Source organism: Equus asinus, chromosome 25 (genome assembly GCF_041296235.1).
Source record: "Equus asinus isolate D_3611 breed Donkey chromosome 25, EquAss-T2T_v2, whole genome shotgun sequence".
In the NCBI taxonomy this organism is placed as follows: domain Eukaryota; kingdom Metazoa; phylum Chordata; class Mammalia; order Perissodactyla; family Equidae; genus Equus; species Equus asinus.
This window is the reverse complement of record NC_091814.1, coordinates 55,374,169-55,437,500: the sequence shown is the minus strand read 5'-3', so window position 1 is coordinate 55,437,500 and position 63,332 is coordinate 55,374,169. Positions and strand designations below refer to the sequence as shown.

The 63,332-nt window shown below is 53.8% G+C and overlaps 2 protein-coding genes and 1 pseudogene across 6 annotated transcripts in view; 1 reads left to right on the top strand and 2 right to left on the bottom strand.

Annotated features, from left to right (window-relative positions):
- The window catches only part of SLC26A9 (solute carrier family 26 member 9), a 29,136-nt gene extending 26,782 nt beyond the window's left edge, over positions 1–2,354 (bottom strand). For 3 of the 4 annotated variants that reach the window (XM_044758372.2, XM_070497483.1, XM_044758373.2), the window contains exon 1: positions 2,271–2,348. The gene's annotated coding sequence lies outside the window, so the exon portion shown is untranslated. Of the gene's footprint in view, positions 1–2,270 lie in introns of all 4 variants that reach the window. The other variant, XM_044758374.2, reaches the window with a different exon arrangement.
- Positions 2,355–33,119: 30,765 nt separating this feature from the next.
- RAB7B (RAB7B, member RAS oncogene family) lies at positions 33,120–59,192 on the bottom strand. 2 transcript variants are annotated; one of them, XM_044758138.2, is made up of 6 exons: positions 58,618–58,807; positions 50,677–50,745; positions 50,016–50,142; positions 49,101–49,316; positions 42,205–42,330; positions 33,120–33,746 (listed from the first exon to the last, which is right to left on the bottom strand). In XM_044758138.2, exons 2-6 carry the CDS (start codon positions 50,727–50,729, stop codon positions 33,732–33,734), a joined length of 537 nt encoding a protein of 178 aa, XP_044614073.1. In that variant the 5' UTR covers positions 50,730–50,745; positions 58,618–58,807; the 3' UTR covers positions 33,120–33,731. The 2 variants fall into 2 exon arrangements, with proteins under 2 accessions (XP_044614073.1, XP_014684676.1); XM_014829190.3 differs by lacking the exon at positions 33,120–33,746 and adding an exon at positions 34,024–36,160 and having other exon boundaries at positions 58,618–59,192.
- Positions 55,249–56,183, top strand: LOC106822967 (large ribosomal subunit protein eL39-like; annotated as a pseudogene).
- Positions 59,193–63,332: the final 4,140 nt, after the last annotated feature.

Here is a 63,332-nt window from a genome sequence, read left to right as displayed (position 1 = left end):
ATCTGGCGGGCAGGGAGGCAGGGAGCCCGCTTGTGGGGTTTCGGTCAGGTCTGGAGGTGATCCTGTCATTGTGGCCCAGGCTGACTTCCTCCTCAGCCCTGCTTGGTGTGTGTATGTGTCGGGGGGGGGGGGTTTCTCTGACTTGCGCATGTGCCAGGCACGGAGCGCCCTGGCTTGGCCAACCCACCCTGGCTTCTTATCACCGGTCCCTGCCTGGAGATCGCTGTGTTCCGGGGAGAGGAAAGGTCACTTTGAGTCTCCCCTTTGCTCTAGCTGCTGGTTCCTCCCCGCCTCATCCAGGGTGGGAACCACAGGGAAAGGGCCACCTCTGAGTGGCCGGGTGGGCTGGGGTGGAGCGGGGCTGGGATAGGAGGGTTGGGGGTCTCAGCTGAGGACCGTGTCCGGAGTGACAGTGCAAAGGCCTGTGGGTCTCCAGGGCATGTTATCAATACTGCTTTTATTTCTACTGTCCCCGTGTTTCTGGGGACAATTCCCACCCCTCTTCGCCCCCCAATTCCTCATCAGTAATGTCGGGAGAGGACGAGCTGTCGCAGAGTTGCCTCCCTGTGCTTGGGCTGCTCCAGGGCTGGTGTCTCCCGTAGGGGAGGGATTCCCTGCACCACTCCCTGAATGCCCACTCCTCATCTCCAAGCCTGCTCTCCTCTCCCTCTCTGCTTTCCTTACTGGGCAGGGGGCGTGGCTGCTGGGCTGAGGAGATAAGGTCCAGCAGTGAGATCTGCCCAAGGTCGTGGGATCCCTGAAATGGTCCTTTAAGGTTAGACTCCGAGATGTCTGTAAGGACACAAGGGTTAGTCTTGCCTGGAAGCCAGTGAGTGGATGAGGAGACCAGTGAAGGCCTGGGCCACTCTAGTTCAAGGAGTCCAGAGCTCGGTCAGCGCTGTGCCATCCCTCATTCCCCCAGGGGGCTCCCTGGGGTCAGACTCCGGCTGTTTATTTCAATTCCACACACGTTCTCTAAATGCCCACTACAAGCTGATGCCTGGGAAGACTCTGGACATTAAGAGAGAAAAAGAGTCGGACTCTGCCCCCAGGGTTTCCTGCAAATGAGCCTCCAGAGTAGTGGACCGGGCCCTGGCAAGTGCCTGGGAAGGCCATCCTGGTGCGGAGGCCTGTGTGCTGGTCTCCGTGTGGACCGAGGAAGGTCTTGCCAGGTCTGAATGCCAGATCCGAGGGGAGGGAGTGGGGAGCGCTGCGGGGCTCTGGGAGAGGGGTGTCTGTGTGAGGAGGCCATCCAGGGGCATAGTCCTCATGGGGCTGCCCTGCTTGGGACAGCATCCACTCTGAGGGGCACACCCTTACAGTCACTCTTCCTTCTGGTGCTCAGACCCATTGGGGCCAAGGGTAAGTGGGAGTTTATGCTAGGATGATAAAAGCTTTGCTTGACCTGGGCTGGGGACCCCGTGAGGTGGTTTTGAGGAACGGGAGCACTGCCTGAGGGTGACTTGGGATCCCTCAGAGCTGCAGGATGAGGGGTTGGGAGGCCAGAAGCCTGTGGAGCTGGCCTAAACCATTGTCCTAGCCCAACTCCTCCTGTGTTGAAGCATTCACCTGGGACACTGGTCCCCTGGGTCCTGCTCCCCCTGCCTGAGGGAGCTGGCCCCTGGCTTGCCCTCTCCTAATCCTCGGTTTGCCCTCCTTCCACCTCTTCCAATTTCTCAGGATTAATGGGGACAAATGAAATTTCGTGCAGCCCAAGCAGGTACCCCAAGCTGGTGGAGAAGTGAACGAGTGAAAGAGGACATCGGCGGGGGGCAGAAGGAGGGGAGACAGCCCCGCAGAGCAGGCCGGTGAGCCAAGCATTAAGAGCTTCTTGCTTCCAAGACTTGAAAAGAAAAGGGAGAGGTGCAGCCAGCCCCTTCAAAGGCTGGTGCCGAGGAGGGTCCAGCATTTTTGTTCTCTCCTTTGCAGAGCAAAGAAGCCCTTGCAAAGGAGCTGGCTGTTTCGCCTCACTCCGTTTTGGTGTCTGGCAGAACTTCTCCACCAGACCTCCCGTCCTGCAAGCTCCCTTCAGCCTCCAGCTTTGCAGCTGAGGTCCTTATGTGGAGGTGAGGAGCCCCCTCCAGAGGTGAAGAGCTGGGGCTGCTCTCACACTCAGGGGCTGGAGCGCCCTTGCCACTTGTGCTCAGATTGGCAACCAACCTACCCCCACAACCGGTTGGCTCCTGTCATCCCTCCTCTCAGTACCCCCGGTGCCCACCCTCTTCGAGGGATGACCCCCAGCCCGGCGGCATGGCCTGGGCGGGGCTTACCGGCGGGTGAGGGGGCCGCTGGGCAGGGCTGCAGGTGTGCCTGGGGAGCGGGCAGCTGAAAGGTGTTCCAGAGGTGTGCGGAAGGGCTCTGCCCAGATAATCCAGGGAGGCGTTTATAAATACCCTCACCTCAGGGCCACGGCTGGGCCGGCTTCTGATTGGCTCCGAGGGGAAGTGGTTTTGAACACTACACCATAGCTAAGCCTGAGGAGATAGGAAAAGGAGATAAGGGGGAAAAGGTCCCAAATGAACAGCCCTTTTTTTGTTTCACCTGAGGAGCAGGGCTGTTTGATGGGAGCTTGGCACTTCCTAAATCCACCCCGAAGACAATAGGTCACATTCAGCGGGGCCCCTGCTCCACAGGCTCCCCCAAGGCGGCCAGTGGAGGCTGAGGAGGGGACAAGGCAGACCCCTCTCTGAGCTTGCTGTCCTGCTGCTTACAGGGCTGAGGTCAAGCCAAATAGCCTCTAGGACAATGGGACCCATTGAGGCCCCCCGAGGGGTGGGGTCCTCGGGCTGCTTGCTTTGAAGGTTGGAGATCGGGGGTCGGGGCGGGGGGGACGGTAGACCTCTGAGCACCCTTGACGAAGGGGACGAGCCATGTCTGGGAGGCCCTCAGGGCCCTTGGGAGGTTTGGGGCTGTGGTGGAGACCTGGTTCCCAGTTTTGTCCCCAACCTTAAGTCACTTGTAAGCTCTGCACCTTGGTCTGTCCACTAGGGCAATAGGGAATGTATTCCTTGCCCTCCTAAGGTCCCGGGCAGGGTGCAGGGGGAGCATGGGGGTTTGGGATATGGTGAAGGAGCTCATGAAGCTGGACTTACAATTACATGTAAGGTGACCTGAAGGCCAGCAAACCTCTAATTCATAGGCTTCTGTCACTTCCAGGAATTAATGTCCCCCTGGGTCCTGGCTCTGCCCAGGCTGCTGCCTGCTGGCTGAGTCGGAGCTGCCTACACATCCTGTGGCTGTTGAGCACTGTGTAAGAGCCTCATAAGTTGGATAGGCAGGTTGGGGGAGTGTCTGGACATTTCTCCCGGGAGAGAGAATCGCCCCCCGATGCCAGGAGCCCCTTCCTTTGCGACCTCTGGAGCAGCACTGCCCTAGTCCTGAATTGTCCTTGCATCTCTCCAGAAGAAAACAGCGGCTCTGAGGTGGGCTGGAATCAGTACAGGGGGCTTCAGTGGGGCACCCCTGGGAGTGAGGGTAAAAACACCCCTAGGAAGGCAAAATGAGCTAGCTTCAGCATGTAATAGGGATACAATAAATATTTCTTGAGTGACTGAAAGGGTGAATTGTCTGCAAGCCCAGCCCAAGGGAGAGTTTATAGCTGCGTGGCTTGTGGGGACTAGGAAACACCCGAGGTCACTCAGAGTTGTCAGGGTGTAGCCAGGGGCCTGAGCATGGCTGAAGAAAGCTAGCGTGCAAGCCACCCAAGCATGCCCTGTCACCTACAGGAGGAGGGATGTGTGCATGGACACTTCCTCCAGGGGCCTTTCCGCAGGCCCCTGCACGGGCTTGGCTGCCCTGTTCCCACGGCTCCCTCTCTGTCACCATGGTAACAACACACTGATCACAACACCGTGGTAACAACACACTGATCCCCCTGATGGTAGCTACACGTTCAACTGTCAGTCTCTCTCCAAAGACTGTGGACTCCAGGAGGAGGGCAGGGCATTGCCTGTCCATTCTCTTTTGTATCCCTACCATGTAGCCCAGGGTCTGGCACTCAGTAGGAGCTCAGTGTAGACTTATGGGATTGATGAATGACTGTATGATGGAGTTTTAAAGGAAGCAGAGCCAAAGGGCAAGAATTTGTCCACATGTCTCCAGTATTGTCCAGTGGTGTGGGTAGCCTGACATGTTCTAAACTTTGGGCAGGCAATTCCTAGAAAGCAGATGAGTCATCGAGCTTTCCCTATAGCCAGGTGACAGTGGACATCAAGCTCAAACAACTGAGTCCCCTTGCTGAGATCCCATGCCTGCCAGGGAAACTTCCAGTTGTAATTTGGTCCCTTCGGAGCAGAGAATGCACTGCCCAACTGATCGGAGCATCTGGGGCTACCTGCAGGTACATGTCTCTCTTTTAAATGACCGCAGGCATTCTGGTCTAACAGTTGGTCTAGTGTGAGTTTTGTAAATGTGAGTTGATCTCCCCTGAGTCTGACTGACTTTCTGTAGTAACACTTGGCTTTCACATGGGTTATCTGGTTTAATCTTCATAACAACCATGTGATGTAGGCACATTGCTCTCATTTTTCAGATGAGGAAACTGAGGTTGACTGAAGTGAAATAACTTTCCCAAGGTCACAAAGACCTGGACAGAAGAGGCAAGACTCTAACTTGGGTATTCTGGCTTCAAATGCTGTGCGTAGTCCATTGTGTCACTTTAACTTTTGAACCTGCAGAGCTAAGGATGAAACCTCATACAAGACCCCACCTTGGAGACACTTTCAGCCTCCCTTTCAGGTGTATCCCCCAAGGTAACCTGGATGAAGGTGCTGGGGGCTCCAGAACACTTTCTGGGGTTGGGAGCTTGTTGGCTCTCCCCCCCAGCCCTTTTCCTATTGTCTCAGCAAAATTCTGGGCAGGTAGATTTTGCATAATGGGGCAGGAGGGACAGGTGAGCCCAGGGGTTCCTCTGAAGTCACCAAGAGAGATGGACAGAATCTGGGGACTAGTCATGGGTGGGAGACCTAGGAAGGAGGAAGCCAGGTCAGAGGTTAGAGCAGCAGAGGACAGGAGGGAGAGAGGCCGATGGCTCAAAGGGCATCTTGGATAGAATTAAACTGTGGGGCGGAGTTAGGGCTTGTGGGGGGATAACAAAGATACAGAGAGACACACAGACAGATAGCAGAAATAGAAATACAGAGAAAAAGAGGCTCAGAAAAAAAAGAGAGAGGGGCAAAGAACACATTAACATCCAATGCAACTCAGTCTGGGGCTCTGTTGAATCATCGTCTGCTTTTCATGGTGAAAGCAGGTGAGCATCCACACCATACCTGTCTCTGGAGCAATACAGAGTCTCCTCGGTAGCAACCTACTCCTCCCCCACCCCGACATTTGCAAGCTGTATTCATTCATCCATTCATTCACTTAAAAACTGTTACTGAGTGCCAGCTTCTTGTCCTGGGGATACCGAGAAAAATAAGGCACAACCTCTGCCCTGAAAAGGTCTCACTCTGGTGGGGAAGCAAGGAGGTGACAAGACCGTTGTCCCATGGGAACACAGAATGCTGCGAGAGTGCAGAGGAGAGGCACCTGGCTCAGCCCTCGAGGAGGGAAGGAAGGGCAGGGAAGCTGTCCCCCAGGAGGGGACACAAAGGGCCCGCTGTGACCAGAGCCTGGAGACCCGAGTGCTAGACCCAGGAAGAAGCAGGATGGGGGCTGCCCCTGGAAGCATTATTTGTAGAAGGGGTTTCCAGCTTGTCTCCAAGCCCTCTGACTTGTGACTCCGTCCAAGTTTCTCCGCTTTAAAGCACATCTCTGTGTTGCCCTCCGATCCAGAGCTTGGCCGTCCTCCAACCCTATTCTTCCACACATCTCAACACACACGCACACGCATGTGCACACAACCTCACTTATTCATACCAAACAGGGTTTGGGGATTTACTGAGTTATGCAGATAAATCTTAAGTATTCACAAAGTACCCTCCTGACACACCTCACCCTTGAGCTGGTCCAGCTAAGGAAAAGCTAGTTTTCAGATTAGCAAACTGAGGCTGTACCCTCAAGAAGGAGACTCATTCTGCCACCTCTGTCCATCCTTGGGCCTCTGGCCTCATCTGCACCTGCTGGCTTCTTGCTGTGTGCCCCGTGCGGGGCCTGTGCCAAGAGTGTGGGCAGGATCATGTTTTGGCCGGAGCAGCCCAGTGACTTAAGCAAACACTTCAAAGCAGGAGACAGAAAAGTGTTCACCACGCTGCCCTGCGGTGGCAGGATGACCTGGCCCCGAGGCTGCCCATTTCATGAGTGCCTGGGAACTGGTGGGCTTCAGAGCTCCCCAAGGAAAGGCAAATGCTCCTCTCTGTCCCCAAGGAAGCCAGGGGCTCCATGCCCTGGCTGTGAGCATCCTCGGCCAGGAGACCGGGGTGAGGGAGCGGCAAGGTGAGTAGGGCGATGCCAACTTGTGTCTGGTTTTTGGCTCAAGGAACCAGAGCTCTGGCTGTGTGTCTGGCACTGTTCTAGGCACCGGGGACACACGACCCATGAGAGCCAGTCCCCGAGAGGTCAAGGCCCTGAAAGGAGCAGGCAGAGTGAGGCTTCTCAGAACACACACATGACAGAGCTGGGGACAGTATGTTGGAAGAAATCTTAGGATGGGCTCTGAACTGTGGAGGGTAAGGATAGGACCCGTCTGGAGAGAGTCAGATGGGAGTTGGCCAAGACCCCCAAGCATTTGAGGCCAGAGGAGAGGGAACATCACAGAGCCGTAGAATGAAGAGAAGAGGAATGGGCCTTAGGGTTCATCTGAGTCACCTCTCTATTTTACAGATGAGAAAGCCGAGGTCCCAGAGATGAGAGGGACCTGCCTAAGGTTGCCCAGAGAGGCAATGTCAGAGCTGAGGTCGGTGCTCAGGTGACGCAGGACCCCAGCCTCTCCCTCCAGCATGGCCCTGCAGCACAGACCAAGCTCTCCCTCCACAAGGCGGGCTTGAGGCTCCTTGGGGACCCCTCCTCCTTCCCATTCTTGGTATCACTCAGGTGTTACCTGGAGACACGATGCTTTCTCGAGGGGGACGGCTCTGCTTGCTGAGCACCAGCCGACTTTGTTAAAGGAGAGATTTAGGGGAAGCAGGTCTGTGGTTTCAGGGCCCGGGAGCCCAGGGGGATGATTCCAGACAGAAAAAAATGATTCTGCTCAGAACCAGGAATTGGTGGACCGGGTGAGGGTGTTCGAGGCAGTTCACACTGCCCTGGGAATGCTGAGAATGAAGGTGGGGGAGGTTCCCCAACCTCCAAAGTGCGTTCCAGGCTGTCAAGGTTGACAGATAGGCCTCCTGGCTGCAATTCAGGCTTTGGGGCCTTAAGCCAGGCACATGTTAATCTGGGTGTAGGTGCTGCCTCTATGGGCGCAGTGTAGAGGGCCTAGACTCCGATTCAGGGAGAACTGAGATAGCTGGAGAAACATGGAACTGATGGTCTTGGATTCCAGGCCTCACCCTGCCTCCAGGATCTAGCTTGGGTAGCAAGAGAAATAGGTCAGGCTGGGTTGTTTCGTGACCTTGGGAAAGTCATAGGAAAACGATGCCTTCCCATTTCCCCTTTCCTATCCCACATTCTCCAGGAGAGACTAAAACTGGAAGGTTCCTGTCACTCACCACCTGGTCCAGCCACCCCACTCTTCCTCCTGATTGCCCTTGACCACTCAGGCCTCTCTTCTCTGAGTGGTGGCAGCTGGACGCTCTGAAGGCCCGAGTGGCCAAAGGTGAGGGTTCCAGGTCTCCTAGGTTTCGTCCTTGAAGTCAGGGCCTGTGTCACGGGTACCAGAGAGGCACTGGGATATAGTGGGAAGAGCAAAGACTTGACGCTGAAGTCCTGACTCTGGGGTTGCTAGTCATGTGACCTTGGGCAAAGGATTAACCTCTTTGTGGCTCACTTTGTTCGTCTGTGAAAGGGAACACACGGCAGAAAGGAAATGCTTCTGTAAGGCAAGTTCCTTTCCTTCGGGCACACACGCTCCCTGCGGATGAATGCACACTGCACTGCCATTCACTCGTCTCCATCATCTCTCTGATTCCCGGCTGCCTTCAGCCGTGCAGCCACACTGCAGCTAGGCAACATTGCACAGCGTCACCCTGCACAGGGAATGACCGAAGGAACCAGCAGTGCTGAGTGCCCGCTTTCAGGGCTTGCCCTCACAATCTCCCAGGGATGCAGCCAAGTGGTGGAATGGGTTCGAGAAGCCTCTTCTCCCAAGCCGCTGTGGCAGAGCCAAACCATCACGGCCTTCCATGTGCCTGTGACTTGGAGCCCTGGCCCCCGCCCCTCCTGCCTCTGGGAGGCGCCAAGTGGAGAGGGTGTGAGCGTGAGTGTGTGTCCATGATGTGGGTGCAGCACCAGAACAGGGACGCTTTTCTACGAGGGAGTGGGACCCGGGGCATGTATGCACTCTTCTTGCTCCTCCTCACCCCCACACTCCCTGATGACCCTCTGTCTGTGGTCCTTTGCCTGGTGCCTGCGGCTGGCCATCTGCAGGGTGGAGGGGAGCCCTCCTGCCTGAGGAATAAGCTGGGCTAGAGGTGGGCTGGCTTTGTGAGAACAGAGTCTCGCACCTGGGGTGCCCAAGGTTCACACTGGAGAGGAGGCAGGGTGAAGAGGAATGTGTCTACCCTGACTTTTGTCCCAGGGGCCATGTTTGGGGGACAAGTCCAGGAATTTATCAGTACCCCTCTCCAAAGTGATCCTCCTATTGCTGTGGTTTTTTTTTTTTTTTTTTCTACCTTCCAAGGTCAGAGCACTTAGCACCCTGATTCTTCCCTCTCTGTCCTCCCAGCAGCCTCCCCCAGAGCTATTCACAGGCGGCTAAGGTGGACATGGGCTCACGGTTAGGGATAGGTTTTCAGCCCTATGAGAAGGGGCTTGTCCACTCGGGGGTGGGGGCTGGGACCAAGCCTGGGACACACTCAGGTTCCTCTGCGTGCTCAGCCCTGACCAGCCTGAACTCCATTCTCCCTCTGGGAGTCAGGGGGACATGAGATGTGTGGAATTCCCTGAGAACACAGTCCCAGCATGAGGGTACAGGAGGGACCCAGGGGCTGGCCTGTGGGGACCTCAGCTGAGGCCATTTCTCTGGGTCTCCCAGGACAGAAGGCGGGCTCTGGGTGGGTAGGAAAGAGGCTGGCTGAGTGGCTCTGGGGTCCAAGGCTCAAGAAGTACCCGTCCTAACCCCCAGAGCACAGGGAGCAGGCCACAGCACGCACAGGCTCTGAGGAATCCTCAGGACGCCTGGGTTGGCTGGGCCCAGTTCCCGTCAGCCCTCCAGGGCTCTGCTCTGGCCGGGGCTGCTCACAGAGCCGCTTTGTTCCCCAGGAGCCTCCTGAGCATTTAGCTTGTCTCGTCCTGCTGGTACATTCGTTGGCTGTGATTCCCACTGAAGACATCTTCAGGGGGCAGGCAGGGCGCCAGGCTTGCGGGCATGACCTGGACTGCTCCGCTGAGCAGGGAGCTCGTCAGCCTGCAATGTGACGTTGGGGCTGTCTGCCAAGGGCCGCAGCAAGTCTGCCTGGGAAGTTCTGACGCCACTGCTGGCCCTGGTGGGGAGGTCGAGAGCAGCATCTGCAGCTAGAGCACCCTGGGATTGCCTCTGGCTGCCCAGGAACATGCTGTGTGATTACAGGCAAGTTCTTGCACTTCTCTGAGTTCTCACTTTCCTCAACTGCAAAATGTGGGCAATAACAGCACCTATCTCAGAGTGAAGTTGGGAAGATTAAACAAGGTGAGGCATGAAAGCACTTAGCACAGGCCTGGCACTTTCCAGAGGGCCCACTCCATCAACACTGTCCTTTCTCTTATGGTCTCTCCCCAGCCAGCTTGAAATGTCCTCCCTTTCCTTCTCAGTTCTCCCTGTCCTTCAGCTCAACCCACACTTCCTCCATGAAGCCCGCCTTGATTGCTCTGATTGTGCCCACACTCTTGTGGTACTCGCGGGTGATGCCCACAGTTAGACACCGGCCACGCTGCTGTTAGGGATTTGGCTCTAAGGGTTTACAGGAGGCTCCTTCCTGGAGCACGGGATTTGGGTGTTTTGCTTCTGTTGTGTCCGTCATGGGCCAGAAGGTACTAAACAGACTAACAGGAGTGCTCACGTCTTGACTGGATAAACCCAGCCTGGGTCCTGCCCCAGGGCCGTTGGAAGAGCTGTCGTTTGTTGCGGTGTCGGCCATGCTCCGCTGAAGGTCCAGGTATTCCGAAGAAGGGTTTCAGTTGCAGCCACACCCAGCCAGCTGGTGAGCTCATGTTAATGGGACTTACCCACATTGTACCGGCTTGCGCCCCTCCCTCTGACTCAGAGCCTGAATCCCCCCCAGTGCTGTTCCCCGTGGTTAGGTTTGGGAGTCTCCAGAGGTCTCTGGGCAGGTTTTCCTGCTCCAAACTTGTTCTTACTGTCTACTGCCCACCAGCCACGGAGAAAGGGCCCCTCCTGAGGATTCTGCTCTGCTGCCCCCAGGAGCTCCAGCCTTCGAGGGCCTGGTATCTCAGTGCACTCTGTGACCAGCAGCCACACCAGGTATCACACAGAAGTGTGGGTGGTGGCTTCTCTCCAACCTGTACCACGCTGTGTTGCCCCCACCCTGACGGTGCTGTGGTGCAGACTGCTATCTGCCATCAGAGACACCATTACTAAGGTGGGGCACATGGTGACAAACTGGACTCTATTTCCCAGCGTCCCTTACAATGGGCTGTGGCCACATCACTGAGCCCTCACCAGTGCAACGCTGAGTAAGCTGAGCCACCTCCAGGTCTGGGCCTTAAGGTGTTGGGCATGCTTCCGCCATGCTCTCTCCTCTTCCTCTGGTGCTGGTGACCCAGCTTCCACCAGGCATGATGACAATGGCCAGGCACAGGGGAACCAACAGGTGGAAGGGACCTCAGCCCATGGATGACCTCATGAAGCGGAGGCTCTGCTGGCCTGGGCTACCCACCCTGAGACTGTTGTTTGAGAGAAAATCTCCTCTGTTGTGCAATCCGCTGTAATGAGATTCTCTTTGTAACAGGAGTCTAGTCTTCAACATACATGTGGGCTCCAGGTGTGACGAGAGCACAGCCCCTCAGCTTCTGCTTATAGTCCTGCACCCCCTCCGCCCAAGGCCTGGACCGATCCCCACGGCCTGGCTCAGGATAGAGGCCACAGAGGCCCATTTCCTGGATTCTCGTCTGTCCCAGACTTGATGGCAGGGACTCTTCCTGCCCTGTAAGTAGAGGTCTGGAGGGCCTCTGATTCATCAGCTCATCAGACACACCCAGACTCGTCCCAGGTTAGGGTCAGCTGGGACACCCAGGCCTGCGTGTCTCTAAGAGCAGGAGCTTCATCACTGGTGCCCGGTCGTGGCGAGCCTTCCTGAACGAGGGCTCGGCCTCCTGCTGGCTCACCTCTGTCTCTGGCCTTGAGCGAGAAGACGGCAAAGGGCTGAGGCTCTTTAGGGTTAGGAGAGAACCCTGTGGGTTAGTAGCTTCTGGGCCCTTTTCTAGGCTCCCTGGGAACGGCAAGTGGGTGATGGATGAAGTTGTGCTACTAACTAAGGTTAAGAAAAATAGTGCTTTCCTTACTCCGCGCACCTGCAGAGCACTTCCAGTTTACAGAGCGCTTTCACACGCGTTCTCTCATCTACTTGCCAGCCACAGCCCTGTGATGGGAACAGGGGCTATTCGTCCCCATGTTACACATGTGGAAACTGAGGTTGCTACCCACACCTGGAAATGCCCAGGCTTGCATCAGACCTCCGGGTTCCTGACTTCTGGCCTGTGCTCTCATTTCTATACCCCCCCAGACTGAAAAATGATGTGTTTTGTCTTATGCTCAGAAAGGGTTGCACACTGAGGACGACGTCGAGAAGAGGGCGTTGTGTTGACTTTGGGTGAGCCACTTGACCAACCCAGGCCTCAATTTCTCCTTCTGTAAATGGGAAGGACATCCCTGTCATTCCTAGACCAGGCAGAGAGTTTCTTGGTCTTCCCACACACCCTGTCCCCATCCAGTTCCTGCCCTTATTCCAAGTCTGCAAGGTAAATTGGTCTGCGGGCCTAGATTTGGCCACGGAAGTTGGGGTCTGGGGAGGAAGAGGCATCCTGGGGCTGCTGCCCCTAGATTGGCCCGCGTCGGGGGAACCACACCAGGCTGCCCCGGGAAGCGTCATCTGAGAGAAGTCCTCAGTCAGGGGAGACGAGGGGATGGGGACTCGCTCTTTCACCTGAGCGGCCAGCCATGCCTGGCGCTTGGGTGCAGTGCAGGATAAAGGCCCAGTGGAGAAGAAAGGTTGGTTTGACCCAGTGCCCCTGATTTTTCAGCCCCACCAATTACACAAACACAGCCTTGTGTACCTGACCCAAGCACACCCGTGTGTCGAGAGCCATGGACCCCAGGCCTCAGGTCCCATTGGCTTCTATAGAAGAGCAGCATGCAGGATTTAAGTTAGATACAAAGGAGAACTTCCTGGGGTGAGGGTGTTAGATGAAAGACAGGACAGTGTGGAATCTTCTGAAGGAAGGGTGATGGTCTCTATAAATGTGAAGGAAATACTTATCTCTCTGGCTGTGGGGCTGAGGGTGGGAGTAGGGGAGACAATTAAACCGGAATTTCCCAGAGGCAGCCGGATGAATAAGGTATGCAGTCCCTACTAGTGAACACCTTTGAGCCCAGACAGAAGGAAAAGCAATAAAAGAACAAAGGAAGAGGTGCAGAGGCACCGTACCTCTTACCTATTTCTGCACCTGGGAATGGGAGAGGAGGGGGGAATTCTGGCCTTGGAATACAGCATCAAGGGGGCTACTGCCTGCTGGGCAGAGTTATCAAGGAAGCAGGACTCTCTGGTCCTCAGAACAGGGAAATGGGTAGGAGCCTATGAGAGGCAGCATCTCCCTGCGTCCAGTGGGCTAATGACATGTGGAGTGGTCATCAGGCCTGCCGGGCAAGTGAACTCAGGGCTCAGCCAGAGGGGAAGCTGGCAAGGAGAGCTGGAAGGGGTGCTGTCTCCACGGCTCACTCAGCCGGGATGCACCAGACCTGGCAAGAGGGCCGGAGGGGCCTAAGGCAGTGGGATGGTTCCCTGACCCTTTAATTCTTTGTATTTCCACAGTTTGTTATGAAAATTTAAAACCTGCAGAACAGCTGAAAGACCTCCGCAGTGAGCACCACACGCCCACCACCTTGTGCCACCGTGACGTTTTGTTGGGTGCTGTGTCACAGTCTCTCCAACTCTCCGTCCCTCTCTCCGTCCGTCCACCCCTCTTATTTTCGGACGCCCTCCTCAGTGCGGTGCAGGCATCCGTGCCCGTCTAGGCCAGCACTTCCGCATCACGTCGTTAACAGAGTTCAATGTTTGTCACAGCTGTTTGTCTCTCTTGAGGTGAGCTTTACACACGATGACACACGCGAATCTCAGGTGTACCATGTGTGAGTTCTGATAATGCCCGCACCCATCGAGGGACCGAGCATGGTGATGACTCCAGAAAGACCCCTCATGCCGCTTCCCAGTGAATCCCCACCCCACCCCACCCCACAGCGTTCTGAGATTGCCTCCCACAGGTTGGTCTTGCCTGTTCTGTCCACTCACCCTGTGGAGGAAGTCACACAACGTGCTCTCAGGGAGGCTTCTTTCCCTCAGCATAATGACTCCCGCATCCTCCGGGCAAGAGTCTGCTATACATAAAGTCAGACTTTTCTTCCAACCACCAAGAAACATGTCCCCAAATCTAATCTTCGCTCAGCGCTGGGCAGCTGTGCTTTCAAGGGCGTGCTCGGCGCCTTGGTGTGCCCCTTCCGTGCGTCCTTGACCAGCGGGAGGCAGCAGGCTGGCTGGCGAGGCCTGTGAGGCATGCAAGGTTCCCAGCGCCCAGCCTCCTCTCTCTGCTGCGACTGAATGGCCCTTTGGGGCACCCCCACCCCTTATATCTTCCTCCCACTCAGGCACTGTGGGCTCTGCCTTCGTCACACCCTCCCCACCCGCTAACCCGACCCAGAAGCATCTGACAGCCAGGCGTTTACCCTAGATAACTGATAGTGCAGCTGTACTGTAACAGACTGCCTTCCACTGAGGGGCTGCCCCCGCCCGGGACTGACTGTTCCTGCTTTTATCTCCAAATGGGCCTCGTAGCTCCCCAGCTCTGTGCCCCTCCGACTTCCACTGAGGCTCCCTCAGGACAGGGAGCCCTGACCGCGTCCCCACGGGGGCCTGAAGGCGTAACTCGGCAGTGTGCAGTGGGCCTGGCGTTTCTTTAAAAAGATGTCGGCCCCGTGGCCGAGTGGTTAAGTTCGCACGCTCCGCTGCAGGCGGCCCAGTGTTTCGTTGGTTCGAATCCTGGGCGTGGACATGGCGCTGCTCATCAAGCCACGCTGGGGCAGCGTCCCACATGCCACAACTAGAAGGACCCACAACGAAGAAGATACAACTATGTGCTGGGGGGCTTTGGGGAGAAAAAGGAAAAATAAAATCTTAAAAAAAAAAAAAAAAAAAGATGTCACATGGGGCTGGCTCCGTGGCCGAGTGGTTAAGTTTGCGTGCTCCACTGCGGCGGCCCAGGGTTCAGATCCTGGGCGTGGACATGGCACCACTCGTTGAGGCGACGTCCCACATCCCACAACTAGAAGGACCTGCAACTAAGATATACAACTGTGTACAGTGGGGTTTGGGGAGATAAAGCAGGAAAAAAAAAAAAAGATGTCATAGGTCATTCCTAGAATCAACCCACAGTTACAACACAGCTGACTTAAAACTTGTTGCTATAAAAGTAATGCTGTGCTGACAGAAACAGGGAGGGGGATGACATGTCAGGTGCCAGTTCCACATCCTTCCTGGAGGGGCGGCCACAGCCACTATCTAGGGCTGACATGTGAAAAACAATCATACTAAATAAAGGTTTAAACATATTGAAAAGATCCAAGGACAGCTGTCGGAAGACCCCAAATAAACAAATATTAGGAAAGTGGGGAGGGAGATGGGCACAGTTTCAGGAGAAGTGTCACTGAAGAATCGTATGTTTCTTCTAAAGAGCACATGAATGAGGCATCCCCCACACGCCATCTTCAGGTTTATGTGTAACATGGAGATCCCCGTTCCCCAACACCCTGCCAAATCTTGGAGTAAAGCGAGGCTCTGGGATACACACCATGTCTCTCCCTTGGCGTGGGGTCTCTGTGCCCCGCCCCCAGCTCACCATAGGTAGAGAGGCACAGCCTTTGGCAAAGGCCTTTGAAGCACTGGTGGGAATTGGGAAATAGCATGGGGGTCCGAAGGACCCAGAAAGTCACTCTAAGTCCTTTCTGCTGACCCTGAAGGGAAAGCCAAGTTGGTCCTTTCATCAGGACATTGGTTGTGGGAGGGGGTGCTAAGCAGGCGGGACTCCTCTTTGCAACCCCCACCACGCCCCCGCAGCCTCTGCTTCTGGGGAAACTGAATGAGCTGTGGGAAGCCTGCTTCTGAAACGACAGGCCCAGGTTCTCTCCTGACAGGCTCTCTTAGCATCGGGAGGCCACTGCGAGCGGGCACAGACCTACCTGCCGTCACCTCTGCCCTCCAGCCCTTCCCTTCTCAGCCCTGGGTTCTCCCTCTCCCGTCCTAACCCAGCCCCTATCCTCATCTGAACCACAATTAGTTTTCTTCAACTTGGCTGTACTTTAGAACCACCTGGAGGATTTAAAAAATCAATGTACAGATCCTCAGCCCTTGTCCCTATTCAGATTCACTGTGTCTTGGTGGGACCTGGAAATGAGTATTTTATAAAAGCTCCGCAGACGATTCAGAGACACAGCTAGGTGAGGGAAACCCTGCCTGACCCCAAATCTGCCTTCTTTCCCTCCAGCCTCCCAAATAGGTGTTCTGCTTTCTGGCACAAATGATGTGATTTTGATTGATAACTGATGATTTTTCATATCATCACTTTTAAAATCAAACATTCTCTGAAACATCCCTCTGTCTCCTGTGCTGTTTCCATACTGACACTGATAGCCATCATCCTCGTCATCGGCGGTGGCACTGCACAAGACTTGTCCCTGTCTCCTGGAGCTGCTTCTCATCTACCGAGGCTCTGGAAGGCAGACCTCCCCTCAGAGGAGAGAGAGCCGCTCCACATTGTTCTAGCAGAAAGGGAAGGGGGCACAAAGGGGGCTGGGGACTCTAGTCACAGCCCCAAACCACACTCTTCCTCTGGACAACTGGCTTCTCCCATTCTTTTTTTCTGGGAGACTCTCCACAGGCCCCAAAGGGAGGAGGGAGTGTTGGTAATGCACACCAACCGGTACCCTGACCTGTCCCCAGGCACCCCTCTCCTTTCTGAGCTCTTTAAGCAGCGGAACCCATAATACTATCCTGGTCTGGGATCTGCCCAGAGAAAAACATGCACCAGCAAACCTGTACTAATTTATTGGGACCTAACCCCTCCTAGCCTTTCCAGAGCATTCCCAGTAGGGGGGAAAAAAAGAAAGCTATAGGAAGAGGGTGAGCCTTGCCCAATCCCAAAGTTCCCAATGCCGTGGAGGAGATGCTACTCTGGACTGGGCGCATTGTGGGGCCGCCACCGCAGCCACGTCCCGCCGGCCCTCCGGATTGGTGAAGGGACTGTAAACGCGTGTGTGTTTGAACGATACACTTGAGTTACAGCCTGCAAGGTACTTCCTCCTTCTCTGGCAAAGGACAAAGAGAGGAAGATCTTGTTAATAGAGGGTTTAAAAAAATGACGTCTATAAAAAACTCCTTTGAAAGGTCAATAAGATCAAAGATTTTTTTTTGCAAATGACCTTGTTCAAAGTACTTCAGGTATTTTGTGCTTCACCGGTCTAGCCCAGGTCCAGGTGGAACAGGGACAGTGGCCAAGAGAAACACCCTGATTAGGAGCCTGGAACCCCTGATGCTGCCAGTGGAGCTGCCTCTTGGCCTGCCTTCGCATGGTTTGCAGCCTGAAGGGAAACGGGGGCCTTAGCCGGGGAGCCCCAGAGCCCCAAGGACCCATTCACTCCCTGGGGCTCTAGCTGAGCTGATGGACATTCTCCCTGGGCTGCCCTGTGACTTCCCAGGAAAAGACCCAATCAATTAGCACTCCAGGCCTTGCCTTGGGGCCAGAGTCAGACCCAGTGCTTCTCTAGGCCCTGGGGACTTTCCACAGCTCCCTGTGTTTTCTCCTCTACAGCTAGCAGCCTCCTCTCCCATTTTATGCTCTTCAAACACTAAGCTTCTTAAAGTTCCATCATACACAGAACTCTATGTATGTTAATTTTTTTCTGCTTATGAAGTAATTCTTGCTCATTGTAAAACTTTCAAATAAAATAGAAATGTGCAAATACAAAAGCAAAAGCCTCCATAATCTAATTTTCTTGAGATGACCAGCCTTAGTAGTTGAGCATACACCCTTCCAGATCTTTCTCTAAGCATGCACAGCTTGGATGTGCCATGCTATTTTCTCCCCACACCTTTGCTCGTGCTGTCTACTCCTGCTTCCGAGAATGCCCTTTCTTTGCTTTGGCTGGGCTTGCTTCTACACATTCTTCCGAACCCAGCCCACTTTCTCCTTCTGTCACCCCCCAGCCTGGACCTGGTGCCCTTCCCCAGGCCCCTTGAGCGCCTGCACAGCTTTGTCATAGCCCCAAGCACAATGAATGACCAACTCCTTGCTGATGTGTCTGTCTCCCCAACTAGAATGTGGATTAGTGGCCAAGAGGTGGGGGCCAGGAAGGACCCTAGCCCCACTAGGAGCCCCACGCCCTCTGGCTTTGCTGGGCTATCCTATTCATTTTAGCGTCCTCAGCGCCTAGCACCCTGCCTGGCACATCGTTGGCACTCAACAGGTGTTTGTTGAATGAGCAAGTGAGTGAATGAGTAAGTTCTGGGTCACAGCAGCCTGTCCCCATCTTGGGACTTTTATATACAGAAGAGGGCTACAGGGAGAGGCAAGTGCCCAAGAACAGATCTGCGTGTCGCCAAGTCCCAAGGACTGCTACAAATTTACAGTAGTTGTGTAACTTTGAGGACAGTCCCCTCAGGATGTCGTGAGGGTAAGAATTTATGAAATGAGGTTCTCTCCCACCTCCCACCACGCCCACTCTCCCACTCCTGCTTAGGAGGCAAAGGGCCGTTTCCCCTCAAACACAATGAAATCCAAAGAGCTCAGGTCTCTAATAGAGCTTGTCATGATAGGCTCCCCAGGGACAGAGCTCCAGCTGTGCCAGCTGTGTGACCTTAGGCAGGTGCCATAACCCCTCTGAGCCTCTTTCCACAACAGTAAAGTTGGACTGTTGCTAATAACACCTACCTCACAGGTTAGAGAAGACGCAATGAAATATGAGTTACTAACCAGAGCGCTTTGTAAATTCTATAACTCTTTATCTTGTCCCCCTCCCCGTGGAGTCAGAGTAAGATCAGGGAGCTAGGAAAGCTGGACTCCAGCTCTGCCCCTCGCTCCTGAGGTGCGATTGGGCAGGCCACTTCCTGTTTCTGCCTCTGTAAGGCGGCCGTGGGAGGAGGAAGTGGCACTAAATGGTCCCTAAGTCCCCTTCCATCTCTAATATTCTGTGTTACCCACAAAATGTCCCCGTTCCTCACACTATCGTCTGGCTGTGAGCACCAAGGTCTTTGCACCACCAGGGAGGGTGTCTTTCACCAAAGCCCCTGCACACGAATGGTGAGCACTGCGATTGGCAAGCCACCCCGAGAATGCCCCCTACCCTCAATGTCTGTGCTGGGCCCCACGATGCCACCCAACACAGCAAAATCCTCAGCCAGTTTCTAAGACCTCAGAGAGCAACGGATTTGGGAGGGGTTTTGCAATGTGTCTTTCATGACATTTGACTTTTTTGGAACCTGATTGGGATCAGACAGGCAGGTCCCAGCGTTTGCTCTTGGCGAGTGTAGGGTCTAGGTGAAGGGAGAAGACAGACGGGTGTCTCTGGTCTGGGGATTGATGGAAGAACTCATTTCCGGCTGCAGTCTGCGGGTCTGGGAGACACTAGGATCCGGGTATGGAGAGGGAGGTGTGAGGATGGGCACAGAGGGTAGGGTGTCTGAGGCTGAGCAGGCCATGTCTAGCCTGCGGAACACACATTGGACTGATCCAGCACTCCCTTTCTGGGGAGGACAGCACACCACCCAAAAGGAGGACAATGGTGAGGACGCCTTTCTTTGGAAGTCACCTCCTCCAGCACCAGAGAAGCTGAATGGATGCCTCTTTCGTAGTTTCCCTGGGTGGGGCTGTGGTCAGAACAGAGAGAACCTGCAAAGTCCTGTCTCATGCTGGGCGCCCCTGTGCGGTGTGTCTCATCTGATCCTCACAGGCAGGTGCTCTAGGAGGTGGGGATTCTTAGTCCCACTTCACAGATGAAGACACCAGGGCTAGGAAAGGCCAGGAGACTGCCCCAGCTCACACTGCTAGTTAGTGGCGGAGCCAGAATTCCCGGGCCAGGCCTCCCGGCTGTAAGTCCTGAACACGAGGCTGCCCGAACTCTTGGGAGCTCCCCTGGGTGGGGTCCATTTGCACAGAGCCTGAATGAATTGAGGCGTTGGGACTGCAGGACTGTGGTGGGGGCCCCAAGACTGATGGGGTGAAGGGGCAATGGAGGAGTGTTTGCTGCTCACCTTTAGGCTGGGGAACCAAGGGTGTTGGGAAGCTCAGAAGCCTTGGGCTGGGCTGTCAGGTTCGGGGGCTGGAATGACTCCTAACAGACCCAGAGGCAGAGACTGAAGGGACAACTGGACAGCTTTCCAGGTCACAGAGGGGCCACTCACTTGGGGTGGAGGTGGACCATTGTCCCATCTCCCTGTCCCCCGTTCCCCCCATCCGGCAATCAGACTTCATCACCCAGGCAGCCAGTCTCTGCCCGTTTGGAGCCCTGGGATCCAGTGAACGCTCTGTCAGTGCAGAAAGCCACCAGCCGGGCTTTCTTTTTCCCGGGGCTTTCCTGCCCCTCCCTCCACTGGCTTTCTACTGCTCTGGGCCCTGAGTTGGGGGGCGGTGGGAGAGGGTTTCACTTTACTGCGCTGGCCGGATCCCAGGTCCTGGCTGGCATCCTGCCCCTACCCCTCCGTCTGCCTCCTGCCTGATGTGGGCAGCAAGACCAGGTCTCTGCCTCCTGCAGGAGCCGTCCACCCCGCTTTGGACCTTTCCCGGGGAGGTGATCCATGAGCAGTGTTCCTTGGGGCTTTTTAAGAACAAGCTGGTGGGGCCTCACCCCAGATCCTTGGAATCAGAATTTTTGAGAATGGAGTTGGGGAATCTGCATTCTAACAGGCTCCCTCAGGGAGCTCTTAGGACTGTACAGGTGCGAACTGAGAGCCGCCGGTGAGGTCTCGGCAGGCACCTGCCGGGAGGGACTGCTCTCCCAGGATGCAGGAAGCAGTCTGGGCCAGCTGAGCCAGCAGGGTCTCAGAAACGCAGGCAGGAGGCAGACCCCCGGCTGGAGGCCCCTGAAGCGGTAGACGGCTCTCTGGCCTCAGGTCGGCATCCTCAGGCCAGCCCACCCCGGCTTCTTCGCAGAGCTCGGTCCGCGGCAGGGGAAGCCAGGAGGCTGGGGGGCGGTCCAGGAAGGAGGTCTCAGGAGACTTGGAGATGGGCCGGAGGCGGCCGAGGGCGCGATGAAAGACATTTTAGGATTACTTATGCCAGAAAAGGCAGAGGGGGCGGCTTATCACCATCCAAGAACTTGGAGAGGCTTCTTTCTCGGCCTGGTGACCCAGCAATGGGAGACCCGGGGAGCTGAGAGGACCGGCAGCGCCGAGAGGAAGGACGCCAGGCGCCGGCTGGCCCGGGAGCAGGCCGCCGAAGCCGCTCTGCGGGCGTGTTTGGGGCCAGTGCGCTCGGCTGATCTCAGAAGGTTTCAGCGTCTGCTGGGCGGGGGGCACTCGCTCAGCGCAGGGAAGGGCATCGTGGCCGAGGACAACGGCCCCCGCCCTGCAGCTGAGGGTCGGGGGTCCCTTCTGCCTGGAGAGCCCCCCTCCTGCAGGCCCGGGCGGACTCAGGCGGCGGCGCAGAGGCCAGGCTTCCGCCCGGACGCCGGCGTTCCTCGCACCGGGCGGGGCGGGGGTCGTCGCGGCGCTCGCGGGCTGAGGTGCCTTCTGCGGAGGGATCTCCTCCCGGCGGCGCTACCCCTCCCTGAGGGGCCGCGCCCGCCGACTGCCTCCAGCTGCTGCAGGGAAACATCTAGATCGCTTCCACAGGCGCCTCCTTCCACGTGGCGAAAGGCCTGTCGCAGCCGAGCGGCCGGGCTGCACTCCTGCCGCGCGCCGGGCCCTCCGCCGCGCCCTCCCCGCGGCCACCCCCTGCACCTTCCCCACGGCCACGCGCCCTCCCCGCAGTCCGTGCCTGCACCCTCCCCGCGGCCACGCGCCCTCCCCGCGGCCCCCGCCAGCGTCCGCCCCGCGGCCACGCGCCCTCCCCGCAGTCCGTGCCTGCACCCTCCCCGCGGCCACGCGCCCTCCCCGCGGCCCCCGCCAGCGTCCGCCCCGCGGCCACGCGCCCTCCCCGCAGTCCGTGCCTGCACCCTCCCCGCGGCCACGCGCCCTCCCCGCGGCCCCCGCCTCTGCCGGCCCCGCGGCCACGCGCCCTCCCCGCGGCTCCGGCCTGCGCCCCGCCCGGCGGCCTCCCGACAGCGCGGTGGGCGGCCCTCGGCGCGGCCCAGGCTGCTCGGGGACTGGGGCCAGCGAACTCTTCTGCCTTATCGCGCGCCTCTGAACACGCCAGCCGTTCCGCTGTTTATTTTCGGGGGTTCCACAGCCCTGCGCGGGCGAGAGGGACACCAGGGACAGCGCCGGCGCTGCCAAACAGGGTGGCCTGGACCTGAACACGAAGGGACGAGAAGGATTCGAGCCCAAACCCTCGAGGGGACAGGAGCGGAACCGCGCGCCCCAAGTCTGTGCCCACTTCGGTTCCTGAGCCGCAGTCGTTTGTGGAGCGCTCTGCAGGCTCCGGGCCCTCCCTCCGTCAAGTGGCAGCGTGGCCTCCGCGAGTCCCCGGGACGTGTTCTCCGCCGGCCGCGAGGCGGCGCTCCCCTCGCCCCTGTCCCGTGAGGGCGTGGGGGCGGAGAGGCGGGTCGCCGCCCGCCGCGGGCTGGCTGCGGCCTCCGCCTCGTGCGCGGTAGCCGCCGCAGAGCGGACGCGAGGGCAGCACCGGCCGGCCCTGGGGTCGCCCCCGGGGGTCCCGGCCCCGCAAACACGTGCCGGCCCTCACACCCGGAGGGGACCCTCCGCTCAGCGCCGGGCCTCTCACGGGGTGGCGGCTTGGTGACTGCCAGCCCCTGCCCGCACTGTTCCCTCTTGTGAGGCCTGCGCCCACTACTCTGCGGCTTCCAGGGCCTTCTCTCCATCTTCCAACGTTCGTCTTCCGTTTGTCAGATGAGGGGACCGAGGCTCGGGTGGGACCCGAGACCTGCCCAGTGTCCCGTGGTTGTTGGACTCTGAGCCCCGTGCGCTTCGGTAAACTAACGCGTCTCCACAGAAGGCAGTGGAACATTCTCGGTCCTTCCCCTCCCTGGGCCCCTTCACGACTCAGCATCACTTTGGGCAGAATTCTGAGGACCCAAGGACCAGGCAGAGCCCGACCTTGCTGAATTCATCCGGTCCTTCCTCTCTCTAGCCACACTTGTCTGCCGTGCTCGGGGAGCTGTGCCAGCTGTGGGCACAGCGGTGAGGCGCCCTGGGGAGCTCAGAGCTGAGATGGGGAGGGACAGGGTGAGCTGGCAGTTAGAATACCGGGTCCGAGTGCTGAGGACGGACACCTAAAACTGGGAGGCAGCGATGGCTTCCTGGAGGAGGTGATGAGGTGAAGCCTAAGCTGAGACCAGAAGGATGAATAAAACCAGCCCCTGAAAATTAGGCTGGAGAGTGGGAGGGAGGAGTGTTCCAGGCAGAGGTAACAGCATTTGGGATGGGCTGATGGCCAAGGAGCCCATGGTGCACCTGCTGCTGTGCCCTCAGCTCCACCCCAGGCTCCCTCTGCCAGATCCTTCCATCTCCCAACTGCGTGTGCCCCTGCCCACCCCCAGGGTGCCCAGCTCCGCGCAGCCCCTCTGATGGGCAAGCCCAGGTGTAGGCACCACCGCATCCGCCTGCCCACTGCCTTGGCACAGCGATGTAACTGGAGAAGAAGCGGCAGGTGAGGCGGCTGGTACAGTAGCGAGGAGCGTCCTGGCACTGCCTCTGTCCTGGAGCCCCGTGGAAAGCCTTTGTCCTGAAGCCCTAATAATGGGTTTCAGGAGAGAGCTTCAATATTTGCTGCAAACACAGGCACAAAGGACGTGGAGGGCCATTGTGGACTCTCCAAAGAGGAGCTAATCCGGGGCCAGCCGCCTCGCCAGAGGGCTTCAGAGTGCTGGGCGGGCCAGGCGCTGTGGGGTGTTGTCATTTAGGTGCAATTGTAGGAGATAATGGCACAGAGGGAGACAGTCTCTCCAGAGGAGGAGGGAGGAGGTGAGAGGCACTCCCCACCGGGGGGTGAGGGGGACAGCACCTGTCCTGAAAGCTCAGGACACAGGCTAGACTCCCCCCACCAACCCCACCCCCTTCCGGAGCTCCAAGCCCAAATCCGAGTCTCTCTCCAAGAGCCCGGCACTGCCCTGTCCGCTGTCCTTTGCCGGGGGTCACTTGAGTTGGGGGGCAGGGGTCAGCCAGGGCTCTTGGGCCTCTCTTTCTTCCCTTTCTCTAGTGCTCTCTCTTTTTTTCTCTCTCTCTGGTTCTTTTCGGTCCACTGCCCATAGACAAGTCATTTCTTGGCTCCAGGGGGCCAAGTGAAGGGAACCCGGCTGTATTTGCATATCATTAGCATAGAGGACTCTGTTTTCAGTTCCTTCCTCCTCCGAACCTGCCCGTCATCTCTAAGCACGGTGTGAAAAATATCCTGTCCCATCACTAGGCCAGGGGAAGTCTGGGGTGGGGGTGGGGGTGGTAAAGGGGCTTTCCCTAGGTCAGTGCCGGGGGGTGCCTTGTGGAGGGAGTGGAGGGAAACAGCGGAACTAAGAAATCTGCAATCCTGGGAGCGGGAGAGTGTGGAAACTCAACTCTGAGAGTTTTGCATTAGCACAAGAGGCCCTGCCAGGATCTTCTCACCTCCAGACACCTCCAGGGTGCAAAAAAGCTGGGCTTGGAAATAAAGAGGAGGAAATGTGACTGTGCGCTGATTGACATTATAATTTGCATAATTCTGTGTAATTTGCCTGGGTGGTATTATTTGATTTTCCATGCATTTTTAAATTCAATCTTTTTGCTTCCTAGAAGTTACTCTTTCCTGGAGTTTTCTTTCCTTTCCTTCTCATCTGCTTCCTGAGATGCAGATCTGCTTCCTCTCCAGGAGGAAGAAGAGGCCCGGGTAGGAGCATGTTGAAGGGGTTGGGGAAGAGAAGACGAGCAGTGTAGACACTGAATTGGAGGAGAAGAGGGGCAGTGTAGAGATCTGTGGTCTCTTCCAGGACCCAGCAGTGCCATCTCCCCGTTCCCTTGTCCCTGCTCTGTGGAATCTTGTTTCCATTCACAAATTTGTGGGAGTGGAGCAGGGATGAGGCTGGGTTTGTCCGCCCACTTCCTATGGGGCAGCCAAAACCTCACAGTAAGAACCCAGAGGGCCTGACTCCCAGGCCACGTTCTGGCAGAGACTGAGCTGCATCTAGAAATGAACAGCTTTGCTCCTGGGGAGAAGGGGCTGGTCCTAAGAAGCATCCTTCAACCTGCTCAACAGATACCCTACTCCAGACAGCAGCACATGGGTGCCCTCTCCCCCAGGGTTATGGGCCACCCCTCCCCCGAGGTGGGAAGAGAAAGGGGAAGAAATCTGATCCCTGTCACAGCGGAGCCCTGGAAATGGATTCAGTTATTTCAATTTACGGCCAGTTATTACTGTACATAAGATAAATGAGGCGTAATTCAGCTGGAGCTAAGCCGAAGGGAAACACCTGCAGAAGTCATTTGCTGGCTGAATGACTTTCTCTGCTCCCAGACTTGCCTGCTCCCTTCTGTTTCACTCTCTCTTGCCTTCTACACACCTTTTAAAAAGACATTGTTATAATTACTCTTAGTAAGCTCTAATGCTATTTAAACAATTAATAATAATAATAATAATATCTCTTCCAAAACATAAATCAGATCTCATCACTCTTCTGCCTGGAAGCCTCTGCTGGCCCCCCAGTGCTCCTTTCCACAGACTCTCAGGCCTCACATGGTGTGGATCCAGCTTTCTTTTCTTACCTCACTTCTTGCCCTGCCCCCCTATCTCTGATCCTTCAGGCCCACTGGCCACCCTATGGCTTGGAGAACTTTCCCAGCTCTTTCCTTGCCTTGGTTGGCTCTTCCACCATGGTCTCCTAAAGGCCAGCTTCTTTTTATTCTTTTCTCTTTTTCTTGAGGAAGATTAGCCCTGAGCTAACTGCTGCCAAGCCTCCTCTTTTTTGCTGAGGAAGACTGGCCCTGAGCTAACATCCATGCCCATCTTCCTCTACTTTATTTGTGGGACACCTACCACAGCACGGCTTTTGCCAAGTGGTGCCATGTCCACACCCGGGACCCAAACCGGTGAACCCTGGGCTGCCGAGAAGCAGAACGTGTGGACTTAACCACTGTGCCACTGGACCAGCCCCATGAAGGCCAGCTTCTTTTCATCACTCAGGGCCCTGCTCTGCAGGCCCCTCCTGGGACAGGCCTCCCCACCAGATAGGGCTCCCAGTGTGTCAAAGTAGCGTCTGTGTGATTCATCTGTTCCGTTAGCGGTTCTGTCTTCCATGTGGACAGAGACCTCACCTGCCTTGTCAGTCTTGTTGTCTCCAGCACCTGGGGGAGCACCTAGGACATAGTAGCTGCTCACAGAATATTGTTTAATGAATAAGTATGGATAATAGCACCCAAGGACAGCTTGGGCTTGGAGACAGGCCATGGATTTTGAAGTCAGAGAGATGCAAGTTCCTCTCCTGGATTTCTCACTCCCTGGTGAATGGCCACAGGCAGGTCACTCACCGCTCGGAGCCTCTGTTTCTCCTCTGGGAACAGGGATAATAATAACTTGTATATGGAAGGTTAAATTCAGCGTTGTCTGTAAGTGTCTGGCATTGGTAGGGGCTCGTTAAATAGTGATTATTAATATGAATAAGTGTACTTTTGTTTCATACTCGCTCTGCACCAAGATCTGTTCCTGCCCTCAAAAATTCAGTTTATTGAGAGACACAGAGACCCGCATGACCAGCTCTGAAACAGTGACGATGTACTGAACGGAGAATGTGAACCAAGCACCAGCGGAACAAGAGGCAGGAACAGTGAGCTCCGCAGTCCCTGCCCTGGAGTAGCGTGTCACAGCCTCTGCGCTGTGGACGCCTCCATGGCGCTTCTGCTTGCCTCCTACACCTCCAGAGCAGGCAAGGCCTCAGCAGCTCCATTTTAAGATAGGAGGACAGAGCTCCAAGAGATGACACGCTGGCCCGGAGTCACACTATATCTCCTGTCCCTGCTGTTTGAGTGCCCCAGATTCCCCTGTTGAATCTTAACCCCAAGGTGATGGTGTTAGGAGGTGGGCCTAAAGGTGGGGCCCATGGGGGGTGATTAGGTCAGGAGGGTGGAGCCCTCATGAATGAGATCGGTGCCCTTATTAGAGACCCCAGAGAGCTAGCCCCTCCTTCTGCCATGTGAGGACACAGTACGAAGTGGTCCATCTGTGACCCAGAAGAGGGCCCTCGCCAGAACCCAACCATGCTGGCCCCCTGCTCTCGGACTTCCGGCCTCCGGAATGGTGAGAGGTAAGTGTCTGTTGTTTATTAGCCGCCCAGCCCGTGGTATTCTGTTAGAGCAGCCTGCATGCATCAGATGCCTGCTTCCTTCTTCCTCCACGCTCAGCCCTCTGGACACCGCATGCGATTATGCGTGTGGTCGGTCTCCCACACGGGGGCCAGCTCCGTGACGGTCTGTTCTGTTCACTGATCCATGCCCATTTCCTAGAACAGTGCCTGGCACGTGATAAGCACACAGTAAATAAATGCAGAATGACTGAATGGAAGACAGAAGAATGAGTTAGTGAACGGCAGAGCTGGACTTCAAACCTCTCAAGCGGGAGGCAGAAATGCTGACTCAGGGCCCTGCTGCTGGAACCTGAACTGGGTTTCCCATCTAGCGTGCAATGTGGACAAGTCACCTAACCTCTCTGTGCCCCACTTTCCCCATCTGTCTAATAGGGATCACAACATAACACCTAGTTCCTAGGATGGGTGTGAGGACTAGAGGAGTTGACATTCACAGAGCTCTCACACAGTGCCTGGGACATAATGAGCCTCAAATACATATTTGGGAACTTAAAAACAACCAACCAACCCAGGACTCTCGGCTCCACATGCAGTGTCATTTCTCTGTGCCGTGTTATGTAGAGCTGGACAGTGTGGGGGCCTGGAATTGGCCACCCCAAGATATGGCTCTTTGGCAGGAGGATTTAGGGCTGTTTACTTTGCAGACAGAAAAGCAACTGAAAACTAGAATTTACTTGCCCTTTGTTAGGAGACATTTACATTGTAAAGGAAATCTCCACCTGTAAAGGTATCTCCCCCTCTGTGCCAGGAAGAACGGGGATGACCTTATCTCTAGAAACTCCTATCAATACGGAATTCAAGGACTTAAATCTGCATAATAATCTTATTCCTGTTTCTGGTAACCTCCTGTAACTGACTCCCCCCACCCCCAACATCCTCCTTTATGATATTTAAGGTGGGGGCTTCAGCCATCTTGGCGAGTTGCTCAGCTTGCCTGACCTCTCCCATGGGTACATGTTATAAACTTTGTTAAATTTTCTCCTGCTATTCTGTCTCATGTGAATTTAATTCGTTCTCTGGCCAGACGAACCCAGAGAAGATAGAGGAAATGTCTTCCTCCCCTACGATAGTTTCCAAATCACCAACATACTCATGGTCTTCTTTTATCATTATATCATCCTTGTGAAGTAAGAGAGAAATAATTATTGCCCCCATTTTACAGGGGAGAAAACTGAGGCCAGAAATGATACTGGATCAAGATCACACAAAGTCTTGGTTAAGATGAGCTGGCTTCAGGGGCCGTGGCCGAGTGGTTAAGTTCGCGTGCTGTGCTTCCGCACGCCAGGGTTTCACTGGTTCGGATCCTGGGCATGGATGTGGCACCGCACCGCTCATCAGGCCACGCTGAGGCGGCATCCCACATGCCACAACCAGAAGGACCCGCAACTAAAAATATACAACTATGTACGGGGGGCTTTGGGGAGAAAAAGGAAAAATAAAATCTTTAAAAAAAAAAAAAGATGATCTGACTTCAAATTTACGACTCTGTCCATGATTCCACAGGTCATTCCCTCCCCAAGATCCAGCCTGAAACAGGAAAAAGAAAAAAAAATTCAGATCAGAGACCGGCAGAGAGTCTCAGCAGGCCTAAAAATATCAGTCGCTCCTATTTTCAGGGTTTGGAAATCCACTGAAATTTCTTCTGTCATGGGCTGTCGTTGTATATAAGACAAATGTTGCTGAGACCTCAAGGTCAAGGGACACTCCTACAGATTCAGGAGTGACAGATCCGAGGCTGCAAGTGTCTCGGAGCTCCCCGCCGACAAGGGCCTCTCCTCCCAAAGAGCAGCTGGCCTCCCAGCAGCTGCTGCGGGCCAGCACTGCGCCAGGGGCCACGGGGGCCAGGGCCGCGTGGGTCCTGCGGGCAGCGATCTGTGGTCCAGTCTGGAGAGTGGCTGCAGGCCCTTCCTGGGGCTAAGCTTGCCAGTTGCCTGCTTCCAGAGATTCTGGGTGGGTGTGAGAATTATATTTCAAGTTTTGTTTCAAGTGACCGCAATGCTAAGCAGACGTTGTGAGTCCCAGAGGTCCCCCAGGGGAGGGGATGTGGAGGCAAGAACAGAATGAGTGAGTTCACTTGTTGGCTCACCCATTCATTCCTTCAGGTCACATTTATTTTGCCCTTAGCCTAACAGGGATGCCAGAGTTTTACTTTATTCACAAATAGATTTAAAACCAACACCCCTGCCGCTGTTCCTGACCCCATACCAACCACCGTGTATTGAGCATCTACCACGAGTGAGGCACAGACATAACCAGGACCCTTCGAAGTCAGCGTTATTACTCCCCCGACCCGGGAGACAGTGGACGCTCTGAGAGGCTGGGTGACATGCCCACGGTCACATAGCTATGGAAGATAGTCAGATCTCAAACTCAGGCGGCGCTGACGCCAAAGCTCAGGCTGTGGTTGACAGTTTCAACTTTGGCTGTTTGAGTCACTGTGTGACAAAAATCTGAGATGCAAAGTGTAATAACAAAATGACTCTGTGCCCCACAACCCAGCTGGAGGAACAGACACTCCCAACGTTGCCCGCTCGCCTGTGCTTCTGGCCCCTGTTGCATTCCCCTGCCCCCCCCCCACCCTGAGTCCCCTTCAGGGTGAACGCTGTCTAAATTTTGAGTTCATTATTCCCTTGTTTGTAGGTATTTTGGTTGCTTTCTGTTGTTTTAACCGGTGCATTTGTGATAAATATGTGTGAGGATAAGCCGTTTAGTTCTGCTTGGTTTTGAACTTGGTGTAAATGGCACACAGCGTATCTTCTTCCGTGGCTTGCTGCCTTCCACATGCTTCCAATTCACCCACTGATGTGTGTGGCTTTAGTGTATTCACTTCCACTGCTGTGAAATGCCATTGTTGGAATATACCACGTTTTATTTACCCAATTTCCTGTAGAAGGATGTCTAGATCATTTCAGTTTCTTCTTCTTTTTTTTTTTGCTATTGCAAACCATAGTACAAAAAATTCTTAACCACGTCCTCTGGTGCTCACCAGCCAAGGCTGCACATGTGCAGGGGTGGAATTCAGGGTCCTAGGGCCTGTGTGTGGTGCCTTTTACTCAGTAGAGCCAAGAAAACAATTGTACCAGTTTACTTTGGAGCCTAGAAGCTAGAGCAGAGTCTTTTCAGGGGTCGTGTTAAGTTTAGAAAAGGGGGCTCCAGGGTGTTAACTAACTAGTAAGCCCTGAGATTAACCTTGGGAAATAGCGTTCCCTAAGTGTAGTCATTCACATAGCAGCGCTCAGACTTGATAGTTTATCTCCGGAGCTGAGCCTCCAAGGCTGGAAACACTTGCTCAGCTGTTGACCAACATCCCAGGAGACGGGATCCTCCTACGGGACGCAGGGGAACCAAGAAACCTTGACGTGATCTCACCACACCTGGGAGACTTGGCATCTTGGCCGGAGCACGTGGACCTGGGGGATTTCTTAGGCGTGTGTCCTTCCCGGCGGCAGGAACCGCATCTGTCAGCCCTGAATTCAGGCTGTGGGTGTAACTGATGGGAGGCGGCTAGGGCCTGATTGGAGTTCTGCCACTCTCCCCACACGTTCTTCCTTCCACCAATATTCATCTTCCTTCTTTTAAATTTTTGATTAAAAATTTTGATTAAAATACTGAAAGTTCAAAATTCAAAATATAAAATCATACAAACAAAAGTCTTGCCCCCGCTCCTGACTCCCGCGTGCCTGGTCCTTTCTCTGAAAGATAACCACTTTTATTAATTTCTTATTCATCCTTCTGAAGTCTTCTTTATGTACAAGCAAACATGAATATAAAGTCTAATTTAAGCCTCCGACTATAGAAAAGATAGCACACTATATCCACAATTCTGCCTGTTCACGTAACAATGAGTCTTCGATATCTATTCCATGTCATTACCCAGAACCTTTCGCCATCGTTTATTTTCATAGCTGTGTGGTATTCTATCGTATTCCACAATATTTGTTCATCATCTACTATGCACCAATCTCTATGCTGAGTGCTGGGGTGAAAACGATGAGTCAAAACAGGCCCTGCCTTCAGGGAGTACAGGCTCAGGGTGAACAGACCAACAGCTATGATAAAGAGTGGCAGGTGCCTTCCTTCCAAAAATATTTATTGAGTCCCAGCCACTCGTCAGGCGTTGCTCTGGGCCCAGGGGAGACGATGGTGAATAAACCGATGAAAATTTCTGCCCCGTGGTGCTCCCAGCCTAGGGGAGCTGCTGTAGGGGCAGCTGGCCAGCCCTGACCTGGTCTGGCATCAGGGAAGCCTTACTGGAGGAAACGATGATGTTTTAGCTGATCGCTACCAGCTAAGGAGGAATTAGCCAGGGGAAGAGCCAGAGAGGGGCCAGTGTTCCCCACAGAGGTCCCCCGCTGGCCAGCAGGAGGTGAGAGGCGTCCCCGGTGGCTGAGAGAGGTTCCTACGTTGGGAGCACTGGGGGAGGCGCAGGCAGTGGCCCACGACAGAAGGCCCTGTGGACCACAGAGGGACTTTGTCCTTGTGGACAGCACTGGGATGGCTGCCATGTGGAGTGGCTAGGAAAGGGACAAGAGGGCAGGCAGGAGGCCCGTGGGAGGGGGAGCGTGGTCTAGGCAAGGCCTGCAGGTCAGCGGACCCAGGTGGGGCAGGGGCAGCAGAGAAGGGACTGGATTCAAGAGAATGGTGCGGTGCTGTTGACTGGACTTGTGGGACATGAAGCGGAGGGAGAGGAGGCCTCATGCCTGGAACGCGGGCAAGCGCCCCCCGCGGGCTGTTCTGGGCTCCCCCCTAGCGTGTCATGATGCCTGCCCCGGCCCAGTGCCCCTGCACCCCTTGCAGTTGTTGTGGCCTCCTCCCGTGTCAGGAGCCAATGGTAACCGTTCTGCCCTGCAACATGCTAGTCCCTACCTGCTCTCCACCACAGCACACACATCACACCACACACACACGCCACACCACACACACACGCCACTCATACACACACACCACACACACACCCCCACGCCACTCACGTTACACCACACACACACACCACTCACACACACGCACACACACACACACCACTCACACACGCCACACCACACACACTCCACACCACACACACACGCCACACACACCACTCACACACATGCCACACCATACCCCCCCACACCACTCATGTCACACCACACGCACACACACACACCACTCACACACGCCACACCACACACACACCCCCACGCCACTCACGTTACACCACACACACACACCACTCACACACACGCACACACACACACACCACTCACACACGCCACACCACACACACTCCACACCACACACACACGCCACACACACCACTCACACACATGCCACACCATACCCCCCCACACCACTCATGTCACACCACATGCACACACACACACACCACTCATACACACACACCACACACACTCCACACCACACACACACGCCACACACACCACTCACACACATGCCACACCATACCCCCCCACACCACTCATGTCACACCACACGCACACACACACACACCACTCGTACACACACACCACACACACTCCACACCACACACATCCCCCCACACACACCACTCACACACATGCCACACCATACCCCCCCACACCACTCATGTCACACCACACGCACACACACACACCACTCACACACGCCACACCACACACACACCCCCACGCCACTCACGTTACACCACACACACACACCACTCACACACACGTCACACCACTCACACACACTTCACCACACACACACCACATGACACACGGAGCACATGACACACACACCACACGATGCACCACACGCACACACGACACACATTCACCACACCACTCACATGCACACACACCACACACATACCACATGCACACCCACACACCACACCACACACACCACACACCCCCCCCACACCACACCCCCCCACACGCACCACTCACATAGACACACACACACATACCACACACCATTCACACACACCACATGTACCACACACCACACACACGCACACCCCACACATATAGACACACATTGCACCACACATGCAAACACACATGCGAACACTCCCTACCTCACAGAGTCCTGGTACTTGAACTAAACGTCCTGCCTAACCTGGTCCTTGCACCCCACCCCCAGCACACATCCTAGAGGGAGCCCCCAGGTGTGCACGCAGCATACATGTCCTCGTGTCCAGAGCCCACTGTCACAGCTGGGCCTGCCGTGCTTGGCCATTAGTTTTGGGTGTCACTGTTAGCATGGCTGTGTTCTGTGGCCACTACTGGACTGTGCACTCCTGGGAGCAAGACCACATTGTGGTGCCTGCCATGTCCCTGACTCTGCCGGGATTGGCTGTGGCGTGGATGGGGCAGTGAGGAAACCTCTGCCGAGAGGGAGCAAACAGGAGAAAAAGCTGGCATTTCCCCAAAACCCGCTGGGCAGTCGGGCCGGCCCAGGTTTATTTGGTGATATGATTTGCTTCTGCTCTTTTCCCAAGCCCCAAGGGCGTGTGCCACCCAGAGCCCTGGCCTGGATCGTCTCCGTTGTCCATCAGCAGCCTGGAGCTGGCCTTCGGCGCCCGGCTGGAGTGGAAGAGCAGCCTGGGCCAGAGCCGACTTGCCAGTCCAGGTCCTCTTCTCTGAAGGGATGGCTGCCCCACCCCCATCCAGACCCCACATGCTGCCTCCCTCTCCAGTACCTGCCCCACTGGTGGGTACGGGGGCCAGTCTCAGACTCAGGAGTGGGGTGCGGGGTGGGGAGTGGGGGCAGCTTGCAGTTCGTCAGCTCAGCTCCCGCTGCCCAGGGGACTGGTCGGCACGTCCCCTAGTTGTGATAGGAGGGATGCTGTGGGCCTTCAGGCTCCCACTCTCCACCCCCACGTGGGACATTCTGTTCTGGCTCCTGACTCTGGGGAAGATGAAAAATGCGTGGTTTGGGCCTGGCGTTGAATCTCCACGTGGCTCTTGCAAAGGCAGATCTTTTCATTTCAGGCTGCAGTGTGTCTGCTGTCCAAGTGGGCCTGGCAGGCGCTCTATCATCCTGGAGGGCACTGAAAACATAGAAGCCATACTCAGGGTGGCTTCACAGGTGTGCGCAGCCTGTACTCAGAAGGACCCCGTGCTTGGTTTAATGATCCATTGTCACTGTTCTGAAATTCTTAATAATTTTTGAACAAGGGGCTGGGTATTTGCATCTTGTTCTGGGCCCCACCAGTTATCTGTCTGGTCCTGTTTTAGTTTTTGTTGTCTTTCCCTTAGAATCTTTTGAATTTTGAACTACAGAGACACAGGTTTTTCCCCCTTTTAAATCAATAACTAACTACCATGAAGGATAAAAACAAAGAAGGTCACATTTATTACTTGTTGTCCACATTTGGAAACGGCCTGTGCGCCCATGACGGTGCACAAGCTGCTGTGCACACACCCACACCCCACACGTCCAGCCACAGTCCTGCCGACTCCCAGGAGAGCCCGCGGGATGTGGAGAAGGTCGCCCCACGAAGCACGTGGAGCCGAAGCGCGCTCAGGCCACCTGCTCCTGTGCCAGGTCCGTGCTGCTGCCCAGGACGAGCCAGTTCTTCCACAGCTGGGGGTGGGGAGAAGGGGCTCCCCAACGCCCTCGTTAACCCCCGACTCCCCTCGCTCGAGGTGGATCTTCAGAGTCAGATGACACTGGGAAGTCATTAGCCAACATGCCCAGCCCTGCTCGGAGCCCAGGGAAAGACACTTCCGTGTAGACAAAAGGCTTCTGTGGTGGCTGTGGGAGACGCTGGGAGGTCACCTTGCAGCCCCCTTCACATTGGACCCTACCTATGCTGTCTGTAGCTGGAAGAAAAAGATATGGCCTTAGACTCTGCAGGAACAGAGAATCCAGGAGCTCTCCAGGCCCACATTCTAGTACTGGTCACCCATTAGGAGTTCTTGTCTGAGTCATTGATGTCACAGTTTTTGCCCATTTCTTACTAGGCTTAAGAAATTGAGATTCTCCTGCCCCTCAGATCTGGAAGCACTGAACACGCCCAGAACCTGCGAACAAGCTCTGAGCATCAGCACAAGAAAGCTTAGCAGCTCTTCTAGCGTCCGTGGAGCAGCCCCTTTCAGCTCAGCCTGGGAGAGGACCCCTGCTGCCCTCTGGTGGCCAGTGGGCAGAGGCTCAAGGAGCCATCCAGGAGGCAGGTTCCCTTTGCCTGTCGCTGGGACAGTGGCTTTGAGGCGTCAGGTAAAGGAGTGCCTTTTCCTGTTCCTGGAACACAGCACGCTTGTCCTCGCCCCAGGGCCTTGTGCTCCCTCTCTCTGGAATGCTCTTCATCTGGATCTCAGGTGGCAGCCAGCTTCTCAGTCTCTAGCCATCAGGCCAAATGTCACCTCCTCAGGGAAGCCCTCCTGGACCACTTCGTCTGAAACAGCACCCAAACCTAGCCCCTGTCCTCTATCCCATTACCTTGTTTCACTTTGTTCAAGCCTTACCTGCTATTTGAGAATATCTATTTAAATTCTGTCTGTTGCCCCTCTCTCTCTCACCACAATGTTGGGTCAAGGAGCAGTCAATGTTGTCTGTGTCACCTGTCACTGAATCTCAGTGCATCATACATGGTGGATACTCAAAAATACTTGTTGAAGGAATAAATATGTGCATATCAACACGAGAAAATGAGATTTAAGTGGAGCTTCTGGTCCCCAAGACCGCACTGATGTGGGCAGGGCACACACCACCCCATTTGACAGATGAGCAAGCTGAGGCTCAGAGAGGTTTACAGGTGTTGCCGGAGTGCCCAGCGAGGAAGAATGAACCAGGCCCCACTTCTTTTCCTGGCTCCCTCAGTCCTATTCTCTGGAGGGGCCGAGGGGCGTCCCAGCCTGAACAGCTGCTGCTGGGGGTTGAGGCAGGCCCCCACGTGGGCTCCAGACCCTCACTTCCTGGTCCTGGTGCTGAGGGAGGCTGAGCTGCACCCTTGTCCAAAGCTGTGCCGTGGCTCTGGAAGGGTGTGGGGGCCTGGGTGAGGAAGGCCAGTCCGCAGGATGATAGCACAGACCTCCGGAGACAAGCCTGTCTGCAGAGATGCGCGTTCCTGAGCAGGAGTGTATTTGGGGAGGGCTGGAGCCAGCGAGGGAGCTGGGACTCCTCCAGGGCGTGGCTCTGGCTGTGACCTTCTGGGTTTCATCTGGACCTCTGAGGGCCCAGCTGTCCTCACTACAATCAGCCTGAGGCAGACGCTGCCTCTGATTCTGGGCCCAGCACAGAGCGAGGATGTCAAGGGCCCAGCACAGAGCGAGGGTGTCAAGGGCCCTGCCGCGGGGCCCGGGCCTCCTGGCTGAGCTCGGGCAGGCGGTGTGGCTGGTGGGGGCCTGGGGGACCAGGCCAGGGCAGGCTCTGTCTGGAAGGTCAGCAGCATCTACTCTGGGACTGGTCTTCTGGTGAGAGCTTGATGGAGTCTGTGAGGTAATTCTCTAAGATGCTTTGATACTGGAGGAGGAAGAGAGAAGTCAGTGTTCACATCCTCAGGGGCAAAAAGCACGCCGCCCTCTGTTTCTCAATGGCCAGTGGTTGTTCTGCTTTCTGTTCCCTCCCTGCTGTGCTGTTGGGGACGTGAGGCCCAGAAAGGGGAGCACTGGTCTTCCCCACTCTCCCTCTTCCTTTCCGCCTACTCCAGCCTCTTCCAGGAGCCCAGAGTGTTGGGGGCTGGGTGAGGGGCCTAGGTCTCCTGGTCTCCAACCCTGACCCACAACTTTCCATTCTCCAGGGGCACAAGTGAGGTGACGTTTGCCCTTAGCAGAGATGATGACAGCCCGCTCCTCATTTCTGCTGGAGAGCTCTCCCCACAAACATCCCCACACCCCAGCCTTCTCTCACCATGACCACCTCCCGTCCCCACCCCACCCAGAACCTGGAGAGGCCCAGTCAGTCGTCGTCCTTCCACGTCCAGGGATCACGCCCTACCGTAGACTCAGGGCTTCTGCTGGGCCTTTTTGCCTCTCTGGCCACCCTCCCAACTCTCCAGTCCCAACAAGGTCCAGGGAGGGCTCCTTCCTGGTCTGACAAGCCTCTCCCTGCCCAGCTGGCCACTTCTCACCTGGGACCCACCCGCCTGGTTCAGGGGGAAGGATGGGGTGGAGGAGGGGGTGCTTCCTCCAGGAGGTGGGCTTTACGTGCTCAAGGGTCTCTTCTTAAGGGGATCCCCTCTCTTTGCTCTGCCACGGCTCTCTGCAGTCACCAAGCTCCCAGCACTCATGTTCCTCCCACAGCTGGCACCATGTGTGTGCAAGTGAGTGAGCAAGCAGGTGTGCCCTCACTCTGCCTAGTGGCTCCTGATCCATTGGCGTGGACCTGAGTGGGGCAGAGCCTCCTGTATGGCAGGTGAAACTGTGCCTGGTGGTCCGTCTCAAGTGCCACTGAGGGGGCAACATCCAGGACAGCAGCCAGGCCTTCTCTGATTTTGTCTCCTCCACGGCACCCGGGCTCTGGCTGGGCACCCAGCTGGTGAATGTCACCCAAACCCTTCATGCCTAAGACCCTGGACCTCAGGACGTGGTGTGAGGCCCCAGCTGCTGCATCCTGGTGATCCTGGCCCATTGCTTCAGACCTGACCCAGGGTGCTCCCGCTGTAGAGGACACAGTCCTGCCCCGAGGCGCCTGAGAAGAAAAAACGAGGCGAGTCTCCTTATCCCTGGCAGTGCTCAGGCCTGGCATGCGGGATAGTCTACACAGCCCTGGACATCACAGTCCTCTGACCGGCCCCTTCTGCTGTGCGCAGGGCCCTCTCTCCACTGAGCTAATTGTCATTAGAGTCCTGACATTTCTGACCCCCCAGGGAGGGACAAGGAAGAGCAGAGCATCACCATTTAAGTCCCTTTTCACACCACCTGGTCTCCCCCTCCCTGCGAGCGAGGCAGATTTTGAAAGGATTCTCCTATTCTTTGGTTCTTTCTGGGTCCCACTCTTACCGTGAAAGCCCAGGGGTCCTTGACTGGGGTCGGGAGCTTTCCTAACTGGGTCTTTGCATTCAGGGCACAGGGCATGGTGCTTCATCCCCGTGAGTGTGCCCCACCCTCAAGTCCACGAAAGGTCCAGCTGGGACCCAGAGCCCCTCGTGAACAGAAACCTGTGCCATTGTCCACCAGGCCAGCCTTCGAGGAAGGAGGTTCCGAGTGTCGGGAGCAGCAGCCGGGCTTTCTGAGCCCCTTTGACTTTATTCTGGGAACAAAGGAAAGGCTGCCTCGGAAGGTGTGAGAAGCTTCCTCGCTCATTACACTAGCACAGCCTGAGGTCTTCACACCAGCTCTCTTCACCCAATAGTAGTCACGCCCTCCCCAGGTCCAGGTTGACCCTGAGTGCTTCCCATTTATGACATCATTCCACTCGATAATGGTGTCATCTAGCTCCTCTGATTTCCTGCAAAACTTCCAAGTCGCCGGCAGGCCATAATTAGGTTTCCTGTGTAATTCTTTTCTTGAGACCCTGGTCCTCTCGGCACTGTGTGTATAACAGTAAAGCAACCCAGCAGAGTCCTGACGCACCATCGTTTCAGTCAGGCTGCGACGGTGGAGTCCGAGCCTGGTCACCTCTATGGCCCTGCCTTCAGGTCCTGCATCCTGAGGACCTCATAAAGGTCCTGATGTCAGGATATAAAGCCAGCATATATGGGGTTAAAACCAAAACGCTCATTCCCTGCTTACTCCCTGGCTTCCTGGCTCCAGAATCCACTATCTTCCGTGGAGACAGATACCACCAAGGACAAGCACCTGGATTCACTATCTCCTCCCCGCAAAGAGATCCAGGCTGGTGGGAAAGCTCCGACCAGCAAGGCCATGTGCTCCCCCTCTCCTACCTAAACCCCCAAATAAAAACCCTTCCTTTTAGCTTTTCGGGAAGTTTGGGATTTCAGTGTTAGCTGCCCTTCTTCCTTGCTCAGTGCTGTGCAATAATAAAATTCCTGCTTTCTTCCACCACACCCAATATCAGAGATTGGCTGGCTGCACAATGGGTGAGCGAACTCACTTCAGGTTCGGTATCAGTCCTCCGACTTCACCGAGCTTGCTTCTAGCCAGCCTGTTTCCCTCCTGGATGTGGCAATTTTGTCTTTCTCCAATTAACCCAAAAGGCTCCAGGCCTCCATGCTGCAGCTCACACCTGGGAGCTGGGCCTGAGCAGGCCCCGCAGGGATGGCATCACCAACTTGGTAAGAGCAAATCCCATCACCCCAAATCCCCCAAAGCAGGTGGACATTCCTTCTTTGATTATGAGGGCATTCTTAACCATATCCTGAAATAACTAAATACCCTAATCCTTGAAAGTGGCCAGATTGGGACACTGAAGTCACTGCCTACCTTCTTTCCTTTCAGAATGTTAATGAGGACGTACCTAACCAGGTGCTCTCCTCGCAGATTGCTCTTCCCATCCAGAGCTCACTGCAGAGCTCAGACATTCAGGGACCCTCGAATGCCACGTGCCCAGTGGACGGCCTCACCCCTCCTCTGTGGCGCTCCTGCTTTCCACTCCCTTCTCCATCTTGGTCCAGAGCAGCACTGATCAAGGGTCCCACCATCTGTCAAGCTAGAAACATCGTCCTCAACCTGGACGGCTCCTGATTCCTTCTCTCCTATGCTGACCATCATCAACCCCTGCTGGTTCTGCCTCCAAAGTCTCTTTAATTCACCATCTTTGCCATCTACATCCTCTCAGGCCTGGACTATTGCAGTATCTTCATAACCACCCATGAAGCCCATCATCTGGGCAGCATGAAGCTCTCCTGCTGAAAACCTGCATAGTAACTCTCATTTTAAGACAGCTGCCTTTAATGTAATGCCTTCTCTGTGCTGTGATATTACTTTATTTAACCCTTGCAACAACCCCATTAGGAAGATATTATTTGTACTTTAAAGAGAGGGAAGTGGTGGCTTCAGGAGGCAGCAGGCCTTGCTCAAGGACACAGTGAGTAAGAGGCAAAGGCAGGATTTAAAGCCAGATCTATCCGGCGTCACAGCCCCGGCTGTCCCCGCCCCGGGCTGGGGCTCCCCTCCTATTACAGCAGGGCCTCCCACGTCTTGCTCCCCAGACACTCTGTGCTGGTGGGAATGAGTGCACGACCTCCAGGGAAGGAGGGGAGAGGTCCTGGTAGGAAATGTCTTTGAAAACTCTCGTTTGACTTTAAATTATAGATTTGCAGACTCCAGTTTCAACTTAAAAATCCATGTAAGTTTTACATTCTATGCCCTAGCGAGTATGTTTGTTTAATGTGAAAATGTTCCTCCTCCAAATTTCTGGGCAATATAGACATTGCAGAAAGACTTGCCCTGTTGGGCTTCAAGGTCCCGTTGAGACCCTGTGTGCCCTGCGGAGGGGGGGGGGGGGGGGGGCGGTCCAGCAGCGCGGTCTGGAAAGTGTGGACCTCCAGCATGAAGTCCGAAGTCCTGGTTGGGCCTCACCAGGCCTTTGTGATCTGGCGATGTTGACCTTGTAGGCGTCATTGCTGGCCACTGCTGTGTCCCCGCTTCCCTCCTGCCACATTTCTTTCTTTTATAGACAAAATCCACAGTTGTGTCCTTGCATGAGCCCTGTGGATTCATGCCTGGGCCTGTGACCACCCCTTCTCTCTGCATTTCTGCTGCTCCCACCCACACCCCCACTGGCCTACCATGTCCACCTGCAAACTGCAAATCGTCTTTCAACACCCAACTTGCATGCTGCTTCTCTGGGTGGGCATCACGCCACCCTCGCCACCAGCTACCTCTGAATCACCTTGGTGCCTTGACTGTGCTCCCCTGTGGCGTTTATCTCACCCTGTCACAGTCTCTTTGTGAACTCCCTTCTCCTCTACCTGACCTTGGGGCCACTGAGGTCCATATCTCCAGCCCTAGCCTGACAACTGGAGAAATGCTTATAGGATTAAAAGATTTCCATTTTAGAGATGAGGAAATTGAGGATCAGAGAAGTCACGGACTCACTTGAAAGCACTAGGGCCGGATTCAAGTGTAGGTCACTCTGACTGCGGACGCCACACCTGTGACTTCCACGTGGGGGACTGGTACAGGTTGCCAATCCATTCTTTTGCCAAGTAAAGATGTTAAAAAAACCAAAACAAGCAGGCAAGCTACCATCTACTAACACTAGCCTGGAATAAAAGTGACATAGCAGGAAGGACACAATTTCAAGAATAAAGGACACTCCTTCTCCAGAAAGGACGGGTGCTAACCACACACAAATACATACTGGCTGTGGGCTGATGGACGCTTCCCCGTGACCAAGCCGTGGGCAATCGTTGCACTGTGTTTGTGGAGGGTCATTTGTCACCTGTCGCTATACGAGGTCCAAGAGCATTCCTCAGCCTCCTAAGGCAATGGCAGGCGCAGGCACAGCGGCATTCTAGGAGCCCACCTGACTGACTATGTGATAGAGCCACACTGGTTGACCGTACGCTGGAGATGGACACCCCTGCTTTCTTTAACACAGGCAGTGAGGACTGGGGCCGGGAGGGGAAGCTGAAGACCAGCCTGAGGGGGAAACACTGAGACTGAGCTCGGAGGTACAAGGATGGGCCCTCGAGCCTCCTCCCTGGGCAGCCGCTGCAGGTTGCTGCTGCCTCTCTCCATCGTGGGTGACCCCAGGCTGGGCCCTCGAGCGCTGCTCCACAGGGTGTCTGGCCAAGCAACGAGGGCAGGCACCTCCACACAAGGGAAGCCTTCGATCTCCTGTCCTCATTTGCTCATTTCCTCAACTCAAAATCACTGCCATGATGACCTTCTCCCCTCTTCCACGGAGCCCACCCTGATTAAATGCGGCAGAATGATGAACAAGCTGAGCCCCTCCTGGGGCTAATGTCTTAGGGACTCTCTTCCGAGTTTCCAAACCCCACATCAGACCGACTTTAAAACCCTGCTCCTGCCTCCAGGCAGCCTTCCCTGAGCTTCCTCCCCGCCCCGCAGTGTGAGCTGTGCACCCCTGCTCTGGGCCCCTCACCACGTCCGTCCCCAGTTACCATACCGCAACAACTCCTGTGCCTCTGTCTCCCTCACGGAGGCGAGGGGCCTGGCACTTCTGACACACTCATCACACGCTTGTTGAATGCTCACACCAAGGGGTTGACATTGACCCGTCTCTGACTGGAGGATGTCAGCTGCTCCTGCAGGCTTGATTACCCCGCTTGGACAAGTGCTGGGCACCAATGGGCCTCTCTCCCACCAAAGAGGAGTGACCTAGAGCATCACTTCTCAAACCCTTGCTAAACGACAATCTCCAGGGGAGTACAGGTTGGGATTTTTTAGAAACTCCACAAATGATTTTGATAATCGGCCAGATGGAGGGACTGCCGACCGCGTGCTCTCTGGTCGCTTTCTGCCTCTGGCATTCTGTGCTTCCAGGACTGGACTACTGCTGAGCCCGGTCAGCAACCAATTAACTAAGACGACGAGCTGTGCTGCCCCACCCGCGTCCCCACCTGTGCCCAATATGTTCTTTTCTGGAAGCTCCTGAGTTCCCCCATCCTAGGGTGCAGCCCTCGTGGTGCTACTTACCCTCGACAGAGCCCGACTGGCCAGCATCTCGAAGGCTTGTACCACGTTGATGTCGTTCTTGGCACTGACTTCAAAATAGGGAATATCCTTCTCTTTACACCAGCCTCGGGCTACCTCCTGTGGCACCTGAACGAGGGGAAGAGATAATCACTGTTCCTCTAGCATCATCCTCACCGTCCCCACCATCACGTCCCCACCATCATTACCACCTCACAGCCCCATCCTCCCCACCACCACTCCCTTTTATTGAGAAGCTTCTATGTGTCTGTAACTTTACACGTGTTATTTTTTTAACATAAATCTATGAGGTGGTTATTGTTAGCTCCATTTTACAGATGAGAAAACTGAGGACTAGAGAATTAAAAAATTTGCTCCGAGCGTATGGGGCGGAGCAGGATTTGAACACAGGCCCAGCAGAACTAGAGCCCGCTGCAGGATGCTCCGTTCTTAAGGTCTCCACCAGGAGCTTCCTGCTGCCAGTGGCTCCTTCCTCAGTGCCATCAAAGGGAGATGGACGTGACACACACGAGCCAGGGAGGGAGGACTGCCTTCCCCTGAGCTGGCTCACCAGGCCCACACCCAGGAGGCCTGCTGCTGGGCGGAGACTCAGGTCCCTGCTAAGCTTTCTTTCCCAGGGTAGAATCCTAGGAACACTTGACAGGCTCCTACCATGGGCCAGGTACTGTGTTAGACATCTGATCATATTAACTCATTTAATCCTCTTAATTACCCTGTGAGACTCGTCTCATTAGCTCCACTTTGTAGATAAGAACACTGAGGCTCAGAGAGATTCAGCAACTGGCCTCAGATCACACAGCCGAGAAAGGCAGAGCTCGGATGCGGCCCGAGCTCAGGGCTCGCATGGCGCCTGAGTTGTCCCCTGCAGGGCGCTGCCAAGGGGCGGTGCTGCTTTTCTGTCTCTCCCACTGGACTGTAGCTTCCTCGAGCTCACGGTCAGGACCCTTTCAGCTCTTGGCCTGGCACCGTGAGCCACTCAGTACAAGCTGAGCGAATGGATATGTCTCTACCCAGTGCAAATGGCCCATCGCAGTCGAGCATGTTGGGTTAGGAAATGTTCCGGCAGCCCTGAGGGTTACTTCCATTAGTACCATGAGTTTAACGCCTGACTGATTATTTCAGAGAGGGGGAAATGACCATATATTGAACATTGGCTGTGCCTGATGCTTTATAACCATTATTTCATTTCACTCAAGGGGGCCAAGGTCTTTCTCATGGAGAAAGGACCATTCTGCCGCTCTCCCAGAACCGTGCAGCCAGGGGGAGATCAGAGACTGTCCTTTGTCACTCCTGCAGGTTCTAGGAATGTCTCTCTTACTGGGATTAAAGAAACCATAGCTGTCCCCTCTCTCTTTGGCCCTTGCTTCCCTGGCCACAGGAGTGAGAGCAGGGCGCAGGGGCTCATGGCTCTCCTTCACAATGCCTGCATCAGCATCACTCTGGCATTGTGAGGCTCGCTACCTAAGACTGGAGGATGGAGGTTGAGGTCAGCTAAGCAGCCTGCCCTTTGGGGAGCCCAGACGACACCTCCACCTCCCACACCAGGCTCTGCCTGGTCAGTCTCCTAGGAGTTCTTGAACTTGAGCAGAGTGGGGAGAAACCCCAGGCTCTGGTCTTGGCCTCTCATCTCTAAGATGCTCCAGCCTCTGTGAGGAGGAGCCCTGGAATCGGTCAGGGCGGCTCCCTTTTGTGGAGCATAGATGCCTAAGACCTAGTGAGCAACCTAGAAGCCTCACAGCTCGGGGAAAACGCTGAACTATTTGGAGGAAGAATCAAGGATGGCTGCTGCTTATTGTTGTTCTCACCAGCAACACGCAAGTAAGTAAGCACGAGAAATTAACACGCTACACCTGGAAGGCATCTTAGGAACGCAAAGGGCTTTGTATCTTTTGAAGTCCTTGAGCGCAAGGACTGAACTTACACTTCTTATAGCTCCATCTTTCTTTACATCCTGCTCCCCCCCGCCCAGCCCCCACCTCCCACCAGGTGATGAGCATTTTACTGGGCACATCACTGGTGCTCAGAAGTTGCAGTAAAAATTGAAACGAAGTGAAAAGAAGTTAAGTGCCTCTACTTCTCCAGGAAGCAGGGAGAGTCTTTATATTTCATGGCATGAGAAGCAGAAGCCTGGTTGGTGCCCAAGGTCATCCAGCAGCAGAGCTAGGCAGACAAGCACGCAGCCACAGCCTGCTGATCTTGGCTGGCCCTCTCTTCCACCGGACAGTGCCCGGTTATGACAGGCATTTATCTCACTTCCTCTGGCTCTTTCTCAGTCCGGCTTATACAGAATGATTAAGTACACTCCAAAATTTCAGTTGAGATTACGTTGCAAATTCACATTCTTTTTCTAGCCCCCTCTCCTCTCCCGCTCAGCCTCAGGAAGCTGCCCTGGAAAGAAAGCCGCCCAGACAGCACCTTTCGCTTTTCTCTTCCAACTTTCGTTACAGTTTGGTGATTGCTTAAGTCACTTCATTTTTTATTTATAAAATAACAGTTATCTATAACTTAGAAATAAACTCAGGGTGTGGTACCTGAGGACGTGGGAAGTATGAACATGTTGAAAGGGTTATTTCCATTAACTTGCTTTTGGCTGACCACATACTATTAACATTTTATTTTTCCTGTTACAGCTTTGCTTATTCATCAGAGGCCAAATGTTTGACAAAATCAGTCCAGTTTGCAAAGTTTTATTTCTGATTCTTTTTCATCTTATATGCATTTAAAATAATCCATAATATGTGTTAAAATTAACCTGTCAAATACATCTTAAACCACTGTGAAAAATAACAAAGAATATTTCCAGAAAACATAATCCTGATGAGATGAATCAGTGGTAAGTCAGAAATGCCTACCTGAGCATAGAGCAAAGAATTCACATCCTAGTGAGTAAATTCCTTGTAGCATAGATGCTAGCAGCATAGATTTTCTAATAAACTAATATTTTTTCAATATTACCTTCTGTAGAAGGAGTAAGGATTTTCAAAAAAAAATCTAAGCCAGTAATTTCTTTAAAAATTATCCTGTTGAGAACATATTTTTAAAATTGTGGTAAAATATACGTAAATATAAACTTACCATTTAAACTATATTTAAGTGTACACTTCAGTGGCGTTAGGACGTTCTCATTATTGTGTACCCCTTACCACCACTCATCTCCAGAAATTTTTCATCATCCCATATCTGGCATATATGTTTTAAATATTCATTTTCTTTTTACTAAGTGGGAAAGGCCCTCGTGTCTGCCCAGCCCATGCCTGGGAGATGAGAAGAAGGAGCGTAATAATTCCTTCCCTTTGTTAAGCTTGCCGTGTGCTTTATAGGCATCATTTCCCGGACTCCTCAAGCAACTGTGTCTGGTCTCCATTTCACAGACGTTGAAGCTGGAACTGGCCCAAGGACACACAACGAGCTTGAATTGAATGAGCCTGGAGAAGGTGCTCCTTCAGCTGGCCCTCAGCCCTCATCCACTCAACCCTATGCAAATGAACCGTGCCTCCCAGCCCCCCTCTCAGCTAGCCTGCCCCACCACCCACAGCACCCTTTGCTTGCTCCTGCCAAAGGCAGGAGGTTTGAGAAGGCCGCCTCCCAGCCTCATCTCTTGGCTCTATGGTCCTGGGTCTCTGCCTGAAGTCCCTCTGCTGTGCCCACTCCCACTTCCTCCTCTCCGCTTCCCTATCCTCATTCCATTATTGCTCAGCACTTCCTCGCCTCTGGTTCCTCCTCCCCACCTCCCTGCAAACCCTTCCCTGGGCCTACCTGTGAAAATTGAAGCTGCCCTAGTCCTCCCCAATCTAGGATCCTCTCTCACCTCCCTGTCTTGGTTGAACCCTGGCTTTTCCTGGAGTCACCGTCCCCCTGTCACCCTCTCCAGTGGGGGTCATTTCCGTACCCTACTCACCACAGATCCCATGGTGGGGTTGGGCTTGCCTGGGGCTTCACTGCTTCTTTCAAACCTTTATTCTTCCTCTCTCTGTAGAACAAAGCTAATCCCCCTGAGGCTTGGATGGGACCCCCTGGCCCCTTGGAGTTGTCACCTGCACGTCCCATCCTGCCAGGCCCCTCTTCATTCCCTGAACACTGGCGATCTGGTGAGCCTTCCTGTCCGCCTCAACTTGTAGCCTCCACCTCTCACGATAGCCTCGTGGTTCCTTCTCCTCCAACAGAATTCACTTCTCTCCACTTCCGCCTCTTCTTCCCAGGCCCGACCCAGGACCTCCGGGAAATATTAACTCCGTCTCCCATTCTGTGACTCAGTCTCCTTTCCCTTCCACTCTCTCATGCCCTCACTCCTTCTGTCCTCTCTTCAACCTCTGACACAGCCGCCCCTGGCCCTCTGGCCCTCTCCTGTCTCTCTTCTTTCCGTCACGGTCGCTCAGAGCCCTCACAGCTCTATTTTTCAGCTACTCTTGTCTGGGAAAACCTTAGTCCCAGGTCCCTCGTGTCTGGTTTTTATCCCATGCACAGCTGTTGAAGAAAAACACAACACAGACCCCACCTCAAACTCCCAGTCTCCTCCTCCAGCCGAGCCCTTAGTGTCACCCACCGTCCTCGTCTTTGTCCTTGATGACCTCCTTCACCTGTTTCTCTCCAGAGAAACCGGCAAAGCTTCGCCATGATTCTGGAGACTCCTACTTGGTTCCCTCCCTCCTCTCTCTCAGCAGAAGACGTTGCCTCTGATTTCACTGAGAAAGAGTCAGACTCTCAGTCTTGGACTCCCTCAGCTGCCCTCCCCACAGCCTACAGATGTACGAAGCAAGGTGTGAACATGAAAGTGTGGCCGAGGCACCGCAATTTTATGGATGTCAGATGTGAAGTTGGTTGGGAGACAGACCACCCCTGGGACCTGGCACGTTTCCAAAGGTTCGTGACTGAGAATCTGTTAGATGACTCCAAAACCCACAGCATGGATGTGAAAGGATTGAAAAGGAAGATGAGAAAGGATTTCTTCAGAGACAGTTGTGTTGTGGGTACGCCCTCCACAAGGAGGAGGACAGGTAAGGCCTCATCTGTAGCCAAAATAGGGCTTCAAGGAGGCCACTTGGAAAGCTTAACGTATGACCCCGGAGTGTGTTGGCTACAGTGGGTTGGTGTCTGCCTTGTCTCTGAGGGGAGGGATCTAAGTCAGAGAGCGAGCAGGCCGCACGGGGCACTAATTGTCCTGTCCCCACAGTGGAGCCCAAGGGCACCGTGTGCCTTGTGAAGGAGATGTGGGCTCCATAGAGAGCTAGCCAGCCTGGAGCTGTTGTAAATTCCATCAGGAGGACTGCCTGCAGGAGGAGGTTACCCCAATGGGGTGGAAGACGGCTGAAAAATGAGGAGTCGTGGAGAGAGAGGAGGAAAATGCAGGACCTTGTCATGGGAGGCACAGTTACATGTTCCCAGTGGAGGTTTCTTAAGGACCCAAGGAGGAACCCATGGAAGAGACAGTTGGAAACGCCTGCTGGGCCCAGAGAGCACAAACCATCTTATGCCAATACCAGTCAGATAAGCATTCTCCTGTCCTCCTGACCTGCCTCTCCTGGCTTCATTCCTGGCAAAGACTGAAACCGGAATTATCCAGAGAAGGAGAGGAAGTATGGACATGGAAAGTTGGCAAAGAGATGCAAAGGAAACACTCCACTCCTGGAACACAGTGTTCTCACCTATAGCTGGCCCCGATGCGAAAAAGAAAGGGGGACACCTTGCCTTTGAATGAACTTAGGACTTCGATTGTCATCTGAGATTGGATATTTGTAATTAGAGATTGACACTAAGTTTACAACCTAAAGTCGCCACACAATTGATGACGCCTAGCTCTCTATTTCCAGCACGGACTTCTCCTTGGAAGTTTCGTTCTTATGTGCTCTAAAGCCTACTGGTCACCTCCCATTAGTCGTTCTATAAGCTCCTCAAACTCGGCATGTCCAAACCAGACTCCTCTCTTTCTCTCTGTACAGGAGGCCCTTCCTCATGTAGGTGTGGCTTAGTCGGAAGCATTATCGTCCATCCATCCATCCACCCATCCACCTCCATCCATGGTTCCAAGTGATGCCTCAGTTCTCCTATTACTTTTCTCTATTTTAATCATTGTGAAAACGTAGTTCAAATATGATGACTCAGTTCCCTATTTGTTTTCTCTGTTTGAAACACTAAGACAACCTTGTTTACATGGCTCTTTTTGGTGTCATTTTGGCTTTGTTTGGCACAAGAGCATCTTTTGTGCCACTTCTGTTAAGTCCACCTCTATTCTTTTCTCATTAGTAGGCAATGATGTAAAGAGCTTTCCTTGATGCCCCTGCAACGGTAAACACCCACACAAGTGGGGTCGCTGCAGCCATGGAGCAGACCAGCTGCCAAGAGGTTAGCCAGTTGATCCAGAATATGCTTAAGCTAATAAAAAAAATATATTACTACTTTCTCAGAGAACTTTTAGATTCAAGAAGTTATCACTGCAGATCCTCTGCCTGACCCTGGGTAGAAATATTGTTCTACAGGTTAATTCAAATTCCACTTGCTTACCTCCGATGCCTTAATTCTTCCACTCCCTGTCCGTAGACAAAATCGCCTTCAGTTCTCAGCTTACATCATGCTACTTCTTGCCTTTGTCATGCTGTTTCTTCAGCCTGGAACCTTCCTCCCTCAGGAAGCCCTTTCTGTATTCTGGGCTTAAGTAGATGACCTTTCACTGTGGTCCCCAAATATCCAATGTATATGTCTATTGTTGCATTTACCATAGCGTATCATACTTGTCTTTTAAAGTGTCTGTATCCACTGCTAGATTGTGAAATTCTTAAGATAAGGACCTTGCCTGATTCAGCTCTATGTGTGGGACCTTACGCAGTGCCTGGCGTAGAGTCGGTACTCACATAATGTCTGGTGAATGAGTGAATGAATGGTACCTGCCGGTCTGCCAGATCGATCTTGTTGCCCAGCACCACCATGGGGTAGGACTGCTCCATTGGAATGGTTTTGGCCAGAACATCACCCCGCCAGGTATCCAGGGCTTCAAAGGACTCCAGGTCGGTGACATCGAAAGCCAGGATGCAGCCATCGGAGCCTTTGTAGAATGTGGACACCATGGAGCGGAACCGCTCCTGTCCGCCTGTGTCCCAGATCTGAAGGGGAAGAGCAGCCACCACAGGGGGCTGTGATGAGTGGCTGGAGGTAGGCCTAAATAGGTCACATCAAGTCAAAACTTCCTTTTTTGGGTAGGGAGCAGACAGCCCTGGCACAGGTGCATGTGGTCATTTCATATACAGGCACCTTGACCCTGTCGCCCACGTACACTACAGTGTCTTTGCCATTTGCCATTTAGTGTCCCAAGAGAACTTCCACATCCAAGCTCTCATTCTTCCCCTGGGTCATCAGGACAGGCATTGTTATTCCCACCTGAGAGATTTGGACCTTGGAGTGACTTGCCCAAGACTACTTGCCAAGTTTTCCAGGGAACCTCAGGTTAAGAGTGGGGTCTCCCAACTCCTGGATTAGCACTCCTTCTAGGTCAGGGATCAGCAAATTTTTCTGTAAAGGGCCAATAGTAAATATTTTAGGCTTTGCCGATCATACTGTCTGTTGCAACTACTCAATTCTGTTGTTGTAATGGGAAAGCAGCCATAGACCAAAAGAAACAAATGAACATGGCTGTGTTCCAATAAAACTTTATTTACAAAAGCAGGTGGTGGGCCAGATTTGGCCCATGAGTTGAAGTTTGTTGATCTCTGCTCTAGATCATTCTAGCTCCTGGTGCACACTGCTGTTTGAGTGGGGTGATTTCCAGGTACGTATGTTGATAAGGGAAAGGGAGGGCTGCTCACCTGTAGCTTTAAAGTTGTGTCATCCAGTACGATAATCTTGGAGAGAATGCTGGCCCCCAGCGTGGTCTGGTAGTCCTCGTAAAACGTCTTGTGAACATATTGGTGGAGGAGGGAGGTCTTTCCTACCCTGAGGAAAAGAACCCAGACATGTGAACACACATGTACAAACACACACATCCAAACCATTCTCAAAATCCTGCCACGCCCCCTGGCCACCATCTCTCCCTGAGCTTCTGAATTTCTAACGTTTGCAGTTCAAGGACCACACTTTGAATAGCGAGGGCCTAGGGAATGGACTCTAGAGCAGGAAGCAGTCAAAGGGGCAGGGAGACTCGCAGAGGCTGAGTGCCCCACAGCGAGGGTCGGGTATTTTCTGTCTGTAGCAGGAGGTGGCAGGGCAGATAGACACTAAGCGGCTTGCCTAATTCACACAACTGGTCACTACGGAGTTACTGCAGAGCTGGGACTAGAAACCAGGGAGCCTGACGCTCAGCCTCTTTCACCCATCTGAACACCCTTCCTTAGGGTGGGATGCCACTCTGGTGCCACTCTGAATCAGAAGGGGACCCATGGCAGGCGGGAACACATCCAGGAGGTCTCACTACCCTTTGGTATGGGGCTGCTTCCCAACTCCCAGACCTCTGAGCTGAGCTAGGCTTACCCCAGGGCTCCAATGATGATGAGCTTCAGGTCCACCTTCTTCCGGGGATTCATGGAGGGGCTTCAGAGCCTGTAGGGAAACAGAAGTCATCCACATGCTGGCCAGAGTCCTCTGTAGCCATTGTCACTGAGGCTGGCCTCTACTTTCCCCTCCTTGATGTGCAATTCACTGCCCTGGGCCAAGGATTTGGATGGGGTTGTTCTCCAAAAAAGACGGATGACTCAGCAACCCTTACACACCCTCCCCCTCACTTCCCCTGGGGGCCTCTCCAAGGGTGGAAGGGTGGTGGCTCCACGGGACGGGCACATCTCTCACCCTTCAGCTCTACCAGCCCTGCTCTTGGAGGCAGCCAGGAGCGCCAAGAAGGCTGGATGGGATTGAACAGAGGCGTCACAGACAGTCAAGCCTGGAGCCAGGGATGGAGGGCAGCGTGGGAAGAGGAGATGGGGCCAGGACAAGGGGTCCATTGTCAGGACTGCCTGAGAGGCTTTGGATGGAAGAGCGCCCCTCCCCACTGCCCGAGGTGTTGCTGCAATCGCAGAATCAAAGGCTCTTCTCTAATGCAGCTGGTGGGGTTGTAATTGGTACATGTTTCTGGAAAGCTACTTGGCAGCAAGTACTGAGAGCCTTAAAAATGTTCCTGCCCTTCACTTCTAGGAATTTGTCCTAAGGAAATAATCTGAAATTCGGGCAAAGACTCTCGTTCAAGAATGTTCTACACAGTATTATTTACAAACGTCCAACAATAAAGAAGTGGCTAAATAAATCATGGCACACAATGCATTATTAAGTAGTCATTAAAATGGAATTTTGGAGCATAATATAACAACGTGGGGAAGTGCTTATGCCACAGGATCGAAGTGAAAACAGAAGGCACTGAACCGTGCGTACAATAGTACCCCAAAGTTTAAAGCGAGCTCCTACTTGCAGAGAAAACGGTTTAGAGAGAAATATATAAAAAATTTAATTGGTTAATTCTGGGTGGTAGGAAATTACATGATTTTAATGTTGTTCTCTATCCTTTTTAGTGTGTTCCAAGTTTTTTACAACAAACATGTCAAATGTGTTGTTCCTGTAAGAGAAAAATATGTATATATTTTATATATACACGTATGTAAATTATATATATGTTTATTTATTTTTTAATAAGATAAAACAAAACTGTTGCAGGGGACTGTGCTTCCCTGGCTGTCTGGTTCCACCCTCCGTGCACGCATAGGTGGACACTATTCCCAACTCCTGGGCCTTCATTCCTTGGATGTGCTAGGCATACTGGGGAAACTGACCCTGCCTGGCTGGGGTGCCAAAAGTTGGCCAGCTTGTGTTGCCCCTGGTACTTGGGAAAGGCTCAAAATTGGATGTCCTGAGGCCATGGTTCTAGTTCTTACTTTGCCACTGTGTGACCTTGGGCCAGTTACCTCCCCTCTCTGCATCTGGACTTTCCAACTAGAGAATGAGCCAGTTGGGACCCAAAGACTCAAGGTCCCTTCTGGTAGGAAAATGCTCTATCTGGAGCTGCAACTCAGTGGACCACAAGAGCTTTGCCTGGGGTGCCTAGTTTGTGAAAACCCCAGAGCCCTCGGGTTGTTTGTGTCCCTCCATGAGCCGTGTCCTGGACCAAAGGTGATCTGAGGCTTTGCTCAGAGCTGCTTTCCCAGGAGCCAGGTTGGTGGCACTGGACCTTCTGCTGTAACCGAGGAGTGCTGGGTTGGCATGGTGGGCGACAGCTCTTCTTAATGGTCCATGCATTCATTCAACAAATGCCTACATGTCCACTGCATGCAAAGCCCTGCACTTGACACTGGGAGGAGCACAAAGACAAAGCAAATAGGAACTCACCTTGGGGAGTTATCAGGGGAGAAGGGATGGGGGCTGGGTGATTACACTGGAGAGAAAGTGTAACGTGTCCCTCCAGGGGCACAGGGAAAGTCTTGAGGGAATTCAGGGAATCAGGGCGAAGCCAGCAATCGAACTGGGCCCAGAAGAGATGAGACATGTGGTTGGAGGTGGTATTTCAGAGGGAGGGAATGAATGGGTCAAAGCCCTGGGAACAGGTGAGTGGAGAAGGTGGACGGTTTCCTTCAGGGAAGGGCGAGGTAAAGGGAGTGGAGGGAGGAAGGCCTGGAGAGGGAGTGAGATTAAGACGGGTCATGAATATCCGACTAAGGATTCATTAATTCACTCATTCACTGATTCAGCAAACATTTCCTATGCTCCAGGCATGCAGTGGAAGAGAATTCAGGATATTAACTGAGATTGGCATTTTGTAATGGATGTTGCTCCCCACAAGGAAACCAGCCAAGGGAGAGGTGGCTCAGAAGCTCCTGAAAGGGACGGGTCTCTAAGCGTGAGTTGCCGCTCTGGAAGCGGGGAGGGAGCACTGGTGAGCTCTGTCCTAAAGGTTTTGGCACCATGTGCTGACTCAGCTTCAGAAACCAACACAGAGCCTTCGAAAGGGAGTCAGAACAGAACAGGAGGCAGACGTAAGAAAGGAACTGGCAGTGGCCGAGCCCCAGCAGGGGCTGCCCTGCACGCTCTGTAGAGCTTAGGGAATCCTCCTAAGAGCCCTAAGAGACGAGTACAGCTGAGATTCAGAGGAGCCAAGCACTCGTAACTCGTCCAGTCCACACAGGCACTACGTGGACCAGCTGGCGTTTGAATCCAGGGCCAGAGAGGGCTCCTCTGCACCATGTTGCCTCTGACCTCCTGAGGTGACAAAGTTTGAAGCCACAGAATCTAGGGCACTGGGCTCAGGTTGGGTGAGCCCAGCAAAACTCTGGCAAGAGTTGGAGGAGAGTGAGAGAAAGGCAAAGTGCCGAAAGGTACAGTGGGAGCGAGAGACCGGGGCTGCTGAACTGGAGCTGTTGCTTGAGGACCGATGGCGGGGCCGGGACGGGGTGAGCTGAGGCGGAGGGGGGCGTGCTCCCACGCTGTGAGACGGCCATGCTGCCTGTCAGACGGCCACACTGCCGGCGGCTCATACCGTGAGCTCGTGCTTATTTGCCTGGCATAGTGCCGAGCTCTGCAAATATGCGAATAAACAGTATGCATATCTTTCTGAGCTTAAATGTATGAATACATTATTATAATACATTTAATACGTATCATACATTATCATAATACATTTACTGGCACAGATTAAGGGCCGAAGAAGTGTTAGCTATTTTAGCACTACTGTTAGCACACAAAAAATAGCACGTGGGGTTGATACTATTATTCTCTCTACTCTCCCACTGAAGAAGGACGTTTAGAGAAGTTAAGTAATTCATCTCTAAAGTCACAGCCGGTTAAGCGGTAGAGGCTGGGTATGAATCCAGGCCTAATTTCAGAGACCACACTGTCAACCGCTAGCTTCTACTGCCTCCCGCAAACCTGGAGTGAGGCTCACGCACCCTGCCGCTCGGTGCCCCGTCAGAGAGGCTGGGGGCTGGGTGGTGCGGGGCGGGGGTGTGGCACGGTGCAGCAGGGCTGGAGGGCGGTAAAGGGGAAGCTTTTGCGTGGGAGATAGGAAGTGTGTGTGTTATGTATAACAGACATCCACTATGTGTAAAGTACTCCATGGATCAAGACAACATACAACACAAAAATGGGCAAAAAATATGGGAATATGAGTAAGTAGCCAGTGGAAGTCTTATAAATGGTTAGTAGTAAGCTTTGAAAAGATGCTCAAACTTACTAACTTTTAAGGACATGCAAAATTTAAAAATACCTTTTTTTAACCCACAAGAGTAGCAAAAATTAAAAAGAGTGATGATAATATTTAGTGTTGACAAGCGCGTAGAGGAAACACTCTTGTATGTTGTTGATAGAGTATGATTTGGCACAGTCTTTCCTGGAGGGCAATTTGACAATATCAAAGCTTGATATGCACATAGCCTAGGTTCTAATTCTAGAGATCTATCCTACAGAAATCTACATATTCTCAAACACACATTTGTACAAAGAGGATGGCAGGAGAGCATCGTTGTAACCTGGAGGTTCATCAGTAAGAGACTCTACATAAATTATGATCCATTCATACTCTGGAATACCAAGTCGTTTTAAAAAGAGAGAAGTAATGAAGTGGAAAGATGTGATGATAATTTAAGTAAAAAAATGAACATCACTGAACATTGTGTATAGTATGATCCCAGTTATATAAAAACAAACAACCCTATGTGTGTGCCTAATGGCTAATATATTTATGCTTGTCCTGCAAACACACGAGAAAGCTATGGATAGATACACACTAATGATTCCCACGAGGCGGTGAAAGGTAGACTAGGGGCCAGGAAACACTGTTTGACTTTATATATCTTGTGTTAAAATTGGTTACACAACCCTAAGCTGTAATTAAAAAACATCAAATAAAGACGTAACATTTCTTTAAAAAGAGCGCGTGGATGGATGGCAGCCCAAGGTCATCTGAGTGTGACTTCCTGACAGGACAAATCACTTCCGTGTCTGCAGCAGGAGAGGGAGCCTGGTTGCATGGAATGATCATGAGTTTTGGAGTCAGAGCTCTCATCGCAGCTGTACGCATTCGTAACCTTGGGTGAGTTACTTAATTAACCTTGCTGAGTCTGTTCCCGCATGAGTAGAATGGACATTGTGGCCGCAGCTTATTTTGCAGGGTAGCATGCCTCGTGTTCTTACAGCACAACAGGCTCCCCAAATTGGGGAAGACCCAGTTAAATGGTTAACCACGTGGGGCAGAGGAGAGGAGACCTGCTCTGTAGTGCTTGCTCCTCTCTGTGGTGTGAAAAGACACTCCCTCTGTGGCTGATTTCCACCCATCAGTGTGGAGCTGGCTCCAGCAGACTATAGCAAGGGCTTCAACGGCCCTCTAGCCCAATCCCCCCCAGTGCTTGAGCCGTTGCCACCACAGTCATGGAAAAATGAAGCCAGACTTGCCTCCATAGAGCTTCTTCCCTCTACAGGGGGTGGATTTCTCCCGGGGGGGCCACACAAAAAGTGCTCAATTCCTCTGCCACTTGCCAGCCCTCCTGAGGTCGAAAGTCTTCCCTTTGAGTTCTACTTGTCTTTTCTTCCCCAGATCCTTGTAACTCACCTCCGCCTTGACTCTGAGCTCCCCTCACCCCGCCACCACCCTGGTCCCTTCCCCCGCATGTGCCACTGCCAATTCCCCTACGCCACACCCAGAAGGGCAGGACTTTGCTGAGGCTGGCTCTCTCGCCTTCCGCACCATCGTGGTGTGTGCGGTTGGCTCGTTCCTCACCATGTCTCTCACAAGACTCTCAGGATCAAGCAATTCCTGGCCAAGAATCAAAAGCAGAATTGTCCCATTCCCTAGCGGATTTGGAAGAAAACTGGTAATAAAACGAGGTACAACTCTAAGAGGAGACACTGGAGAAGAACCAAGCTGGGTCTATAAGGAATTGCACGTGAAGATGGCACACATACTGATGCTGTATCAAGGTCACTAGCGTCTCACCATGTCAGGCTTTAAAAATCACCACTCTCTGGGGCCGACTTGTTGGTGTAGTGGTTGAGTTTGCACACTCAGATCCTGGGCATGGCCCACACACTGCTCATCAAACCACACTGTGGCGGCGTCCCACATACAAAGTGGAGGAAGACTGGCACAGATGTTAGCTCAGTGACAATCTTCCTCAGGCAAAAAAAGGAAGATTGGCAACAGGTGTTAGCTAAGGGCCAATCTTCCTCACCAAAAAAAGAAAAGAAAAATCACCACAACCTGGACAGTTGGACATGTGTTATTGGGAAATTGTTTTTCTTTTTGTTTCTATGCTCCTGCACCAGTAGGTGGGTCCGTAAGAAATACCTGAGAACTTCTGTTTGAAAAAAATAAAAGACAATAAAAAATCCTTGTCCTTGGGCCAGGATAACTAGCAGCAACAGAGGGTGACCAGGACTGTGTGCATGGCAGGAGGGCGGCTCAGGGGTCGACACTGGCTGGGCCCACCAAGGAAGCACAAGCAGATTTCCAATGGTGGCTCAAGTCCTTTCCCATGTCCTCTGTGCCCTGCCCTTGGCTGGGCTTGGCTGTTTTGAGCCCCCTCAGCTGAGTCAGATGCTTCAAACCACGGCATCCTCCTAGAGGCCGGGCTGAGTCATGACCCTGTTTCACTGTTAAATAACATTTCACTGTTAAATAACAGTGAAAAGCAGGCTTGGAATGCAAAGCCTGACTTCAGCCAGCCTAGTTTACACAGAGCAGAATCTGCAGGCGAGCGTCTCCATCACATTCGACTCAGTCTTCTCCCCGTCTTGCCTGGCAGCACTCCTAAGCCCAGAGCCCTGGCCCTGCCTGGCATGCCAACGCCACAGTGTCACTCAGTCCTTGGGGAGTAAGAAAGACTGAGTTGATGCCCTCTCACAATTTTTTTTTTTTAAAGCCCTAGCTCTTGGGACCAGACTTACAAGAACTCTTGGACCTGCTCTGCTCTCACCTTCCTCCTTCCCTTCTCTCCCTATGCCATGGCCACAGCCAGGACCCAGGTACAATTTCCTGCCTCGCTCGTGTTGGGTTGACGCGTCATTTCTGCTGACAGGCAGGAGGGACGAGGGAGTGCGCAGGGTGGGTGCGAACTCTGAAGCAGGCAAAGTCTCCCCCCACCTCATACTATCTTACTCCACTTTTTGGTGCCTCCCCTCCCTCTTCCCACATCTTGGAAAATGACAAACCTAGCCACTCTAAAACATTAGTGGGACTTACAATCTTAGGAGTAAAGTTTGTCTTTGAAAAGAGGCTATCCAGGGAGCACAAGGCTTTATTGCCTCCCAGGAAGGCTCACAACTCTGCCTCACCCACCTACCTGCCAGCCAGTCTAGACCTGCTCCCTCCGGAAAGCGCACCCGCAGCCCTGGTTTCAGATGCTCAGCACTCCTGTTCTTTAAGTTCTTTGGGAGTATTAGTCTTGTTTCACCATGTAAACTGTCAGTGCCCAGAGGGCAGGACAGTGCCTCATACCTCTCCGTACCCATCCAAAGAGCCTGACCCATGCTGGGAATATTGAATCTCCAATAAATGGTCATCCATCCATCCATCTATCTGTCCATCCGTCCATCCATTCATCCATCTCCATCTACTCATCCATTTGTCTGTCTATCCTTCTATCCATCCATCTCCATCCATGTATCCATCCATCCAGCTGTCTAACTGTCCCTCTAGCTAACAGATAACATTATGATGGGTTGTTTATTGTCCATCCGTCTGTGCACGCATGCAGCAGATGTACTATGTGCCTGCCAGGCATCAGCACTATATAGGTCTGAGGATGCAGACAAGTTTCTATCTCCAGGAGACTTGTGTGGTGGAGGATTGATTGTAAGCCCCCCCAAATTATTTTTATTACTATATAACGCCTAGCAATTATAGGGTACTTTGCAGTTTACAAAATGTCATCCTAACCTGGTGGATTCTTGACCCAAGGGCAACTAGATAGTGGCAAGCTCAGACTGGAATCTAGGTCTGTATCACTCTGTTCATTGGCTTGCCTAGCATTGCAGAGATGTGCTGGGGACACATTTACTATTTAGAACAAGAGGGACCCTTTCCTACTCCAAGAGCTCCCCTCTCCCAGAGGAGATCATTTGGTGGACATGAGTTCCATCCCAGAAGGTACCCTCTCCATGTGGCAAGGGGACTCTGGGTGCTAGCAGGACTTGGTTCCTGGCTGGCCCTCCTCTGGCTGAGCCAGCAGCCCTGTCATCTGCTGAGACTGACAGCCGGTGCGGAGCCCCGAGCCCGGCCCCAGCTCCCTGGGCTGGGCGGGGAGTCCTTCCTGCCTGGCTCACGGCCACTCTCTGGGAGTTTCTCCAGCGTGGGGGTCCTGGGGCTGGATCTAAGCCTTACAGTTGCCTGATTCTAAGCCTCATCCCTGCGTCCCCTGCCTCCATTCCTCCCTCCAAAACCTGAGTACTCCAGGGGCTGCTGGGACAGACAGAAGAACCGAGAAGAACTTCCAGGGCACTTACAGTTGTAGCTGCTCAGCATTCAGCCTCTGAGGGCGGGCGAGAGTTCTCTCTGAGCCAGGGGTCTCCTCTTAGAGCAAGTCTCAGCCGGGTCAGAGGAAAAAGTCTTTGGGAGCACAAAAGAGTTTGTTGAGGCCAAGACACTTCCTTCTGCGTTTTCCTCCTCTCCCTCTCATGCACAGACTTGGGAAAGTTGCAAAAGAGGCTGGGCCGGGGTGACCTCAGCTGTGTGGGTGGAGGGGGTGGAGTGAGATGGGAAAGCTAGGCTTCAGAGCTGACTGGATTTGGGGCCCCGTGAGACTTAATTTATAGGGACTCTGGCCTCTGGGGGGAAGGAGGAATGGAAGGCTTGAGGGTGGGAGCTTGTGGGTCAGAGGGCCTGCCTGCAAAGTAACACGCTGGTTTGTGGGCACCATAAAAACCCTCTGGCTGGTTTTAGCAACTTCTGCTACTGGAAGCCACCCAGTAAGGGGTCCTTTTGTTTGTTGAAGTATCAGTGGTGTGGTGGATTTGGTTCCACCACCAGCCTGGTGAGGAGAGGTTCTGGTCCTCACACCTTGCCCTCACCCCGTGCACACACCACATTTCCCCACATCACCACCACGACTACCACCACCATACCACACCCCGCCCCCTCCCGGACTGGTGAGATGGGAGGCAAGTCCTGACATCTCCCTGGGCCTCTCAGATGAGGATGTGTGACCCAACCTGCAGTAATAAAGTGCTGTTAGCAGGAGGCTAATTTGGGTGTCTCTTTGAGCTGCCTGGAACCATGCCTGGGGTAACTACGGTTGACAGATAAAAGGGGAATAAAGTGAGTTTAAGCATGCTCAAATTATGTGGGTTACCAGATCCCAAGGAATCCCAAGGGATCCCCTCAAGTCTCGTCACACATTTGATGCTCCCTGCCATCCCCACATTCCTTCTGAGGTGGGGGTTTTCCTCCTTAGCACCCCATTCCTTTGTTTAATAATCTTCCCTGTCAAAAAATTCTTCCTCATATCCAAGATGTGTGTCTGACGCTGCGTCACGGCTCCTTTCTATGTCTGCTTAACTGGACTGCATGCTCCTCAGGGCGGACTCGGTATCCTTCACCCACACTTCCACGGGCGCGCAGTGCTGGGACAGGCCCGGGAGGAAGTTTCTGGTGGAACGAAAGCTCCAGTGGAGGCTCATTTCCACCTTTCAATTAGCGAAATGCCTGCAGGGAGGGTGTGACAATTTCCATGAAGTATAAGTGGAATTTCGTTTTCAGGAATTTCCAGTGGAATTTCTTTGCTTACCTGAGAAAGGGCACGGGAGCGCACCCCCAGGACGACCACTGGTCTAGGACGGAGTCTTTGTGCTGAAGGTGTTGCCCTTTAGGATTTTTACCCCCACATTCTTCTACTTTTCTGAGACCCAGCTCTAAAGGAACACTTGTGTGTGTTTGTGTGTGCGTGCGTGTGTGTGAGAGAGAGGCAGTGTCCGTGGAGGTGTGGAGGCGCATCTGAGCCCCTGTCAGAGAACACGGGCCACGGGGCCTGCTGCTCCGGCTGCTTTTGAGTAGGGGAAGGACTGGCCTCGACCGGCCCTTACAGCTTCTGAACACGGGACTGAAACTTAGACTTTTAGGGGATGTTTGAGAACTGTCCCTAACACCTTTGGGAGCCGAGTCACCCCCCACCCTCAGGCTCTAGTCCCACTTCCTCTGTCCACACAGAGGAGTCAGCTCCTTCCTGCCCCGTCCTCTGACACATGCTGCAGTGGAGAAGGCCGGCCAGCCTCGACCCTGCGGGGAGGCTCTGACGCTGTGGGCATCGCCTCTCCTCTCCTTCCCTCCTGTGTGCGTTCATTCAACAAGCCAAGTGTGTCAGGCCCTTTGGGGGACATAAAATGGAAACCTGCATTTTATCAGTGGAGATAAGACATGGTGCAAATAATGACATAAGAAATGCAGCTAAAGTGTTGTGGGGATTTAAAGGAGCGAAAGTCTTCATGGAAGGAGGGATTCGAATGGGAGCTGGAAGGATACACGGGTAGGAACGTATAGTAAGTGGAGGAGGGAGTCAGGCTCAGTATAAGAGGCATCGGGGGTGGGTGGGCCCTAGGTGGTAGGGAGAGGAGATGCGAACCTCTGCTTGGCAGAAGAGAGCGTGTGCAAACGGGCCCCGAGTCAGGCCGACTGCTTTCCCAGCCGGCGTCCCACAGGACTTAGAGCTCTGTCTGTTTTCTCATGGCACTGTGTCTGACATCGCTTCACTATCATCTTAACAATTGTTGAAAAGGAGCCACTTTGGGAAACGTGCTCCTGTGGTGAGCAGGGTAGAAGGAATCTTGGGAGCAAAAGCGTACAAGTGAGAAAATGGGGATAGTTGTATTTGGTCCGGGGAGGAATAGATGTGAGGGGAGGACAGGAGGTCAGACTGAGGCAAGGCCCCAGAGAGCTCTGGAAGTCGAGGCAGCTCGGAGTCCATGTGGTGCGCAGAGGGAGGCCTTTGGGAAGTCGGAGGCAGAGGAGGGATGCGATTGGAGCTGGGCTTCTGAAACGTGTCTGGAAGGAGGAGAGACGAGGAGGTCCTTGAAATACTCCTGGCGAAAGGTCGTGATGAGGAGCGTGGGGAACAGGAAACGAGTCACAGAAGCGATTTTGTGGCAGAACCAACAGGGTTGCTGTGCGGATGGCTGACTCGCTTAGCCGTTCGGCTGATGTGAGAGGATCTGCGGCGCACCAGGCCCTGCGCTGGTGTGGTGCATCCAGTGGGAGCAAGGCAGCCTTCCTCCTCTCACTGCGGGCATTTAGAGCGCTCTCAGTAGATGTTAACTGACCTGAAGATGTGCCAGGCGGCGTGGGAAGGAGCATGAGGCAGATGGAGGAATGAAGCTCGGCTCTGCCGACTGAGTCAGCACAACTGAGGGGATGGTGATGCCACTAACTGAGATGGGAAGCACAGTGGGGTTGGAAGGGGACACGGAGCTTCCATGTCATCTACACTGAGGTTGAGATGCCAGCAGGACATTTCCATGACACCAGTTAGTTTCCATGGGTGTGAACTCTATTGTCTTGTTCGTGGTTCTGTCCCCAGATCATGCAACAGTGCCTGGTACATGCTTGGTGCTTGGCCCCGACTCCCCTCCCCCACCCAGCCCCAGCCCCTTGGCTGGCTTCTGCCCAGAGCAATTCTGGTGATGGCTCCTGCGTTTCCTGGTCCCATATCTATGAGCACCACCACCTCAGGTCAAGGAGGCTGTAAGCAGGGTGCCAACCGAGAAGAAGCAGGTGCTGGGCGTCTCCCGGGCTGGTGGGATCTCAGAGGCCCTGGCTTCCCAGCAGCTTCCTGGAGAGGCCTGGAATATGGATCGGAAGTGCAGGGACCAGATTCCGGTGGGAAAGACTCTGACCAACAGAGACACGTGGAAAAGATGCCAGCAGGGAGGAGTTCAAACTGGCCCCCTGCCCCTCACCACCGCCTGGCCGTGAGTCACCCTCAGTCCACATGCCTCCCTGGAGATGGCCTGTGGAGCTGAGCAACGGTTGTGTTTGTTGTGAATCTATAGTCAGCCTGGAAACTCACCTCCCAGTGTTCACTCCCCTTCTCTCTCGTCCCCGCTTCCCCTTTCCTCTCTCTTGCTTCCTTTGAATTGAACTTCCCAATAAAATGTTAAATATAAGCTTCTGACTCAGACTTTTAAAAAAAGTTTCCCCTTAAGGAACTTGGACCCAGATAGGGCTCCATAAATATTTGTTGGGTGAATGAGTGAATTGAAGGACTAGAGCTCAGGTTCAATAGTGCAGGGCAAGGAACAAAGACACAGGAGGTGATTTGAAAAAGTCATAGCTTTGCACATCGACTGCTTAGGAATGTAGACACGGGGTTGTCTCCACAGATTACGCCCATGCAGAGGGACCACGTCCACAGGTGTAGGGTGGGGGGTGGGGGAGTGGAGAGAGAGAGAAGAGAGAGAAAACACATGCACATGTAAGAAGCAGGAGAAAGAAAACGATCCCAGCCTGAGGTCGGATGAGGCAGAGACCACCAGCGTTCGATAAAGGCCGCTCACACCCCCAGGCCTTAGCAAGGTGGCCTTTTCCAGCACCTGTAGATGGGCGTGGCCGTGGACTCCATTTCAGCCAACAGGTAGAGTGGTGAGCAGGATGGAGCCCCGCCCTCACGGAGCTCGAATTGCTCAGCTGTAGAGGGAGTGTCCTGCCGTTCCTCGGCCTCCTTCAGACCTGCCCGCCCCAACCTCTCGCAGGATCTGCCAGACTCTCTCCCTGTCTGCAGGACAGAAAGAATGACTCTGAGGTCCCAGGGGATGTGGGAACCACACGATGCAAGGAGCCCAGGTCTTTGAATCATGCGATTCTTCAGCTGGACTCTCCAAGAAGAAGAAATGAACCTTTATTGTGTTAAGTCACTGTGATTTGGGGGTTTATCTGTTACAGAAGTTAGTGTTCCCTTGTAACCTGGCAAGTACTGAAAAGACACGAGGCAGCTGTTGAAGCCAAGGAGTGGGAGCCTATCATGGCCCCGAGGCCTGGGCTTGTAGCTCCCAATCCCGGAGTCTTTGCACACCGCGGGTCCGTGGGTGCTGAGTGAGTTCTCACGTGGCTCCTGTACCCTCACCATGCTTGTGCGCACACGTTCTTCTTTTACGAGCTCCCCAGCCAGAGACGCTGAGCCACGCTCTCGAGGTTTCCTTAGAGAAGGACTCAGACCACAGTCCTGAGACTGCTG

Excerpts from the sequence above, each read along its gene's own strand:
- RAB7B (XM_014829190.3), bottom strand. The coding sequence starts at position 50,729 with ATGAATCCCCGGAAGAAGGTGGACCTGAAGCTCATCATCATTGGAGCC. Across the intron at positions 50,143-50,676 it reads ATCATCATTGGAGCCCTGGG|GGTAGGAAAGACCTCCCTCC; the intron begins GTAAGCCTAGCT and ends TCTTTTCCTCAG. Across the intron at positions 49,317-50,015 it reads ACACAACTTTAAAGCTACAG|ATCTGGGACACAGGCGGACA; the intron begins GTGAGCAGCCCT and ends CTTCCCCTTCAG.